Source organism: Melopsittacus undulatus, chromosome 6 (genome assembly GCF_012275295.1).
Source record: "Melopsittacus undulatus isolate bMelUnd1 chromosome 6, bMelUnd1.mat.Z, whole genome shotgun sequence".
NCBI classification, from domain to species: Eukaryota; Metazoa; Chordata; class Aves; order Psittaciformes; family Psittaculidae; genus Melopsittacus; species Melopsittacus undulatus.
The window spans coordinates 72675841-72747929 of NC_047532.1; the positions used below are offsets into that span (position 1 = coordinate 72675841).

General features: G+C 39.5%; 1 protein-coding gene across 1 annotated transcript; it reads right to left on the reverse strand.

Annotated features, from left to right (window-relative positions):
• Positions 1 to 32290: 32290 nt before the first annotated feature.
• ZNF326 (zinc finger protein 326) lies at positions 32291 to 60206 on the reverse strand. The gene is made up of 13 exons (XM_034063670.1): positions 60183 to 60206; positions 59669 to 59743; positions 53495 to 53621; positions 51035 to 51440; positions 48159 to 48357; positions 46486 to 46520; positions 45568 to 45655; positions 43160 to 43274; positions 41625 to 41772; positions 41235 to 41334; positions 39209 to 39339; positions 38893 to 38988; positions 32291 to 33023 (listed from the first exon to the last, which is right to left on the reverse strand). The coding sequence occupies exons 1-13, from the start codon at positions 60196 to 60198 to the stop codon at positions 32859 to 32861; spliced, it is 1701 nt and encodes a 566-aa protein (XP_033919561.1). The 5' UTR covers positions 60199 to 60206; the 3' UTR covers positions 32291 to 32858.
• Positions 60207 to 72089: the final 11883 nt, after the last annotated feature.

Below are 72089 nucleotides of genomic sequence, written 5' to 3' on the forward strand. Positions count from 1 at the left end.
GGACCCTAGACCATGTTGCCCAGTGCTCTGTCAAGCCAAACAATGTTCCAGGTTGTAGCCCAACAATCAGAACTGGAACCTGATGTCAGCGAATACTATTGTGTTATTAAAGTGATCTGCATGTATTTCCTTCACTTCTGAGGAAAAAGCCTGCTTCTAAACATTTTATCAAATGCTGCCCTCTAGTGAATAGATGGCTTGCAGAGGAACACAGAGTACAATAGTTGCATGGTCTAAATGAGAAACTTCACTAAAATAACTGAAGCACCTCCCAGTCGAGACAAAGGAATCAAATGTGATGTCTGGATCATCAGTAGCAATACTGACATTGTTATGTTATTGCTGGTGATGGTTTTTCTCCCTTCCTATTTTATAAACATTCAATGTATTTAGCTACTAGAATGTATTCTGTATCCTCCACATCTCCAGCATCTTTCCATATTGTAAACCTTCATCAGACATTTATATTTTGTATGCTCTAATTTTATTGATATGTTTCACTATCAGACTTTCCATCATCATGAAGGTAGCCTGCTTGGAATTACATTACATTAGCTTGGAAGATAATAAGAGTTCAATAGCATTGTCTAGATACCTGCAAGGGAATAAAAGAGCAGTGAAAAATGCCTACCACTATTCTTTCTCCTCTCACGGAAGGGATATCTCCCATGCTTCACTTGCTTACATAAAAATTGAGCTTCTCCTTCTCACCATTTGATGAAAGAACTGCTCTGACAGAGTTAGAAAAAACCATAGTTGTTCTCATAAACCCAAGGTATAATTAAAAAGCCAACACAAACTAAGCCTCTCCAGCTCCCATAATAGCATGCATTTAATAGATTCCAACCTGTTAATGCTTACACTAGCTCAATATTTTAACAGTATTGGTTTTATTTCTCCATCAAGTAGCAATTTCAACCATTAAGGTAGAATTAGTTGCCTTCTAGTTTATGAGTAGCATTTAAGTAGAGGGGTTTGTTTTTCATGGGATAATTTCCTTTTAAGTGCACACTGGTAATACATGGTAACGCTCATCTTTGCTCCTTTTGCATATTGCATATGCTAAACAAGTTCTTTCAGCAATAAAAGAATAACCTACCACTTATGACTGCAGTCCAAAAGACTATGTGTAATGGGGTCATAAGGAAACAGTTCTTGAAGTCTGTGCCTCCAGTATTTTCTTGAGAAATACAACACTTGTATTTGATTAAAGGTATACGAAATAAAACACATAACATTACAGATTTCTCTCAGTCACTGCTATGAAATAGATACTCTGCCCACTTCAGCGTGGAGGCAGTCATCTAAGTTTGAAGCCTCATCCTTCAATCTATCTTAGTAACACACCAATTCAGAAGATGAGAGTATCAGCATTGGAACTAGATGATCTTTAAGGTCTCTTCCAACCCAAACCATTTGATGATTCTATGATCAGCATTCTGCGCATGGGAAACAGACAGATCCTGACAGCTGCTGAGATTTCCTATTTTTCTTTTGTAGTTCCACATGACCAAGAAGATTTTCTCTGCAAAGGAAAACAATGCCAAAGAATGGCAAGACTTCAGAAGAGCTGGCAAATCTAACAGCATCCGGTTCTGGGAGGCTCCCCTCATACAGCTTTATCAAGCCTTGCTTTTAGAAGATGTTTGGCACTTACCTCTTCAAAGTCTCTTTTCAAGCTTCTCAAATGGAACACTACACAACAGAGATGCATGGTGCCAAGGCCCATCTTTGAAACTACTGGTCTGACTCCTTTGGTTTTATCTTTATACCTACAGCTGAAAAAAACCAGAAATGGTAAATAAAACCAAACCAAAACCAAACAAGAAACAAACTGGGAGAGAGGTAGAAGATAATGGTTCTGAAGACAATATGGTTCAGATTCATTCATGGAGAATATAAATCACTACCACTTAAATTCTCTTCTAGGTGCATCAAAATCAGGGCTTTATATCACACAAACAGCTGTTGACAGTGCTGTGCAGAAATGCTGCACTGACAGTGACTGCTCATTCATAATCTGCATGGGCTATCCAGTCCTTAGACCTCTGACGTGACTCCATTGAGGGAATTCTTTGTGAGAGTATGTAGGAACACAGATACATGACTGGAATTGAAGCCAGCAGGACATAAAGAACTAAAAATAGACCAAAATACTATCCAAATACAGAAAATGTCCACAATCTGTTTCTATAAGAGTGCAAAGCAAATGCAGGAATCATTTTCAGTTTTGACAGAAGATTATATTTGTTTTCCTTTCATCCTGCCTTCTGGGCAAAAAGACAGTTTTTAATAACACTCCATCCCCAAAATGAGTTTGATCCCTCATGGTCATATACACATTCCCCATGAATATGTATATGACCAGGATTCAAAGGATAAAGATGGCTGGCTGGATCATTACCTCTGCTTGGTAAAGGCCTAGTACTGGCAGAGAGTGAGGAAAACACTGGTACATTGCTCCCCAAACACCCACCAAAAGGAATCCAGACTGCACTGTAGGCTTAAACAGACATAATTATGGCATATGAAGATTAATGAACTCCATAATTTGTTTAATGTGGAAAGTACTGGCATCCTGCACAAGGAAGCAAATCTGAATAAACAGGACTTTGCTCTTGCTGAAAGACTCTCAATGCTATGGGATGGGATGCAAGCAGCCCTGGCTGCATCCTACCCACCACAGCGGCTACACACAACTTGAGCAACACAATGTGCAAGGCAACTAATCCCTAGTGCCGGTTCTTGTGATTTTGTTCCAAATTATATTGGTTCTAGATAAATTGTAGCCTGTGATTCTCTGTCAACATATGGGGGTCTTACGGAGACTGAATCAGTGGCAAAACAAGGGCTGTGCTGGAAATTATTCTGGCCACTTTGTGAAGTAGCTCAGTCACATCTGCCTCCAGCGAGCTACACCCTCTTACCACTGTTACCCTTGCTGTGTGACTTACACCTAACTGCTGCCATTCCCCCTGCCCAGTCAGGCATGGATCTGCCACTACCCATGAATCTCATTGTTGTCTACCCACAGCAGGGCTGTGGGTAGACCCAGGCACCCAGCTCTGACACGCCCCCTCCTCCAAGAGCATGGATAACTGGAGAGCAAGCGCTCCTCATTCCTCTGCTTTTCCCCACACACTTACTGTTTCCTAATCTGACCGGTTAAAATCCCAGTTTGTGCAGGGCTTCTGTGCTAGCAAGATTCCTGCTGTTTCATTCTTCAGCAACTTCTCTGGACTGAGAGAGATTTTTCTGTCCTGCATGGAACCAATTGGAAGTTATACCACTGCTCCCAGAAACATTAGTTAGAGTGCACAGAGGAAGTTCCTGTTCCACAACCAAGCATTCAGGTGCTTTGCATGTTTTGAAACAGCACATCACAACAGCACTGGACGCAGTTTAAGTGACCTGTGTTAATGTCACACCAGCAGCCATAAAATATATACATTTGTCTGAACATTTCCTTAAGAAGAGTGTCAAATGGATTGTTTCTTCAAATGTACAAAGACAACCTCCATCCTGACAGCTCTGCAGCGCAACTCAGATGAGGTTGAAAGAACTGATTTCCTCCAAGACCGGCTATGCACTTGAATTGCACATTCCAGACCTTCCAAGTTTCATATCTGTGCAAGACTCCTTAACTCATCTGTTTATCCCTGGAGATAAAACTTCCCAATCCACACAAGCCTAAGAAAAGAGAGGCCAAATGAGGGGTTAAATGCTATCTCCCAAATATCTGGGCCAGAGATCCAAAGTACATTAAAAATTACTTTTTGTATACTATTTCTATTATGCCATTAACCAGTCAATAAACTATCATCCCTTCTCATACATGGTAGATTTGCAGTAATGGCTCATGTAGGCAGACACCTCATACAATTCATTGCTGACCTTATGCTTCCCCATCTGCTTGGCTGCTGCCTGTTGCCTACTGTTTACCGTGGAAATCCATGATTCACCTCACAACTGGCAGCATGCTGGCAGACATCCTACGTACTTGGCATAGTTTACAGCAGAGCCCCTCCCATCAGTGAGGGTCATATGCTTTTCTTCATCTTAATTTACACGAGAGATGGATCAGCTCTATTCAGACTTGGCTTTGGGTTGCACAGATGAAATGCATCTTTACGCATATGCTTGTTTCTAACACAGAGCAGTTTGAGTCGTGTAAAAACTCATGTAATCTTTTTTTGCTTACAAAAGGATACCTTAATAGTAGTCATGCAAATGTCTATTCTGAGATGGTAAAATCATTGCTGTGAAAATAGCTGCCAAGCAGAGCACCCAATCCTGCTTCCCTTTGAAAAAGTGCCAAAACTCCACCTGATTTCAGTGGGAGAAACTGACATCTAACAATGCCTGTCCAATATGTTGTCCTGTTAATATTTTGCAATTAACACCCCCCCCCAAAATACAAAAACAACTAAATCTTATTAGAGACTTCTCTTGGCTTTGCTTATTAGTTCCCAGTGTTTCCTGAGACCTGTGATGAAAATGGAAGTGTTCAAAGCCAATAGCCATATGTTGACTGTTGTCCCATTTTTAGCAGAGACAAATATGAATTTGTTTGAAATTTCTTTAAAACGTGTTCCCAGGTTAAGACCTTGTATGCCAAGTTTCAGCCCAGAGCAAATTTTTATGGCCAAATTCTAAACCCTTGAAAATAGAAAACTAATACTGCAAGGATTTAAAATAATAGAAAATGTTTCACATAATATAAATCTATAAGCAGAGTATTATATTTAAGTCTTAATATCTACATAGTTGGATTATCTTCTATCTTGACAATCATACTAAGTAATCTTGCCTCCTTTTCCCTTCCCTTTGATTCAGTGTTTCATTCTTATGCATTAACAATGCTCTGGGCCATAAAATACTGTATTAATATTAGTTTGTCACAGTAGACTAAATTTAGAACAACTCATTAATATGGCAGAGTAAAAGGCATTCTGCCAGGAGTGTGAGTGACTCTATAAGCTCTTTAGGCTATAAGTTATGCAGATATGCCACTTGAACTAGAGAGCTAGCAATTCTTTTTGTTACTAATAAGAGATTCTGTTCGTTGAAGCCGATTCTATTTCTAATTAAGAAATGTGGAAAAAGGCAATTTTACCATTGGATGTCTCTCTGATGTGTAGCTGGAATAAGCCATATACCATCTTTCTCTGCTTTCTGGTCGGGCAAGATTAGTGGCACATGCACAAAATGAATTTTCCCCTGCAGCATACAGGAAAAAAAAAACCAACCAACTCCACCAGCCTATTTTCTTTGGTACAATCATAACTTGGGTATCCAGAAGAAAGCCCAGCAATCAGAGCCATTTCAAAACAAGCCTTGTAATGGTTAGAATTGCCCCAGTGAAGAAAGTTTGCCTTTTTCACCCATTCCAGCTTTCATTCGCACAGTTTCATGCCAGTAATGTCTGCTCAAAGGTTGTCAAATATTAATTTTTTTAAATTTAGTCCCTTGCTAAGCTACAAATATTCATGTTTAACACCAAGTAGCAGTTCAGGGGCTGACAACAGTATGTACCTTTTGAATGATGCATAGAAAGCAGCAGTTAGCACAAAGACAAAGCCACCAGATTGGTCTCAGGGAAACCCAGTGTCTGAATTTTTCATGATTCCTCTAGCACTTAAAGAATAAGAAACTGGCTACTACTGTTGGGAGATGAGCATTGTGAAGGTCAGAGCCCAAAAACATGCAAGTGAATCAGGTTTTGCCTGGGGAAAGTGAAAAGGGATTTAAGCTGCTTAAGAGAATTATATAGCTTTTTTTAATGTATTTTACAAACACTGTAGTAGCTAAACAATAGCTATAAAAATGAGGAGAGAATCATATTCACCTACTATTCATTGCTTGTAAGTCTCAAAAGGCAGAGAAAAGACCATTTCTTTATGTCTGAGGGCTTAAAACTTCCAGAGATCATTCTTTTTCTTCCAGACTTCCTATTATCATTCTTCTGCCTTTTAAGAACTGCAACTACTTCAGAAGAAAACTGATAAATGGGAAGTGTGAAGTGAATTCAGTAATTTCTCTATGCTTACAACAATGCAAGTGCAGTAAAGTGATGTCTTAATTACTCCACAGCCCAGTGGCGTGTGTATGTGTTTATTTTGCACAGCAGACAAACTTTACTTGATCTCATAATTATTTCTAGAAAGTATAAATCAATTCCAAGGGGCAAAAGGGGGAGAAAAAGAACAGAAACTGCTTGGAAAAAAACATTACAGTGTTTAAGCAACTGACGGCTTCACCTGTCATCATCTAGTTAAGCTCTTAATGAGTTATTTTCTATTCTTGGTCACATCTGATTTCTCTTTTCTGTACTGTAAGTCCCTTTGAACAGCTGGGAGTTACAGCAGCCTTTGATCACTGTATTCTGCATTTTCAGTCAAAACGAGGACGATTTTTGTCCTTACTTGGGCTATTTTTACAAGTGTATTTTCTTCCAGTGTGTTTTTTTGGGCATCACTTTGCAGGCATACGGAGGAAACTGAACAATTAATGTATACATTTTTACGTAAATGTTTATAAATTTAGTAAAGGGAGAAAGCTTTGCCACAAGAAAGCTCAGCTCTTTTGAAGGCAGTTTTCTAATGATGACCCTTGGCATGCTAGCCCACATGGGATTCCTCGGAGAAGAGTCTGATGAAAATTAGTCTATTCTCATTTCAAACAGAATTTTGCTGAAGTCCTGATCAGAGCATCAGCATGGAGTCCAGGGAGACAACACACGCTACTTGATTCACTCCACAGCCTCCCTCTCCTGGTAATTGTTGCAGGAACACATAGTGACAAGACTATAGGATGTGAGGGGTCTGGATGTACTCAGGCTGTTACTCTCTGTTTAAAGATTTAAACCATCAGGGTATGATAAGGCTTTTTGATGTTCATTGAACATGGAGCTTGGGTACAGAAGAAGGGGAAAGGGCTTCACCGGAAGGCAATCATCTTTCAGAGCCACAGTAAGACTGAGAGAGGTGGGAAAATCTCAGTCTCAGCATAGACATGGAACAAAGGGAGATGAAAGGGCTAGGGTGAAGAAGGGGCCAGATCTGGCTGTGAGGCAGAACTTGCACTAAAAGATAGTTCGATGCCTTAAAAAGCAGAAAAAAAACATTTAGTGTTCTGGCTCCATTAACATACACTTTTGGCTACAATTTAACTATTCTGCACATTTTTTGCAGTTTATGTTGACACTGGGTTTAAACAATGCCTCCGGCTTATTTTGAAATTATTTAATGAATGTACTTTGTCAGATGAACATCATTTCCTAATTACACAGAAAGTATTAAATGATGAGCTACTTTAAAGAATGGATACAATAATTTCTTTCCTAAAGAACAAACGAAAACCAGGCTGGTGCCATACGTTGCTGTATAATGTGTATGATGTTGGGGGTGGTGGCAGGCACAGGCATTTCCCTTGTCTTGACAAAGCAGGATCTATGGCCACGCACCTAAAGACAAACATGAAGTGGTAACAACACCACCAGGTAAGGCTGATAAGGCCAGTGCTTCATCCCCAGAAGGAAATTACTATTTCCAAGAATAATTAAGAGCCTAATCCTGCACCATGAATGGTGATGAGGACTTTTGACTCTCATTAGCTTTAAAGGGAGATGAGAAGAATCAGTGGGTCACAGGATCAGGCTCTAAAATGAAAAGAGAGATTTGAAGGAGTCGTCTGCACAATTTCATACACGACAAGGAGGAAAAAGACAGTTTGATCTGAGCATCCCTTCTATGCTCTGGGAGTTTCACAGCACCTCCACTGCACAGCACTGTAATTTTGTAGGTCCAAAAGGCATTTGCCAGCATTAGCTGCTCTGAAATAAGAGAGAAGGTAAAGGATTCACACAGAAAGCTGAGTGTTAAGCTGATCAAAGTTAGAGATACAGGGATTTATATGCACCTTTCCAGCAAAGGAACACTATCAGCTTTTTTATACTAATCTCAGTGGGCCAAATTTATCCTGATGTAACTCAAAGCACATCAGAAGAATTACTGCACAGATAAAGTGGACCCAGTCTCCCTGTGATGTTATTTATAATCTGTATGTTTTGCTCTATAATAGCATATACAGTCAGAGGGCTGCCTCACTGCAGTCACTTACAAGGGTGCAAAAGTCTACTGACTTCAGCAAAGTTAATTCTGAGTTTGATGAAGGAGATTCACATCAAAGCAGTAACAAAGGCTACTCCTAAAAATCATTCCTATACGTTCACTGATGTTTTTAACTTAGCATTAAGAGCTGTATTAATACCCACATTAGGCTTTACAGTCTCCTTAAAGAAAGGCTGACTCCCTTTTTCTAACAGCTAAATGCCTTATATGCATCTGTTGTCAAACAACTCGGTCCTGCAGCGTGTACTGTGAACAGCCTGCTTCTGTGACAGTGCTTAACACATATGCTTGGAATCCAAGGTTGGCTTTCAAATATAAGGTTGGCATTTTCAGAAGCATTTAAGAGACTTACGCATGTATGCCCCACTGAAAGTCAATGAGACTTGTTTTCCTAAATCAGTCAGGTTTTCTGAAAAGTGGATCCTATTGTGTTTCAGGGAGAGGTGGCTGCCTCCCAGCTGAGGCTTTGAAAAATCTAGCCAGCAAAACAACACTGGCACAAAATCAGCACAAACAATAGACACAAGTTGTGTAAATGAAGTCCTTCCATGATCAGCCTACTTAGAAAATGGTGAGACCTCAAAAAGCCATTCCTCTCTATCCAGGACCCTCTCTAGATTTCATATGAGGAAAGGGACACTCTTCTTAATGCCCAGATAAGCCTGCCTTTACCAGCCACTGTTGTGGCCAATTTCCATTCAGAAAGGAAGAGGACTTTCTTTACCGCCATTATCCATACAGGCATATGTCCAAATCTGTGATCACCTTCTATGATTTGGTATGAGAATTTTGCTTCATTCTGAGAGAGAGAATATATATTCATCTTCTGTCATTATTCTGAAGAGCAAGAATTGACCAGCAAACCTAAGTACCTTGCAAGAAGCTACAGTCAAGACCAGAAGTTGTTGCTATGCCATTCAAGTCTCTGTAGGCATATTTGATGGGGTGTTTACACAATAGTTTCGGAAATGGAAGCTGAAGAACATTTCTGGGGACTTCTGTTTGTTTGATCTTGTTTTGTTGTTTGGAGGGGTTTTTTTAAATGGAAAACACATTTCCTTCCTTTCATTCCCTTTAGTTGCTGCCACACAACATATTCATCCACAGCCATCAAGGAAATGAAACATGGAGCTGTAGCTCACCCAACTCTCTGTGGCTTCAGCTGACACTTTAGAAGCTGAGACCCAAAGTGCAGTCTCAGACCACTGGTATCCTGGTTTTGGCAGACAGTGCTCCTTCCTCACACAACTTAATGTATGAACTGAGAACCAGCAGCACTGAAAGGGACCAAAGTTAGCATGATTCATTGCAGTATCCACAGGTACAAAATATACAGCAACCAGAAAAGCCACAGTGGGATTGACAACTGCAGCCCATGGCTGGAGAAAGCAAGCTCTGGAGACACAAATCTAACCTGATTTCTTGTGACAAAGTCAGTTGTGGAATAAGTGCTAGAATAAACACATACCGCAAAAAAAACAAGCATTGCACCAGTTGCTTTTATGTTATTGTACTTCTGGGTGCTCTCACAAAAACTTTTCTCTGAAAATCAATAAAGCAGATTGTGCCCAGCAGTCACCCATTACAGAATTAAATCCATATGCCAACAGAAAACAATGAAGAAAACAAAACTAACAAGGGATCCATTTGGCTTTGTTTGACTTTGTCTGCCAGAGAATGAGAATGCAAGGTTGGGTGTAATTTAATGCAAACCTTGGCCTATCCCGGTCATGCATATGAGTGACCCTCAGTGCAAGACCATCAATTTTCTATTAAAGATCAGAGAGTTGACATATCAAAGTCAACATCTAGCTGAATAACTGTAGTAACTTGATAATAATTCTTTTGTGGATTTCAGAGTGGCTTTTTGGTAAAGTATCAGAAAGGTAGCAGTTTGCGATCCTGACCCAACAAGATCTGAATATGAAATAAAGGATTTGAGCTTGATCTCCCCATGATGTGAGGATGAATGTTCTGGTAAATGTTAACTTAGTGCTCTGAATAGCTCAGTAATAGATGGGTTTAGGCGGTAATAGGTTTAAAATGTCAACTTATTGAATAATAATTTTATGTTGTACAAATACTACGTGTAAGAAGGGATTTGTTTTGCAAATTTTGAAATAAATGAACGGATTTGTGATGTCCTTCACTGTTCTAGTCAGAATGCTACACAAGAACAGAAACGAGTTTTGTTTCAATTATATCCCTCATTGTTTTCCTGCATTATTCCGAGTATGTGGCACAACTCACGAGTCTTGTTTACCCCTTAACCTTATGTAGCTTGATGGATGTTTTGGCCCCCATGACAAAGAATGGTAACTATTCATTGTGCAAATAAATAATAAGATAGAAAAAAAAAGAAACCTGAAGAGATTTTCCTTAAAATCCTGCACCCAAACTAAGGAGGACAGTGTTAAAATGTCATTCCATCACTGACATCCCAACAATTCCTAATCAAGTCTTATAGAAGCGAGCTCCACACAACCATCAGATTCTGAAGCAATGACAAAGCAATGCTGCCTGCCTGCTAACACGTGGATGGAAGAATTCAAGCTGCTCCCTTTCTCACATCATGCTATTTCAGCCCTTGCCTCCTGTCTGGGCACTGATATTAAGCAACCTGTAGAGCACTGCTAGCATACTTGAGAAGATGATGCCAAGCAATTGACCATATGGCATTTTGGAACATGAAGGCATTCTAGGGGCCTTTTTTGTCTTTTTAATTATGTTTTTGTTAACTTATTCTCAGCTTGCTTCCATCCAAACCCTGCACTGAACTGCCATCTAGGTACACTTTCACACTTACGTGAGACTCATTTCAGCTTACATCAGTTTTAACCCAGTACACTTCAATTGATAGCAGCTTACCTGTGGCTGAATCCTAGCAGGTTTGTTTTTCTGACTGACCCTGAAAACATTAGTTGATCTTTTACTTATTAATCAGAAAACAAAGATGGAAACTGAGCCAGAACTGCTCAGAAATTCATTCTTTATGAATCAGGAAGAGATGGGATAATGAGGAGGGTTAGCTAAGCTTAGTTATTCCTTCTGCTTCCTCTTGATGAGTGCCAATAGCTACGTGGCTCATTCCCCAGCAAGAACCCATGCAGCTTGAAGCTCTGTTTTCCAGACGTGCTGAAGGACTGGCAGTTGCTCTGCTCAATTATTCCATGGCCTATTTTGCACAAATAGCTTTACGCATTCAGATTTATTTAAATCTCCCAAAGAAGCACCGGACTTTACATCACTGGGCAAATAACCCTGTCCCAGTTTCAGATAGTGATCCGCATGTCAGGCAGTCAAGCGATTAGGGCACCCCTCAGTTAAGCATGATGCTGTTCTTTTCTTCTTGACCTCAAACTACCGAGTAGCATGGCCACAAGGTTATATAAATTTCATGTTTAAGCCCACAATAAGCTGCAATTGTGTGCAAAGTGATTGTATCTAGATTGTCCTATGCTGAAAGAACCGAGAGCCTAAATTCCTGATGAGCAGTGCTCCAACCACTCTGCCATGGAAGCGGCAGCTTGAAAGGCAAGATCCTGCTGGGAGACATGAAGGTTGGGAGCATCAAGCCATTTCTATGGGAACTGGCTGTGATACCATAAAACAAAAGGTGATGACTGCTGTATAAGATCAGGCACAAAGAGGAGGGGAGAGACTGGGCTGTGGAAAGCAATTCTTCCCTCTAATACAAATATCTTAGAGAACAATATAGGGATTACAAGAAATCATAAGCCAAGTAAACTGCTTTTTGGATAAGTATTTTCCACTTACAAGGCTGCCCCAAGGCAAAAGTTGCTCTTTAAACAGAATCTGATTTTAAGGGCAAATTTACAATTATAATTAGCTGCAACAAGCAGCTAAACCCAGAGGGCAGGCTGCGTTCAGGTCCGAAGTACAGCTCCTCATGGTCTGGCAGCATGTTCCAGAGTCCCTGCCTTGTTTCCTGCCCCAAGTAACACCCTCCAGACAACTTGTGGGGCCTGCTGAATGGGGGCACTCCTGCACTTCCAGAAGGAAAAGACCTGGGGACACTGGCTAGAAACAAGTACATAAATAAGTGTTCTAAAGCTGATCACAGAGGTGAACAAGCTCTTGAAGAAAACAGCAGCACACAGTAACTTGAAAAGTTACCAGGCTGAACCCCCAACTCTTGCTTCAGCTTCACCTAAAGTCTTCTTAAGCCAATTTGTATGTATAAGGGAAAAGAAGTGAAGGGAGCATAACCAAAACCCCAAAGAATAACACACAAAAAAGCAGCTCCAAGAGATTCATGGAGGAGTCAATTCTGAGAAGACAACACAATTTTAGGGCAAAGTGTGCCAAGCTACACTTACATTATGACCTTGCAGAGAACAAGGTGATACAGGAGCCCAATAAGTATCTTCAGCATGAACCAAAGAGTGGAAAGAAGCTGAATTATTCGTGCCTTTGGCACTAGGAACTTCAGCACCAGAACAATTTAAGGGAGTTGTTCCAGGAAGCAGGATTCTTACTCTGGTATCACACCTTCCCAAAATACTGTGGCTCATTTCTGTTCCTTGGCTACATTAAATGCTAAAAATCTAAGACAGTAAAAACAGAGGCTCCTTCCTGTAAGCTACACATTGGAGCCTTAGTCAGGACTGTGGCAAGATAACATGGTAAACTGAACACTTTATCCCTATCCTGTAAACGAGCTGATAGTTTGAAGAGTTCAAATGGCAAGTACACAGTGAAGATCCACCCCCCAGACAGTATGCATCACACAAATAGCATGTTGTATTTAGGTCAGGAGACATCATATCTGAATCCAGCCACTGTAACAGCCAAAAACCCTAACAGTGTATAGTAAACAGGAACAACAGACAAGCAAGCCAAAATCCTCTGTGCTAGTGGTGCTGAGGGCTCTGCTTATCCCAGGCTGCCCACTGAGTTTATTATCTGCTATGAGTACAAGAGAGCTTAAAGTTTCTCCAAAATAATTGTATATAGAGTAGCAATTAAAATACAGCCTTTCTCAAATCTGTGACTCCCTAATGTGATCAGGAACTGTGGTGGTTGCAGCTTCCATTAGTTTCCAGTTGGAAATATAAAAGCATTAATAAGATCTCTCCCAACAGCACCATCAGTGCAACCTCTCTCTCCAGACTCTCCCTACTCTAATAGAGCAGTTTGTCCCAGGATCATAAACTGGATTCCTGAACCCATCACAATCCTCCATATTAACTTGTAGGGAATTGTCCTGCATATTCAGGTGAACACTTTCTCCCACACTCCACAAAGGAAAATCCAAAGGTTCAGATCTTCTACAGAAAAGAGCACTAAGCTGGTGTCATTGGTGGAAATAAAGTCAGTTTCTCCTTCTTTCCTTGAACATATGAAAGTCAAACTTACAGGCAGATACTGTAACTGAAGAGTGAAGCCAGCAGAAATACTATGCCACAAGAAACTGAATAGCTGAACTTGGAGCAGTTGGTGGGTGAACCTTTGGGGCAGGGGTATGAGACAAACATGATTCTGAATACTTCATGTAGTGGTCACATTAGCCTCTGTTAATGAAGGCCCAGCAGGCTTCAAATTTGGAAATAACACATGCTCTAGCCACTGCTTTCTGAGAGCCCAAGCAAAGGGCAAAAGTGTAGTTAAGTACAAAGACTAAATGATCTCAAGCTTTCTCTATCAGGGTGAAAGTAGGCATGGAGCAGATACCTGGGTGCTAACAGTACTTCCTGAGTGTCTGCAGGAATACCTTCCCTGAAGTCAAAGGCTGCTCTTGGAACTAATACTACAGCTTGCATTATCTACAGAAGAGGTGGATCTTAAGGCACTATTTACTGCCATTACCTAAAGATCAAGACTGCTCAAACAATTATCAGCGAAACTTAGGAAAACCTACCACTCCACTGACAAGAACACCTGGATAGTGGGATCTGCCTTAGAATAGTACTTTTGATGTGATAGTTCAGCTACTGTACAAAAATCACAGACCCTAGACGGAGGAGGGAAATCAAATTCACATCAAATCACACCATTAGCTCTCCACAACATAGTTTTGGAATTTTTCCCCAGAGTTTTGGCTTTAAGTTTTCCCATCAGAATGTGATTTTTCTTGTTAGCAAACACTTAATTTTCCAAAGAATAAAAAGGACACCCTCCATGTTAGAAAAGACTCAAAACAAAATCTTTTAAGAGAGCAGAGAAAAACCTTTGTATGTAAGACAGCCCCACTAGCGCTGTGGTGCAGAATTTAGGCCATGGACACTTCCTTGGCTACTCCTCCAACCTCTACAATGATGTGTTTTGCAACAAAGCAGCCTGTCTATTGAAGGTTAGTAACTAGAATCCAAAGGCATCCCTGTATTGCTCATATTACATATGCAAGTCTCATCCTTTGGCAGAATCTAACCTTTATTTTTTCCACTCTTGAAAATAAAGCTTATGTCAAGGGGGCAAGGCCTGCAGCATCATCTTCTTCCTCTCTGCCTGCCATATGCAGAGCCTAGGGCAACGCTGGAAAGAGTCAAGGATTTGCCCTTACAATGAGAAGGGCTGAACAGCTACAGGGCTAGCCCCAAGGATGCGCATGTGCTGTTACAAGTCTGGGTACATCTGCCTGGGCTCTAGGTCAGTGAAGATACAAGGCTAGGATTTAGCTGGTTTCTTTAAACAATGCATGGGCATTAAACAGCATCCTTGATGGTATATGAAAAGCAGGTACTAAGTAACAGAATATATAGAAGATGCCACACAGCTACCAAAAGAGCATTCAAGATATAGAGGAACACAAATTGCCCAGCTGAAATCATCAAGCCATATTTTTTAGCTACAAACTTGCTAAACTCACATTCATTTGCCTCCATGAAAATATTTCATTCTCTTTGATTAACAAATCTTTCTTAAATGAGGCTCAGTCCTCCACAAATGTAAAATGGCTGTGTGTTTTTTAAAGCACTGAAACTGATTTACATTTCAGCACTTCTATATACCTATAGGACAAGTTTAATAAAAAGGTTCAGCTCTTCTAGTTTACTGGGTCTCAGTTTTGGCTTTTTTGGTGCACATGAAGCTATCTTAAAGAATGAAAGCAAACCAGGGATCCTATAGGTAATCTGAGCAGCACATTTATGCTGGATTTTATCAGTATTTGCAGCTAGTACATATCCATGATTTATTTGCAAACAAATTAATTAATGTTTCAGCAGCTGTTTGCAGCCAGTCTGTGATCTAGTTTAAGCAGAGATGACACTCTTTTTTTATTCCATAGGGGCAATTTGAAGTACTCATAGATTATATTCTTACTATCAGTCCAAATGATAAAAGAGTAGTGAATCCTGAAACAGCGCTGCTGACTTGATAAGATCAGTGTGCTTCCACATCTTCAGTTATTCCCTAATGCCATCTTTCCTGTGTTATCTTTTAATTAAGGCTGCATAATGCCAGTTTATAAACAAACCTCTAAGTAAGATCAAAACCTGACATATTTTAAATGGTTTTCATTCTCTAGTTTGTGGTCTCCTGGGGGTGTTATTCTAAAATGTACATCTCTGTATGAAACAACTTCTTCATTGCATTGTGTACAATGAAAAGAAATGTTTGAATATTGTTCTGTAACCTGACAATGAACAAACAACTGAAAGAACAAATGCTGGGGAGCGTAAAAGAGAACCATAGGATACAGTGGGTAGATCACTGCAGAAAACACTACTATACCTTGTGATTTGATTTCTCTTGTTAACAAAAAAGACAAGACAAAAAAATCCCCAAAGCCTCGCTAGGCTAAATTCTTCCTCCTCCTTTGAACAGACTACCCAGATTTTGTTGACTAATTGAGATCAATCCCAGTTGTAAATCACCCTGCTCTCCTACAGCTTTAATTAAGCTACCAGGGGGAGCTGTTTATCAATTAACACTTGTTACAAATTATTAGTAATTATATGGACTTTGTGTATAGACTCCAGCCAGTGAAGCCAAAGCTGCACTTCCCTGGGACAGGAACTAGAGAGACATTGAATATTTTCTTTACAAAAAAGCCCAATCAGCACCAAAAAATAGATGGAAATGAGATGGGTGTAGGATGAACTCAAGTAATCCATGGTATTACTTTTAACTAAATGCAACCAATTTTAGCATATCTTGTGCATAAATGTAGGTGATGACACGAAGTGAATTAAGTTAGTCAAACTCTTTAGAAACAATGGTAAGTGTTCCTTAATGGGTTGCATGCATTTCCTTTTTGAGTAACAAACATCTTAAATAAGGAACATTAGGTAAAAGTTGATAATGTATTCAAACATTAAAGCTACCTATTGCTCTGTGCACTACCTTCTGTGATAATTTTAATTGGCTTAATTGAGATGCACAAGTCTGATTAATGTTTAATTCCTTTATATTAAAAAAGAGAGAGTCAAGTAGTTAGACATTTCTTCAATTATGTTAGATCTCTCCATACTTCAAAGGAATGTTAGAGCAGACAGCCAGCTACTGGATGAACTGATTAAAGAATAAAGACTGCTCATTATAATCTAAGAGTACAAAATTGGTTTGTGTAGCCTTTGAAAGTTGAAATTAAGAGCTGTTGAGCTAAAACTCAAGCTACAGTAATTAACCCAATTTATAGCCAGCTTCACTTACCTGGTTGACTAAGATTAGTCACTTGAAATGATCCACTGGATTCACTGCCTCATTTATAATTCATTCTATGACCAATGAGATGCAATTTCACCCTACTGAAGCCTTCATTTATGAGACAAAGATTTAGTGCTTCTACTTACTTTGGTTTTAATCACTTCAGATAGAACCTCTCTCATTCACATTAGGGAGTAGAGACCTGTTCACAATCTACCTTCCCTCCCTCCTATATTTTGGCTATGTAAGAAGTAAAAGGCTACAAAACCTTTTGGAATAACCTAAGTGTTGCATTATAAAAAATAAGTACCTTACAGTAAATTTTATATCAGTACTACAGATGCTCTTTGCTTGCAGCCATACGAATACTCACCTAGATATACGGTAGAGAACAAGCAGGCTAGGTTACAAGTTCCGCACTCACACACCTGCGGCAGAGAGCTCTAGCAGACTTCAGATCTAATTGTGAAGTTTCCTTATCTGCTCAAAAATGTTCCTGAACTACACAGTACCTTTGAATTTCCATTGTTGGCTGAATCTGACAAAACACTTGGTATCATACCTCTCTCTCACTCATCTTGAGCAGATCTTGTTAGTGCAGATTAGAACTTGTTAAAGATTAATTCTTAAAGCATCCTCAAGCTTTCTTTTCCAACAAAGGAAACATCAATTATAGGCTCACACATAAACTTTGCCCCTATCTTGAATACTTGCTGCCCTTTATAAATCTTAGATTTCTTTCCCTTGTGTGTGTTCAAAGGAGAGATTTTATTGCCTCCAGGGGTTGTTAAACTGATTGCAATACCACGTATTTAGAGCAGTTCTGTGGGAATTAAGCTGGTTCAATGCTGTCAGACCTAGAATATAGCTGTCAAATAGCATTACAAGTAAAACACCCTTGATAAGAAATAATGACCAAATGTCAATCTGTTTTTTACCAGCAGCACTACAGGCTTCACTTGCCAATGAAAAATGCAATATTTTGCACATTATACTAGCTATGCTTTTGTCATGCTCCATAGTAAAGGACAACTCAGTCTTTCAATTTAGCTTATTTTTAGATTATACAATTCCATCACAGAAATGTATGCCTCAGACCTACCTTGGATTCAAAGCAACAATGCTTAAAGTCCTGTTTTAACCTCCTTGCTCTCTTCTGTAAAAACAAAACACCCACCAACACCAAACCCAACAACACATGCATTAAAAATTCATTAATCATACTTCCTAATGTTAGCCATGCAGAAATTAAAACAGCTCATTTGTCTTAGAGCTGCTTTATGCTGCTACAGCGTAAAGGTTCAAGTTTCAGGTATCTGTAACTTCACACAAAGCAACCCACTTAGTACTGTTATTTTTTTGATGTATGGATTGTTGGGTTTTAACGACTGCATTATGCATAGTGCTACTACATTTCTTACAATTTATTTTGCAGATCCAAGTATTTGTCATCTATATAAAGAATGAACGTACAATAAATGTTTTAATACCTAAATACTCACTATTCCTATTCCAGTAGTTAAATACTTAACTGCTTCAACAGTTAAATCATCAGGTGACAACACAATGTTTGCAAATGTGCATTCATTTTTCATAATGCTAAAAACTGATATGAAATTGTCCCTATAAATAAACAATGAGACTTTAAAACCTAAAATAAAGACATTACCTAGACACAACTTGCCTCATGTATCCAGATGTGATGGGGTTCAAGGTAACATGTCTGAAAACTTGGTTTAGATAAAGTAGGAGTTACTTTAAAATGTCTGCAATAATTTGGGGTCATCACTTCAGCCAGAATGAGCATTTCAAGATTGTGTAAGGGGAAACGCAAGAGGAATGATATACAAAGGAAGGACAATGAAAACACATCCTTCAAAAAGGCATTTTAAGGACAGTATACAGCTTCCCAGGAGCCACCGGTGAATGAATGAGTAACAGAGTGAAAGCAAAGCACAACCCAAACTCTAAAGCACAGTAAACCTAAGAATGTGGAAGCCAAATTTGCCTTTCTGCAGCATTTAAAGAGGGCACCTATTGACAGCAGTGAAAGTCCCTGCACATCTGAAATTAATGCAGTCTTTCTAAAACACAATTAGGACATTGACAGAGATACACAAAAATAGCAAACACACAAATTAAGAGGAATCCTAATACTGTCTCCCAATATACGCCTGCAAAATACTTTCAATGTCTTGAATAAGCAAAGGACAGACAACATCTTTGTGTTCCTACCTTCAAGCTTACACATGATTTTTCCACTTAAACTTTTCCCCTATTTTCATTAATCCACTACATACAAAAAAGCCAGAATAATAGCTGTGGTGTAACAGAAAGAAACTTGCACACGGCTGAAAGCGTGGGTCTCAAACTATCCTCTAAACTCATTGCATACTCACTGTACGTAATAAGCAATACTAGTTTCAGGCAACTATATTAGCTAAACAGTACAATATGCTAATAATTCCAAATGATAAAATATATGTTCCAATGTATTTAATGAAATAAATTCCACTTTCTGCATTAATGATTGACATTCATTATTAATGGCTGAAGTACTGCATGGGGTACTCCGTTTCAGGGGAATTCATGAGAATTAACTCACATTTTTGCTTTAACATTTTCCCTGTTCCTCTTGTGAAATGTTTACAGCTCACACACTGATGCTGGAGGAGCAACTGATTTCAAACTCAATGCTATAATTTCATAACTGCACTTAAAGAATCACACAGGAATAGAATGTCACCACTGAATAATATGAATACTTTCACACTTGAGATAAATGAGGCAAAAATTGATCTTTTATAGAAAAATCAATCCAAAGCCACATGCAAGACTCTTTCATTGTTTCTTCCCTAAGTGGGAGATAGCTGTGTGTGACTGTAGTTTGTTTTGATTTCTCCATTTCATCTGTAATTACAGATTCTGGCATAAACCAGCACAAGTTTCACACTAGTGATATTGAAAACCTGTCCTGCAATTGGCTTTGCAAATGCGTTCTGGTTTTGTTTTCCTGTATTGCAGTTACTTTCCTACCAGTGAAACCACACTGCAGGCAAGACTCTTTTAAGTTTATTTGTATTTTACTAAAGATTATTTTTCCTTACTGAAAATGTTACACCAATTTCGAATAATTCAGAAAGACCAAACACATCAAACTGATTATCAGTATTTAGCCTGATAAAAAACCCACTCACTTAAAGACGATTTGAACCTGCCTTTAAAAAATAGGACTTTGCTGCCCTCTACCTTTCAACTTCCAGACTGTGGGAGAAGACACAAGCAGAACGATGACCTAAGTCTCAGACTTTTCACAGGATATTAAGAAGACCCTGAAATTCAGCTACCATTTAATGAACTACCTTGATCAAGCAGAAAAATAAAGTCACAATTATTTTCTCCATTTACTGAGTTTGAATGAGGGAATGCTATAAAACTATCTGGAATATAAAAAGAAAAAAAAAATCAACCAGCTCTTTTGCTTACAATTTAACATGGACATACACAGCCACCATGGGAAGAATAATTGTTAGAGGCTTTTAGTTATATGCAGCTGGAAGACACTAACCCAAAAATCACTCACTTGTTTAATCATCCATTATTTGGGCTATCAGCACATCTTCCCTCAGGCCAAAGCCACACCATCTCTTTTAAGTATTGTGTTCAGTGTATGCAGGACAACAGCCATGTTTTACCTACACTTGCTCTCATAGGGGTACACACTCCCTTCCCTCCTTTTAGACCATACATTTCTCAGTCTGGATTTATTTTGCTCAGTTATGAAAGGCAAGACCTGCAAAAGAAAGCAGAAGGAATCAGTCTGAGCCCCTGCTTCAGCAGGTTTTCTTCTTATTGCACTACGTGCTGCACATCTATGACTGAAATCACTGAAACAGAAGAAAACCTCTCTTCCTTACTTTCCTTCTCCCATCAGAAATTCGAGTCCTGTCTGTGCACATAGTTGCACTCTGTGTGACCAGAGAATCAGCACAATCATCCCAGCAATTCAAGTCACATGCTGTTAATTTCAGATGGGAACAGTTTTACTCCTCCTTTTTAAACCTGTGGTTTGTTCACTGGTTTCTCTTAATACCCACTTAATTGAAACACTGGAAGAAAAACATCTCTTTGAATCCCAGGAGTATATGCAACTTTCCCTCTCACTGAAGAGTAGTAAAAGTTTCCAATGAACACTTCCCATGTCCTAGTTATTCCTACAAAACATGGAGACCAAGACAGTGTCCTTAATATCATGATTAAAACCAAGTAGGATAAACCAACTTTTTCTTATATGAAATCAAAAGCTAAGGAGACACTTTCCATCCCCTGGCACCTCACCTTTTGGTAACTGAGGCCATCAGCCAGAAGTAGGCATACATGGAATAAAATAAAGGTCCAGTGCATTTTAATGAACTACTAAAATAAGACAGATAACTCAGGTTACTTGCACCACACTCTATAGCACACCAGGTCAAAAAGCTAGAGTATGTCATTAACTTTAAAATATACTGAAGTGTTTGCATATAGGGCATATAAACACACAAGCAAGATCCACATTGTTAGCCCTCTTTGAGAGGAAGTATGAAGTAAAACAAGAGGAAGAGGCACTGCTTCTGCTTTGGACAGCTTATAAAGATATAAGCTGAGCATACGCTACCCAGAGAGTGACAGAAGCAAGGCCTTTTCCCAGTCATGACCTATAGGCTCTACTCCCTGGCAAAGCTAACAAATCAACACTGCTCATCTCAGGATTACACCAGGCTCAGCTGCCTACCACTGCAGAGGATAAAAAGCCTCCAACAAGTTCACTTGGGATCTCATTTTATTAACCACACTGCCGCATGGAAACTACACCAGTGGGCTCCACTATAAAGCCTTAAGACAGATAGCCAGACAGACTCAGCAATTCAGACTTTGTCAGGATGTGTTCAAGTTTGTTTTAAGCAACAAAACTCCTTTTCATTAACACACACACACACACACACCCCAAAAAAAAAGAACGAACTAAAAAAGGCTTTCCAGAGGAACTCAAATCCAGGTGAGTTTCACATGCCATAAAATAACAGATTTTCAATGAAAACCATGGAGCACCACCATAGAAACACAAGGACTGAAACAATGAATGAGCACCTCCTTTCTGCATAGAATAGGAATTAAAGCATTTTCAACAAAAGAACACAGGTATACAGTAGGCATTTTATTGAAACAGAAGTACTGGGTTATTACATCATTGTAGCAATGAAGTATGTAATTCTGTGGTTGGATCTCTCTCCTGGAAGCTCAAAATACTTTCAGCTGCTTTATGAACTTAGTTCTAAGTTCCTTGTTCAAGTGAGAAGTTTACCATTTCTAAATGAATTTCTTCAAGACATCAGAAGTCCTTGGAAGAGCTAAATACAAGAGAATCCTTGACCCCTATTCAGTTACTTCTAAAGCAATACTTCCCTCTCATACCACCATCTATTCAAGGAACTTTTGGGTGAGGGGGTTCTTTTTTGGTTTTGTTAATCATCAGAGCTCCCAAAAAAACAGTCAAAAAAGAAATTAGAAGTACCACAACAAAAACTCTTAGAAGCAATCCTTTCCCAGCCCACAGAAGCTCTCCAAATTGAGAGGTCAACATAATGGACCTAACCCCTGTGACTTTAAGAAAGTATTTTATCTCCATTGACAGAATCAGAGCAACCTGAAGTCTGTTCTGTGAAGGGCTTATATTATTTTCTGACCCATGCAGAGGACAGGAACAGATACAAGCAGTTTTATGAGAATGGTTAAGGATTTCAGAGTAGTATCATCACAACTGTATTCCGTCATGAAAGTTCAACAAAACTAAAAGCAGAAATGCAATACTACCGAAACATTGCACAATCATTCTGCAGTTGCATACTTTTACTGTCATGTCAAAAAAGGCTGATCAGCTTGGCTTTGAGTCTGCCAAGAAAGTAAGTTTCAGCCATGCTCCATTTGGAAAGACAGTACCAGTCCCAGGAACTAAACAACTTGTATGAAGGGAGCAGAAGAATGAAATGCAGAAAAAGTGCTCATGCAACCTTGCAATCTTGTTTTGCATTCCAAGTGTCTTATTTTAGTCACTTAAAATCTCAGGCACTTTTGTTTCTGTAATATGAAAGATACACTGAAGTATCTGTCCGGCCTTGTGTTGCACATTATACTTGAATCTGGGTTAGATACAGTTTCTACATGAGAAATACTAGAAACAAATTGAAGAAGATTGAGGAGCTGAAGAATGGATAACTCCTTTTGTATGCTCCTTCAAAGATTAATACTTGCTTCTTCATCCATACTTACGCTTCCAGCACCATTTATTATTAACTCAAAGGATGAAAAACTTAGTGAATGAACAACTGAGGGGAGAGGAAGAGAAAGAAATGAGTCCTGTATAAAATATCTTTACCACTTTGATGAGAAATTCAAGACCATGAGTGGTAAAACAAATGTGATCAGGGAAGAAGGAATCAGAGAGGCAGAAGGGAAAATAAGTCAATCTTGATTTACAATACTAATATCAACCTAAGTAACATGCGGTTAACACAGCTAGCATGCAGAAAGAATGATTATCATGGCACCCTACACAGGCTCGAGACACAAAAAGAGTCTGAACAAAAGAGGAAGTGGAAAGATAATCTCTTAACATATATGTACAATTTTGCTGCCTCTGATTTTGCTGTATTGCCTCAGAGCACTTTCAGGGAAATTCAGTAAACATTTATAGCATGAATGAGCAGTAGCAGTGAAAGGCTACAGCATCCAGAGAAGTATCAGGCAAAACTGACTTCCTGACAGCTGCAACTTCTGTAAAGCAGGAAGTTGTTGGCTTCTGCTTAAGTAACGCCTCTTTGCAAGAACAAAGCTTTCAGAAAACACCCTACTGCATTTATAACTTCCTGTGTTAACTGCTTTTACACTTTAAACATCTTCTCATTATGAAATGTTTGACTCTTTTGAAAATCATTCTGAACCATAAAGAAAAATATTTAGAACATTATTAAATCAGTTTGATAAAGTCTTTGTGAGCATTTTTAGTAAGAAAATTGGAAATCTGATTGAATGAAAAATATCAGTTAAATGTAAGCAACCTAGGTCTGTTTGCCAAAGATCTTCCCTTATTTTGGCTATATTTAATGTCCCAAAAATCATATTGTCATGAATCTCCAGCTAAAAGAATCCTCTTGAGAGCAGCAAGGATAAAGCAAACACAAACCAATGTTGACTCAAAGTTCATTTTACCTACTAAGACCACATTAATTACATACATACACTTACATAAATATAGTGAGCCAAGCAATACCCATCTAACCACAGTGCTGGGCTCATGTAAAAGGAATTAGCAAACCACAGTGCTTTGGCACAGAACTCTGCGTGTTCTGAACATTGTGTTATGTACATGTTCTTATATACATTAGGACTTCATGCTTGCCGAGTTGTGCTGCAAGTAAGTGTTGACGCAGGAATCACGGACAACGCAGAGACAATCAATGTGATCAAGCGATTGCCAAACTTTATTCAGATACAGTGCTCCTTTTATACCCTTACACCCTCAGGTTTCTTATGTGACAGCCTTGGATACTGAGCTCTAATTTGTTAGTCTAGAGGTTACTAGCATTTACAAAGCTAATGTTTATAACTTGTTATAATTGCGATTAAATACCTTACTCTAAAAATACAGTGGGAAACTACAACCTTGGCAGAGATCATTCTCTGCATGTTTTCAGTGGAAAATTACAGAGGCCTAACAAGACAACTGACCTTGCTTATGCCTGCCAAGAATCTTCTTTAGAGTAATAAGGCTCAGGGTATCGGAATCGCTCACTATGTGGCCTTGGCTCTTTAAGAATACCACAATTAAGTAAGACCAAAGAGACAGCGATTATTTTATGTTTACTTTCAGAGCCTGAAATAACCTTTATTTGGATCATTTGGTAACAAAATCCACCTTAATGCAAACAGCATACTGAAGTTTAATAATACAAGTTCTAGTTTATTAGGGATGAATTAATATGCTTTCATATTAAATTCAGGCAACCAAATCCTTTGTTTAAAAAAAAAATAGAGTCTCTATGGACAGTTAAACTTTAACAGGCATTTCTCTCCATCTTCCTGAATTCCCACGTGAGGAAGGACAGGATAAAGGCCATAATCTAGAACTATATTTACAAAGGAGACAAATACACATCAAATATGACTTCAAATTCCCATTGGTTTGTCCTCTATAAATAAGTTATTCTTAATTTTGTCTGACAGACCAGTGTCCCATTAGCTCTCTGGAGCGGCTGGATAGAAGACTATCAGTTCTTAAAAATAAGCAGAAGAAACTAATGTGAAATGATGGATAAAAAGTTAATAGTTTTGTTCCATTAACATTCCATCTTTTCCTTATGGATTAGCTTTCACAGTGCATGTATGGAACTGTACTTCCATAATATCGGAACAACTATGAGTTTTGTAAGAGTAGTGTTGATGAAGCATGCAACACTTGATCTTACTAAGCCAGGCTGGGTGCTGCCTTGGCTGTGTCACTGTCAATGAAAACGTTGCCATTGACCTTGATGTGCTGGGAGCTTCGCACAGAGCATGCGACTGCCATCAAACATGCCACTGTTGTCGTCCATGTAATGAATGTATTTTCCTAGCAAATAACAAATCACTAAACAGAAGCAGTTTTATCTCCTTTAAAGCTGCTGCAGAACATAAAATTATCCTGACAATTGTGTTCATATTAAAACTGCTTAGATGAGCCAAGCATAATCAAAGACAGACAACATGTGTGAAACACCTTCTATTTAAAAATAGCCCTTTACACTTCATTAATCTCAATGTTTAAAACAGATGATGGAGGTTTATGAGAAAATGAGTACCAGTTTTCAAGCAGATCTTTTCTAAATAATTTGTAGTTAAAATACACATCAGTGCTGCTATACAGACATGAATGTTGAAAAAATAAGATAGCTGAAGTGAATATAACTAGGATTAGGAGGAGATTGCCAAGGCTGTAGGGCAGGGATCATCCTCTGTACCCTAAAATGCCTGCCAGGCTTTTGGGTGGTATGAAAACAGCTAGTATAAAGTAACATTTTCATGAGGCATGAGTAGCATAAAGGTCAGTCAATCAACCACATTTTTCAAACTATGTCCATTTCTGTTACAAGATGAATGTTGCTATTTCAGAAGTGTATTTCCAAAACAGCTGTTACTTGAAAAAGTCAGTGTTGTACTCTCATCATATTCAATAAAAAGCCAGGAAATCCTTGGCATTAGAAAACCTATACAGCTGTCCTCCTTACCTCTTATCCATGCGACATAGAAATGCAGATTGTGACTGCATTGTGCAGATCTCAGCAGTGAATGCAGCCTTACAAGGTGCTTAGATTCAGTCTATTTCTTCTCACTTAAAGTTACATTATGCTAGACTTAAGGCATGCTTTATTTACATGCATTCAATCTCTAGTGGGAGTTTATATACTGTGCACTAGATAATTCTCTAAGTGAACAACAGTCCAGCATCAAGAAGAGTTTCATGCAGAATACAAATAGAGAGCATTAAACGACTACCTCCCAGGGACAGCAAGTTCCCCAGGCTTACGTTGGGGATGAGGACTGGTCGATCTGTTCACCCTCAGGGGCTGTCTGGAATTATAGATCAGGGACCTTATTGTCATACCCCAGCTGCTGCACAAAGACACTAGAAGAAAGGAGATTTACGAGTATTTCAGCAACACTGAACAAGGGATACAGAAGCCATACAACTGGGAGTACAGTGGCTCTAAATCTGCAGGCATTATGCAAAAAGCAAATGCAGAGTTGGGCATCAAGGGAGCTCTCCCAGAGCAATAGGACATCTTTGTAAATTCTCTAAAGAATAAATTTAACAGTTATTAAAGAACAACACCCTGTTATTGCAGTCACTGAACTTTACATCACAAGGGAAGATGCAAGGGATTTTCAGAAAGACATCTGTCATTTAACAGTGACAGTGACCTCAGCACTGACGAGCAATTCAAATCCCCAGTGATGGAAACAAATTAACCCTTTGGTACACAGCGGGTTGAGAACACCAGCATTAGGACTGCTATGCACGGCTACTGTACAGCCTACAGGTTTTACCTTCAGACAAGCAGTAGATGGAATGAGATATAATTTTACAAATTATAAATGCTATACATGAATAGCACTTGTGACATCATTTAACATTATGATATTGGCAGTTTTAGAATCCTAGAATTGTTTAGCCTGGAAAAGACCCTTAAGGTTATCAAGTCCAACTGTTAACCCAGCACTGCCAAATCCACCACTAAATCATGTCCCTGAGTGCCACATCTACACATCTTTTCAATACCTCCAGGATATTTAAACAAACAGTACACCAATTCAAACCATGAGCCGCCAGTTTCTCCAGCAAACTGCTGGAGGATGGTGTCTGAGGTTTTAATAAAGTCAAAGTAGGAAACCATCCACAGCCTTTCCCTCATCCACTGAGTCATCACCTTGTCATAAGAGGGTCATGTTAGTCAAGCAGGACCAGCCTTTCATAAACCCATGCTGACCAGGCCTGATCCCCTGCCTGTCCTGTATGTAGTGCGATGGCACTCAAGAGGATCTGCTCCACATCCTTCACCAGCATCAAGGTCAAACTGACAGGTATTTCCCCAGATGCTCCTTTCAGCCCTTCCTGTAGATGGGCATCACATTTGCCTATCACCAGCCAGCTGGTACCTCCCTGGTTAGCCAGGACTGCTGATAAGTGATGGAAAGTGGCTTAGTGAGCACTTCCATCAGCTCCGTCAGTACCCTTGGGTGGATCATATCTGGCCTCGTAGACTTGTGTCTAAATGGTGTAGCAGGTCACTGACTGTTTCCCTTTGGATTATGGCAGCTTCATTTTGCTCCCTGTCCCCATCTTCCAGCTCAGAGGCTGGGTATCTGTAAAACAACATACTATTACAAATTGAAGCAAAGAAGGCATGAAGTACTTCAGCCTTCTCCTCACCCTTTGTCACTGTTTCCCCCTTCTCCCCACATCCAATAAAGAAAGTTCTCCTTAGCTCTTCTTTCATTGCTAGTGTATTTGCTAATGTATACATACAAACATTTAAATAGAAACATTTATTGTCTTCAAGAGGTGAGAAGGAATTTCAGTGGCAAGAATAAACCTCTCACTGAAAAAACATTTATAATACCATACTTAAGGACTGAGCACACAAGTAGGAATGTCAACGTCCTTTATAGACATCCATTTCACATGATAGTCATGTTTTACCAAGAGGGTGTTCAGTCAGTCAGATTAAGAACTGTAACATTAGAGATCCTGTGTAGTCTTTTCACTAGGAACTGCTACAACATTGGCATGCAAACTGACCTGGCCCTAACTCCTGTACATAGTCTTAAGGAAAGACAGGGAGAAATACAGAATCTGCCCATATATTCTAGATACTCAGCAGATGTTTGCAAGGTGAGAAGAGGGACAGGCTATAGATAACTCCATCTCAATTACTCTAGTAGCCCACATGATACTTACGGAGAGTAGAAATGGACAAGAAGCTCTAAGAAGAAGAACAGTAAGATCTTCAGCCCTGCTTGACCCCATCTCACATTCTGCGCATTGCCACATAGAGAACTAACAGAACATATGACAAAGTATCCCTGCTTCTGGGAAGGACACCATACCCATTACCAGACAAACCTTATCAACTAAGGAAGGCAGCTACATCTGTTCCATACTGAGCTCTAATCAATAGTACTAATAATTAAATTGGAAAGCACTTTCCCTCCACAGTCAGCTGCACTTCTTAAACACTGATGAAGACTCACAGCACCTGAACTATTAATTTTTTCCAAAGGAACACACGAGACACATATGGTGGGAAACCTATGTTTGAGTTTGGCAGAGAACTCCACACTCATAACTTTTGCCAGTCTTTTAGGAAGGAGATGCCCATGTAGCACCACAGACTGCTTAGTAGTCAAAAAGGGAGGGGGAGGCACAAACCAATTAAGTCGTTTACTATGGCATGTAACAAGTGTGCTATTTATCACCAACAGAAGCAAAAAATTACAGCAATAGACATAAAGGCTAAAACCAGACAGTGCCATACAGAGCCAAACACTATACTGAAATCTGTTTTAGGCTTTTAAAATAAAATATGGTAGAGATTGTGTAAGATTCACCCTTGTCTGAATTAGAACAGTTAAAATAAATTAGCTTTCTAAAATCTATATTCTAGTCTAACAAAAAGACATTTGGTCAGCAAGCAGAACACAGCTGACATTAGCTAGGATGGCTACACACAAGTGCTCCTCTCCAGCCTTATAAATCTATGGCCTTAACTGAGTGTGCCACTGTACTCCCCCTAAACAGTGACTGCATGCTAAACAAACTGCTGATCTGCTATGACAGTACCCTTCCTCAGAGTACTCTGCCTCCAGGTGGATGCCTTTTAACACACAGTAAAGTACCCAGACAACATAAAGCAAATATAGATCTTAAGACAACTGTAAACTGTCCACTGCCATGTGTAGAGGCTATACACTTACCTTAACAACGTTCCAGGAAATTCAAACACGCCTCAACATATTCCAGTCATCTCAGTGTGAAAAGACAAAGAGTGATTCCTAGGTACTTTTGAAAGAACCTTATTTGACTGACAGTTTAATGATACAGCAACCTTACAGACTGACAACAAGAAGAAATAAAAGGATTTGGACCACTATAATAACAATTAATAATAATAATAAATCATATATTCTTATATAAATATTAATATTTAATTACATTAAATTTAATAGATACCTATTTAGTATATTAAATATTATGTTACTGATAATTTTTATTATTAATAATATTATTAGCTGTTCATGAAGGATATCTATATTATGACACTCTGAAGTGAGAAGACTGAAAAGGCTTGTACATTAACCAAGATTCTCTTTTTTAAATAGAGCGTATCATCACTCATGGCTCTTTCCTGAAGTCCATACAGCTGTTCTGCTCTTCATCTTTGACAAATAATTCACTTAAATATGCAGTGGGCTGTGCTTATTCACAGTGATGAATAAGGAATATATGTATTCCTCCTGCCCCTGTATTATCCATTTTTAACTTTTCTGGTACCCCACAAAAGCTCCCAACATTCTTGACTTACCTTCACGCTTTGGGTATATAGAGAACCCTACAAATACACAAAAAGTTTGAAATACACATGTTCTAGAGTCCATGAGGAACATGTATGCACTTAAAGAGGAGTGAGGATGGCACGTCTCCATAAAAAGTGCAAGCACATCTGGTGTGAAGACTCAAATGTTTTACCTGCAGGAGACCACAAAGGCAAGCAGGTTATTTATTCCATGTTCCCCAGTAACAGCTGGTATTTTCAAATCCTGAAAAAAAACACAAAACCCAACCATACTTCTGCATACAGGCAGAACTTTTAAATCAGTATCATAGGGTAGTAGGGGGTCTTGTTAAGAAGCCTTCTCTTTTATGTTTTTGCCTCAGCAGGTTTTGATGCACCAGTTCACCCTCCAGGTATTCATTCCTTCTCCTGTGAGCATCAGCTTTGAAGTACCAAAAGATGGGATGAGGAAAGCTTAGATTTGCAGAGTAAGATCAGAAGCTCTTTTGTTTTAGATGTTGGACTTCAGTTTATACACATTTTTATTTATACAGAAAGGCTTAGTCATTGGCTAGCTGTACATAAAACTACTCAAATCTGTTTAAAGGCAGCTGAATTGAGCTGTAGGACTTAGTTACAGGTATTTTAAAAGCAAGTACAATGTAGTAAGCCTAAAAATTTAAGACAAATTTTGACATTAATTTAAAAACAAATGAAAGATCTATTACTAATTTTTATACTTGACTCAGAACAAACCTTCATTGCTAATCTGGTGCCAAATTTCAATCCTTTCAAACAATTTGAGGAACATCATTGAAAGCTTTAGACCCAAGAGTATGTGGGACTTGCCAAGCTTTTTCTTGCTTTAAGCTAGGTCTCTAGGAGAGAGATTTTGTCCATTACAGTCAGCAGCTGCCCCTCCACCCCCAAATCTAAGTTTGAGCTATCAGTGAACACACTTCATGGGTGAGAACCATCAGTACACAGAAATCAATTATGTCAGATTACCAGTCAGGAGTGTGAAGTCACAAATGCTTAGAATCCAAAGCTCCTGAGGTGATAGTGGATAAAATGACTACAGCAATGGGAATGAAGTACTGAGATCTTGGGTAGAAAACCTAAATGGCCTAGAGGCAACTTAATTCTCTTCAACCAGTAAAGGAGCCATAGACAAAGATAAAAACCCCACCACTTGCAGGTATTTATGCAGCATCTCAGTTCTCTTTAACTACTGCAAAAAAGTTTTCATGCTAAAGCTCTCGCCAGTTCCTAGAACACTGATACAGTTCCTGTTCAGTTGCCTGGGAAGGGACCAACATCTTCTGCTTGTAGAGCAAGAGATCTACAAATAGAACAAAAATAGTTGAGTGACCAGCTTGTAAGGCAGAAGGGGAAATTACACCTTAAATGTAATGAAAATATGAATCTTAACCCTAGCCTTAAGATGCAGGAAAATGAGTGTTTACAGATGTAGGGAATAGTTTGTTATTTTAAGCTTACATATCCAAAGGAGATACTGTTCAACCAGCTGCAGGCTCCACACATCTTTCAACTCCAAGCTAACACCTACAGGTACAATAATCAAGCCTACATAATGCTGGTTTTTTAAAAAGGAAAAAAGCAAGCCACACAGAAAACAAGAGATCAAAGCACCTAACTAAGTTTCCTCTCTTTCCTCAGTGTTCTGTTTTCTACTCTCCAAGTTATGCTAAAAGCAATAGGTAAGTAAGTACAATGCACAGCATTCTTCAGAGCTGACTGCTACTAGAAGTCCTGGTAACCTAATATCTAAATCAAGTATTCCCCCTTAATACTTGCACTTACCCAATTCTACAGTAGACCACTGAAAAAGCAAACGGGTTCACATCTGAAATTAGAAGTATTTTAATTCTACCTAACTTCTCTCCACTATCTGCTTATACCACCTGTATACAGCAATGGCTGCAAATTAACACAAAGCTTCTCCTACAGAAAGGTGCACAAACTACATATATGATGAGATTTTGAGCAAACTTGCCCATAATGACTACAAGAGATTGTACAGTTACTTTTGTTAAGTTACCACAGTTAGGGAAAACAGACATTTCCAGTTCTCTTTAGTCAAAACCTAGATTAAAGGGAACTGTGGGGAAAAAAACCCACAACAAACAAATGTGTACTTACATATTATTTCTAAGAGAGACAACAGTGCACAGCATGTAAATATACTGAAAGTATGCTTCCCCTAGGCACACTATGAAGGCTCAAGTGCTTATCTGGCTTGGTAGATGGAGTCTGTACATGTAGGAAAAGTCAGCAATAAATACCATGTGTCACTAGGATGCAATGACTAACTCACTTCAGTTATAGTATCAATAAGGATTTGATTTCAATACCGATTTGGTAGTCACCAGTGAAACATTTAAAGCAGTGAACTAGGGATACTTTAAGCAGTAACATTTCTTAAGTGTTTTATTGCTACAAATTGGTACATCGTATCACAAAAAAGCTACAAGGCATATTATAACACATACTCTATTATACAGAGTGCAATGCAGTCCCCAAAACAGCCACACTCAACAGCACAATTTCTGAAGTTACTCATTCTGTACTAAGAGGTAAATAATGAGCTTATGCCATAGGGCATATAATATATTTACCCCACAGACCCACCTTTCTTGTCAACTGATTAGACCAAAAATTATTATACCCAACTTTCAGTACACACACCGAAAAAATAGGATGCTTAAAAAAATATACAACACAATGTTTTAATCAGCTTTAACAGTCAGTTTTCTACAAAAAGCTCAATTAAAATAATCTTGACTTTGTTTGAAACAAAATCAGAAATAGAGGAATTACATAAACAAGTTCTCCATGGAATGGAATGCATGCATATGGTGGGGAATCTTCAACAACTTCATTGGAGACTATTAAAAAGTCTGAGCCCTCTTAGAGCAGAAATAAAAAGCTGTTTTGCCCCCCCTAATATAGTTTAATTTTCTTGCATTTAGTTATCTTCAGTGTGGTCTAAAGTGAAGTCAGTTTGTTCTTCATTTTCTTCTTCCTCTTCTTCCTCCTCTTCTTCTTCGGCCTCAGCTGGTTCATCAGCTTTCTCCTCTTCTTCTGTCTGCTGCTCTGGAGCCTGATCATTCACTTCAAAAGGATTTTCACCCTGAAGCAGAAGATGGAAAATATTTTCGTATTTATTTGAAATATAAAATACTACTCATTGTTTCAATGAATGAAAAAGTCAGCCACTAAGAAATGCTGTGGTATTTTATACAGCTTTTTAAGAGTTTTTCGGTGTTTTGGTCGGTTGGTTTTGAGGTTTTTTCCCTCCAAGAAAATAAAAATAGATTTGATTTAAAAATCAGAAACACTTCATTGGGATCCCAATAAACTGTTGTAATGAAAGCAGAAATGGCACTGAGAAAAAGCCAAAGTATGCTACACACAAACTCCAGTCTAACTTGAACAGTCAATTAAAATTACATGGTTAAATTTCAACATGTTTTTATGAAGAACTGTAACTGCTTCCTTTTTCTCCCCAATTCAAATCAAATCTGAAGAGTTTAGTCCTGCTTTTCCTTTTCCATAATCCTTATTCACTCTGAATAATTCCATCAAAAGAGGCAAACTTCAGCAAACAGAAATTCTGAATTAACTAGACTGACTAGCCTGAGATTAATTTGCTGATCTAGACAAATTATCAAGCAGATTTCACAGATAGTATTTTAAATACTCTATTTTCATATTTTCATTATTTCCTACAGTAATTCAGTTCAAGACATACCTCAGCTTTCCCTTGTTTCCAATATTTAAGAACTATGATTTATCAATGAACAATAAAGAATTACTACATGAAGTATAGAAGAGTTCCTTCACTAAAGCTCCTTTCATGTTTAAACAGCTTACAGAGCAAGTCTGATCTGAACAGATCACACCAGCTACATGAGGCTTGGGATTTCAAGAATATCATCTAAAGGAGGTGAAAAATAAAAAAAGAAATACTAGACCATTTGTCTTTTGTTTGCTTTAAATATTTTTGCTTCAGTTACATTTTACAGTTCTTGAGCCCAATTAGCTAATAGCCTAATCAAAGACACAGCTGCCACATGTAAACCTCATGAATAAGGTAACATTTAAACTTCTTTAAGATACTAAACTTGGCTTTTTTAGAGGTAGATCCTCAGAGATTAGAAGTAGACTCTCACAGGTAAAGGTCAAGTACACAGAAAGCTGGTATCATAACTTATATGAGCCCCATGAAAACAAGAAAAGCGCCATCTCATTTAAAGCTCATGGTGCTTTTAGATGATCCACTATGACTGTCTAGCACTATGTGTCTATAGAACACCAAAGACTATTTCACTGAATAGCTACAGACTCCAGCAGTGAAATACCAAAAATATTTGCTAGCTCTGCAGACCATTTAAAAAAAAAAAAACACATGAAAAAAAATTATTGCCCAAACCACTTCAATTCCAATATCAGCAGAAAGCATTGTGAAATAACAAAAAGGCAGCATCCAAACCTTAATTCAGTAAGGATTAGTGCAACTCCCCAAAAAAGGTACTTTCTTTTTTGGACAGAAGTGTGAAAGACCCCTGACTGAAAAGCTTGTGATGCCATTTCTATGAGGTTTAGCCAAATACTGTAAATCCCATTTGGGTACTGAAACAAGGATTTCAGAAGCCAGACAGAAATAAACTGACTACTGAGTTAAGACAGCTTCACCTGGTCAGCTTCAAAGATGCGTTCACCAGTAGAACTTACAGAGGGAAGAGCAAAAGAAAACAAAAAGGTGGCCTTTATAAACGATTCACAAAGAGATCAGAAGCCCTTTTACAGGTCTGATACAAAAGGAAAGATTCAAATCCTCTCATGTCTAAATTAGGCACAATGTTGAACTCTAGCTAAAGAATGCAATTTTAAAAGGACTACTTGCACACTCCTACAGATGACTTCTAACTGTCCCTGATTCTTTAGGACAAACTACAGGAAATTGCTACATTTCACTCCTGTGAAGACAGTATGACTAACGTAGCAGAACTGGATTCAGCACACTACTTCAGCCTGAACACGCCTCTACGCAATAATAACAAAAAGAATAAGGTTGCTTTTCCTAACTATTTTTTTCTGAGAAAAACGCATGTTTCAAGTACTCAAACTAAGGAAAAAGTTACTGTCCTCAAGGGGAAGACACTAACGACTGAGCTCTTTTCCAGTGATGTAGCATCAGAGGCATCCAGCACAGGATGCAGAGTCAATTTTAATGCTAGTTGATTCTGACAGCCACACTGGTCCCATCTTCCCAGATGGCTTTAAAAAACAACAAAACAAAAAAAGAAGCCAAGAACACAGGCAGACCACTGAACTGCTGCAGAAAGACTTTACAATGCCTACAAAGCACAAAAACACAAGCAGATAAGTAGTTTACTCCCCACAGATGTGTTCTTTGGGTTCCTTGTCTCTAGAATATTTAAACTGCAGAGAAAACTTAAGACTGTGAACTGGTATTTACAACCAAAGCTTTGGAATTTGTATATCCTCAGAAACCTCTCTATATCTATTTATAAAATGTCTTACAAACTTGACCCCAAAAAATGCCAAACTCCATCTACCTAACTGTCAAACTTCTGAATGGCTTCACTAATATACTATATCCCAGGACTAGCTGATCATGTGTTAAAAAATGTCAAACTCCATGGTGTTTCTCTTGAGCAACATCCAAGCAGCTTCTAATCATAGACATCAATCTATACAGGAAGTTCTAAATGGCCAAAATTAGAAAGAGTCATGACTTCATCAAGCGATAACATTTTGACTGAGAAACAAGATGATTTTTTTCCTCCTTACTATAAATGGAGTTGCTACAGGTTCACAGATCTTCTAAGATTATTGTTTCAGACTGGTTAACAGGTGGGTTGTAGTACATTTCCTCCACTTTTTACAATATGGATGGAAGAGAATAAGAAGTGAAGAACTTTTAAAAACACCTAACCATACAAAGAGTACATTGAAAGCATAAAAGGATACCATTCAAGACCAACACTGGGAAAACAGAGGGCTCTTTAACAGAATGGCCAAGGTAAGAAAAAACTTTTGAAGAGCTTTGATTAAAATACCTGATGAAGAAGATACCAAAGAAGAGATTAAGAGTAAAGGTTCCTTTCATGCAAAGGACAGGATGCAAACAATATGCTGTTAACTGAAGCACTGAATTGGATTTTCAAATATAGGAACTGGGGGGAAAAATAATGGACTGAGTGTAAAAGATGGTCACCATAAGGATCATAAAGATTATGTGCAAGGCTTGACAACTGGAATCCTCAGCTCTGGCACAGTAGTTTTCAGGAAACTTGTTTTTTTTCCCTTTCTGTTCCTAACTCTAATCACTGACCCTAAGGGTAACAAATATCATAATATTTATAAAAGACCAGGAGCTCCACTAAAGCCACATCATCAAATTTACTAATGCTGTCTGTCACGGAGATTAGACAAACTGTAACTGACTTGAAAAAAAGCAAAAACCAAGTGATTATCTTAGGCTAATTCCATAGAAATCCTTCCATTTTCAGTGAACATGACCTGCACGTTTACCATTTTTAAGAACTTCATAATTAAGTGGTTAAATATGAAAATATTTCGTATCTCTGCTTTCCTTCTCACAGCGCAAACTAGAAGCATGTAGTTAAAGAAAAAACATTAGTTAAGTGTTTCTAGAACACTACATTCCAAGCTGTAAGCTCATTAAAAATGGCTGCTTTCCTTTTGCACACACAACCACCACCATGTGGAGCAAACAACCTGTGGAACAGGGACAATTAAAGAGCTGAAAAGGTTTTCCATTAAGCATTGGGTAAAGGAATAAATGACAGGTAGAATGGCATTTTATTCAAATTAAGTGGCCAGGGTGTCCCAAGGAAAACAGCAGTTGTTACTGCTTATCAATTGGCTTACTTCAGACCAGAAGTCATGATCTACTCCTTCCCTTTCAGTCAAACATAAGCCAGACCCTTCAACCTTGAGAAGTCTCATGCAATACTACACACAGCATATATTCTCAAAATTGATAGTCAGCCAGCCTAAATTACATTCAATAGTCATTCTCCAAGCAGTTACTTGGCAGATTTGTGAGGCAATTGAAATGACTTAAGCAGAATTTTTCACACAAAACCACAATGGGGGAAGGTGGGCTTAAAATACTGGTTGTGGTAGAGATGAAGGACTACTAACTCTCAGTTCTAAAACACAGGGCTTCTGCCTCAACAGAATCAGAGCTTCCCCTAATTCAACTTCATCTGGGATATGCACCTCTTCTAGGCCACACGTTCAAATAAGAAATTTCCCAATATGCACAGAGTAATTTTCAGTAGAAAAATCTTTCATCTTCTTTGCTCATGTGAAACCATGTTAATATGGATGCATTAAAAAAAATAAAAATCAGGAGTTACTGACCTGCAATTTTGTTCTCCTTTTCTCAAAGGCATTTCTGATGTTGATGACCTGCTCCTGCAATCTGGTACAACTCTATGCAACAGCCTCACAAGTCTTCCCTGCTCTGAATTTCTTCCTTTTATACTACTTATGCAGGATAGACAACACTTTCCAAACAAATGTTGGGTTTGGGTGAGTCTGGGTTTATTTTGGGGGTGGCTGTTTTGTTTGGGTTTGGTTGGGAGGTAGGGAGCCTTGTTTCCCCAAGCCAGTCTGCCCTTCACCTCAAAGCAAGCTATTTTCAGCTGTAACAAGGATTTCCTACTTTCCTTGAAGACTGCAGGCACCAAATGCATGCACCACATGCTCCTTTTCATCATATGCTGTATAACAGAACTGGACTCCTTCAGTCTGCATTTAATTACACATTTGGATGAGGATGACAGGGATTTGCATAACCAGAAGCCAGATACATCTCGCTGAGCAGGTGCTGCTGAAAGCATATTAAAAGTAAAGAATCAATTTCTCCAGGGAAAACCAGCTTTGCCAGTGGTTTCTTTGTAAAGGCATTCTCAGTTTTCCAACTGACAAATGGCCGTTTCCATTCCCCATTTACCAGTGCCCCACTAGGGGGCTGTACGGGATAATGCACACAGTCATACCAGGCCCTAAGGAACACCAGAAGGGACGACTGGAAATATCACACACATTCCAGGCTGTGCTATCTGGTCATTTGTTACCTTTTCTGAACAGATACAGAATAGTTGTTGCATGTGTGGATCAGTTTCAGACCATACATAATTTTGCAGGACATGACTACTTTGGTGCTTTAAGTCACAACTGACTTCTGCACAGGCTTGCACCTTGCCATATTTCTACAACACAGTTACTGCTTTGTCTGAAAGAGTCTATTGTTTGGGCACAGACAAACTTACAAACCCATTAATAGTAACTACCAGAAATAGCTAACAATGGTACTACGGAAAAAGTCACTTTGCTGGCCAACAGAAAGAAACCCACATTTTGATAAAATTCACATTTGTTTCTTAGGCCATGTACCTGCAACATACACTGCATGCCTTTTAAATTTTCTGATCACGACAAACTGCTGTAAGCTTTCATCTTTTGTTTACTCCCACGTATCCTAGAAATTCTACAGAATACAAAGTAGCTGAGTAGTGTGTGCACTGCTCTTTAGTACAAAACCACATACTGGAGCCTTTGCTTCTACATATAAAGCCTGACTCACCTGTAAAGTGGTTTGTGCTCCACAGTTAGTATTATGTACACAGTTATAGATACTGCTGATGCTTTCTTTAAGCTTGATTTTCTTAATAAGAGCATCTAATTAAAAAATTACTAGATATAAATACAAATGTTAAACCAAAAGCTGTTAAATCCAATTTTGGCTGCAAACAATTTGAAATTACCTGAGACAACAATCTGAAACTCGCAAAGTAAGTTACCAGAATGTTTGACCTGTGAGCTACCTAGCAGGCAAAACCAGAAGACAGATCACTGAGGTTAAACTCTTACCAAGATGGAGGAAATAGTGGTATGGTAAACATTATTGATTATGTTTTTTCCTGTTGGAGTCTTACCTTCACATATAGCTCGTATCGTGCCTTGACTATAGGATTATTCAAGATGCTAGTGGCTGTAAGAACACTCTCTCTTTTTATTTGTTCTCTGTAGGCCTAGGAAACAATTTTTACAGTGAACAATTACCATACTCTTATTACAACTGTCATACAAATCTGAATTCATGGTCATTATGTTTACAAAGTGTAACAAGGACATTCGAGCTTTCTAGAGAACAATACCAAGAAGAACTTAGAATTTACTTGCACTGAGTGCCATTAACACTTCTCCCCTCCTATTAGATAATGCTTGCCTTTAAAAAGCGTCATATCTTACTTGTTTTCCTTTTGTGTGATCAGGAGATTTTAAGTGCTGCTGAACAGAACTGTGTAATGCAGGAACATACACACTGCAAGCACTGCAGTGAACAGTCTCAACTTTCATCATATGGTCATCAGCAGTAACCCCTGCCAAAGAAGATTCAACAAATTAACACAAAATGTTTTGTTATCCTAGGTAAGCAGAAGAGTTTTTGTACTATAAAATCAGAGCTCTCAGTTGTTAAACACAAACTGAACCACATGGGAATGTTCATCTAAATTCAGGCATCAAAACTAGGCTCTCTGAAAGCAATGCTAAAGGAGAAGGTTTTGCACTTGGATACTCCAGCTCCTCTCCAGACTATATATAGGACTCAGGCATTATGTTTGCTGTCTGTGATTATATGAACTCCTACCTGTCTAAAGAGGGAAATTAAAATCATACAACAATCAAATTGAACTATTTAAACTATAAAAAGCCATCTATTAAAAAAATCAACAATAACTATTATCCTTAATAATACACATTTTGACACAAGAAACAATGAGCTTCATGAAAGCAGTTGAATTTACTTTCCCTCTGTAAGAACTAATTTATTTCCTTGCCTCCCCTCACCACCAGGAGGTGCATGAATCCAATTCCTCTTGCAATTTTAAGTACTGCCATGCCAACAAAACATTTTGATCAGGAAAGCAAACAGGCCCTCCAGTTTTTAAGGAAAGAACTGCATCAAAAGGAGCATAACCAGCAGGTTGAAGGAGGTGATCCTGCCCCTCTGCTCTCGTGAGAGCTCACCTGGAGTACTGTGCAGTTCTGGTGTCAACAAAAAAAGGACATGGAACTGTTGGAACAAGTCCAGAGGAGGCCACAAGGATGATCAGGGGACTGGAGCACTTCCTGTATGAAGACAGGCTGAGAAAGTTAGAGCTGTTCAGCCTGGAGAAGAGAAGGCTGCGTGGAGACCTCATAGCAGCCTTCCAGTATCTGAAGGGGGCCTATAGGGATGCTGGTGAGGGACTCTTCATTAGGGACTGTAGTAATAGGACAAAGGGTAACGGGTTAAACGGGAAGTTTAGATTGGATATAAGGAGGAAATTGTTTACTGTTAGGGTGGTGAGGCACTGGAATGGGTTGCCCAGAGAAGTTATGAATGCTCCATCCCTGATGGTGTTCAAAGCCAGGCTGGATAGAGCCTTGGGTGATATGGTTTAGTGTGAGGTGTCCCTGCCCATGGCAGGGGGGTTGGAACTAGACGATCTTAAGGTCCTTCTCAATCCTAACTATTCTTGGATTCTACTCCAAAAGGATTTGAAAGTTTGTTAAGATACAAACTGTATCAGCTTTTAAGTAGTTTTTAGAATTTAAATTCCAATTAAAGTAATATTCAAATACAGTTATTGCCTAAAGTAAAGTACTCAACCAAGTGTCTCCTATGGCTCTAGCACATCCTTTGAAATCCCCCAAGCAAAGGATAAGGTGGAACGATATGGCACAGGAAGGCAGGGACATACAAAATGCTCTAGAAAACTGCCTGTAGGGCAAGCAAGGAAAAAAAAAAAATCAGGCCAAGATGCATCTCAGGTAGCCAAGAAATTAATCAAGCTCCTTTTTTGTCAGTGTCCCTCAAAACCACTATTGTATGCACACTATCCAGACCCCTGCCATCATATTTGACCATTATCACCTTACTGCTTTATTACACACTCTCTCACAATTTATCTGCATTCACATGTTGCCACTCCTCATGCATTATACTGAGTAAGATGATAGCAATGTCCACATAATTCTGTTTGCCAAGTACTTAGAACAACATTATCTTACTTTCTGACATCACTACCTGGTCAGCAAACATAAATAAGGTTTGCCATCTCCCATTGTGCTGACATTCCACATGGTATCAGAAACAAAGCAAGGAATCCCCCACCAGGTAACAGAAAAGGTGTGAAAATTCATCATTTTGATTTTATCAAAGAAGAATGAAAGGAGAAAAGGACAAGCAGAGCTCCACAGTATGCGTTTTCACATAAAAACCATTACTAACCTTCCATTATATCTTTTTCAGCAGCTTGAGCATTTTCTGTTTGGTTACTTGTCTGCTGCTTACGCAGAGCTGTCTTCTTGAATTTATTCACCATGCACTCCTACAGAGAGTTGGATAAAAAAAGCTCTAGCATGTTTGATGTATGATGGTTTATATTCCAATAGGAATCTATACTTAAAACAGAATAGCTCTGTAATAAATAGCAATTAATTGCTTTAACTTAAGGCATTACTTTGTCAAAGTAACGCTATTTTACAGACTCTGAATTTGCTTCAGCTTTTAATAACGTGTTGCGCCAAAAGTCATCTGCAATGATAAATTAAGCACTGGTAATTTTTAAGGACATTTTAATGTGAAAGTATTATATTGATCAAAAAGCAGTTGTCTTACATGAAGAAATTCCATCACTACTTTGTCAAATTTGGTTTGCTTCTGGATATGATCCAATGTTTCCTGGTGGGCTGCACTGTCCAGATGTGCCTCAATTTCTTTCTCTTCAAATGTTCGAAACTTGCAAAATGAGCAAGTAAATGCCATTCTAGCAAGAGAAAAAACAGCAAACAGTATTATTATTACAGAAACATTCCTCCCTCTTTCAGCAAAACTATGAAGACTAGACAAACCTAATCAGAAAAGGAAAGGGAAAACATTCTGTCAATGCAGGAGTCCCGGACAACGCAGGGACGATCAATATGATCAAATGATTGCCAAACTTTATTAGAAACAGTGCTCTTCTTACTTCTTCTTACTCCCTTATGTAACAGCCTTGAATAATAAGTTCTAATTGGTTAGTCTAGAGGTTACTATCGTTTACAGAGCTAATGTTTACAACTTGTTATAACTGTGATTAAATACCTTACTCTAAAAATACAGTGGGAAACTACAACCTTTGCAGGGATCATTCTCTGCACGAAAACATGGAAAGTTACAGAGGAATAACAAGACAACTGACTTAGTTTAGGCCTGCCAAGGCTCTTATGTTAAAGTATCAAGACTCAGGGTATCGGAATCGCTCACTATGTAGCCTTGGCTCTTTAAGAACCCCACAACATTCATTAAAGAAACCCAAGTGAAAAAGCAAAACTGCAGTATTTCACATGAAGGGTAACTGCTATAAGAACCAAACATAAATGAGGCTAGTCTCAGATGAATTATCTATGCAGAAGACAAAAACTGCTGAAATCAGAAGTTAACCATTTAAAAAGCCACATTATTCTGTGAGTTTATCTATCACAGCTCTCTAGTTTGTGTCACGTTTCGTAGGACTTCTCAGAGTCAAGCCCAGTTCACGATTCCCTAACTACAAATAATCAAAACAATTCACTTAAAGCTCATTTTAAAATTAAAAACCATATAGTCTTTTTAAAGGAAATACGGCCACCTTAGTACAATGGCATTAACACTATGATCATATACTGCGCTGATACAGAAGACTTTTGCACAGTGCTGGCCATTAGCCTGCTTGGCTGTGGAAAGACTAAGAAAAGTTACGGAACAATCTACTTACTTTTGCTACACAACAGCTCACCATACATAGGAATGGGAACCAGAATAATTTTTAACAGCTTATTAAATCAGCATGAATTTATATTTAACTGAAATACATACTTCAAAAGCAGTAACATTCTAATCTGCTGCTCAACTGTGCACTAATGCGTATTTTGTATTTTCTGATACAGCAGAGGTCCAGTGAAACATCCAGTCTTCTAAGTCGCAGGATTTGGGTGCTGGGTTTTGGTTCAAGATATTTTTGTTTAGATTAGTTTCTGGATTTTGGGTTTTTTTTTTTTTTTTTTGCTCATTTCTTCATTACGTTTGATTTTGATAAAAATAGTCCGAAGTGGCTTTGAGGAAATAAGACATATTCTAACAGAAGGATAAAGGGGAAGAAAAACACTGCCCACAAGACAGAAGGTAACACCAACCTGTATCCATCACCATATTTTTCACTGTTCTTTTCCCTTCTACGCCTCTGCTTCTCTCTTCTGGCCTCAATTCGGCGCTTTTCTTCTTCCTCACTTTTAGCTTCTCCTTTGCCATCTTAACATACAGAAGAAAGGTTTTGAAGTTTTATGTTAAAAAAGAAACTAAACCAAAACAACACAGAAAATAACTGCATACAAAAAAAACCCCAACCAGTAAGAGTCTCGATCTTCCCTATCTCCTCCAGAAACACATTAGAATGCAGAGAAAGACCCTGTACTGAAGTGGTTCAATGGCATATTTAAATGTCATAGAAGTTTCAGTTTGGTTTCCTCCTCTAAAGACAACCAATTTAAACTTAACTTAGTAGTTAAGGGGTTACACTATAGATTGCACTCATGAAATGAAGGGAATTCAGAGTTTAAGCAAACCCTATCCTCTTGTGCCTAGTTATTAGAGGCCTCTTCAAGGAAGTGACCAGAAAAGGGTACTTCGGGATGCACGGTGAGAAACACATCACTCAAAACTCTCCATGGTTTTAGAGCACCATTGCTACAATCCCCTGACATAAAAAGAAAGTATCTAAAGCCATTCTCTTCTGTTGAAAAGGCAGTTTCTAAAAAAGCAAAGGGTGTCATACAGAAGACAAGGCAGTGTTTCACTAAGGTATGGTACCCAACCTGAACTTCAGCAATATTATTATGTTTCCCCACTAGCACTAGACTTCACAGAAAGATGTTCCAAGGATTTTGAGTTGAAGAAATAAACCAGGGAAGAAAGAGCCAGAGCGGGTACAAACAAATAAATGACTACTTTTGCAACATTAAAGACTTAGAAGGACATTGATTTTTGCCTAAGTGTACTTATGCCTTTCCTATGTCCATTTTAAAACCCTATGGATAAAGGGAAACAATCAGAACATTACTCGGCTAGTAGTTTTAGAGGAGGAAAAAAAAAGGGTGTAGTTCTACCTTAAAAGGGAGGTCAGCTTCCATCCAAATTGTGACAGAAAGGAACATACAGGAGCATAATGCAAAAAAAGACTCGCAAAAAGCTCTGTGGCTTTAGAAGTGTCACCAAGTACTGAGAACATTTCCACTGACTGATACCTTTTGCCCCATTCCTGATTATCCCAAGGCTTTTCATTTTGTAGTAGAGTTTCAAAAACTATTCTAATCTGGACAGGAGAAAAACTTCTATCCTAAAGATAGAGCCAATTCCCATTACTGATTTCAGGCTTTAAGTTTCATTTAGTGTCTTACCACCATTCATGGAAATATGCAAAGGATCTCACTTTACTGTTGTGAAAAGCACCTGTATGACATTCTGTGGAGTGAAATGGCCTATGCCTTGCCCCTAAAGCTCACAATCCCAAGTGCCCATCCTGTTACAAGCTGAGAAATGGATGACCTGAATCTACAGATAAACTAGGACTCCACAGTGGGGTTCCCACTTCAGTATTTCAAGAGAGACTCTGATCAAATGGCTGCAAACTTCCAACAGTCCTCAGCACCAGATTAGACTACACATGCAATAGGGCAGCTCACAAAGGGAAAGGGGACCAAGACAGTTTCAGCATTAACACTAGATTTCTTTGTACACTTGTTTGAAATTGCTACAGTTAGTACACTTCAACTGATTTAATGTAAACTAAATAGATACATCAACTGATTTTATGCAGACTAATAATTAACCTGTTTCATTAAGACTGCACATAGAATTATAGAATAGTTAGGGTTGGAAAGGACCTTAAGATCATCTAGTTCCACCCCCCCCCCTGCCATGGGCAAGGACACCTCACACTAAACCATACCACCCAAGGCTTCATCCAGCCTGGCCTTGAACACTGCCAGGGATGGAGCATTCACAACCTCCCTGGGCAACCCATTCCAGTGCCTCACCACCCTAACAGTAAAGAATTTCTTCCTTATATCCAATCTAAACCTTAGCTTTTTAAGTTTCAACCTGAGACCAGGTGTTCCTGAGAGCAGCTCTCAAAGTTAACTAAATCCACTTATAAAAATGACTCACCTACAATTTAAGGGTGAGGTTGATCAGCTAGTGGGATAAATAATAGGATATGGGTGAAGAACTGGTGGGATTACCAATATGTAAGCAATGGAATGGCAGTAAGTATGGAAGACCATTACATTAAGAAAAAAACAATTCAAACAATAATATACAGAGACGATCAGAAAACAGAAAATAAACATGTAAAGAACAAAAAAAGTGATGGATGGATGGTACAAATAGCCATCTTCTCCATGGCCTACATGTATAAACTCCTAAAAACAAGAAAGTAATGCTATTTAGTAACAATTAGAGGTCATACATACAGGCTTACCAAATCTAATCAGTCACACAAATACAATACCTATCATACCTTACTGGACAAAGCAAACTGACTTACCTCCAAAAGTCTGATATCCAAGATCATAAGCATCTCTTGTAAAGTCTTCATATATAACAACTGCACCACTTGTGTCCACTTCAATTTCCTAATAAAGTCAAATCCATAAACTTGTTAAGAAAAAAGCCCCAACAAAACAATGCCATTCTAAATCCAGAAAAATACAGTGCTAATTGTTTCCAGTAATCTCCTACTTGCCTTGTATTATCAAATAAAACAGAAGAAACAGAACTGATTATCTAGTTACTCTGTGTATAAACACTTCAAGCTATGCATTTCTCCTTAACACCTTAAAACATTTGAGGACTAGTTTCACAAACGAAATTCTGTCTTCCACATAAATACTCTGACTTCCAATTCAGACATTCACATACTTGGCTGAGAATACATTAATACCTCCACTCAAAAAGGAAAATATCATCCCAGTCTTTCAGCATGGAACTAGGATATATATACAGACACTTAGCTTATTGATCACATTCCTACATATCACTACAACTGACCTTTCTGTATGCGAGAACTAATCTTCAAAGAACAGAAGTTAGCAAAGAACATCTGTTAACATTGGTTCCTTTTTCATTCACCCCCCTCTCCTTGATGTGTCTTACGTCTTACCATAAGTATTCATGTGACAGCTCTTTGTGCATTACAAGAACAGGTAGGGTCTACAAATAGACATTAAAATTCCTTTTCCAGACTACGTGCACAAGCTGTATCTTTCTCTAGAAATCAGTAAGGATTTCAGACTGCCACCAAAATAAGACAGATTTAAAAATAGTGAAGGAAAACATTTAGCACACACTTGTATAGTTAAGTGCTCAGTTTTTATAACTGTAGTTTAATGATTATTCAACTTTAGGTATATTGTGCAAACTGCTGAAACAATCACAAACATTTTCCAATTCTGTGAACCTTTACCTCTATTGTAGAATCCTGGAAAGATGACTTCCTGCCTATAAGCAAAGCAAGGAAGAAATAAATAATGTGATAGTGCTGCCACTGTCAGTTCATTTTAAGGCAATAAGATACTTAGGAAAAAGAATAGGTCTACATCTACAATTTACCATATTTTAGTAATAATACTAAACATATACTCAGTTATCCTTAGGCACGTAAACTAATCAGTCTTCTAGAAGCAACCATCTATATGTAACATCATAAAACAGGAAAGCCATGATAGAGAGGACAATATAATTTTGAGATACATTTTCACACATATATTGTATAGAAATTGTATCCAATTTTCTGTTACTTGTCACCCACTTAGTTTTCACATACACAACACTGCTTAGAGCATCTTTCAATTCAAGTTTCAGAAAACTGTAACGCCACCCAACAATTTCTTCCTCCCAGTCTCCACAGGACAGGTTGATTAAAAGTGCATTCTAGTAGGCACCATCTACTCCACTTCTTAAAGGTAACTTCAATATTAAATAGCATATTGGTCCCTGGATTGTGGAAATCAGTGAGGGGAAGCATAATAAACTAGAACTGCTCTGTCTGAAGGTAGTTCAGAAAAGGAGAAAGTACAAAAGTACTGAAAGAAGAAGATCTACAAGGAAGACTTCTGAGATGCCCGTCTTTGATATACCTGGATGTGTATTTTACAGACCCATTTCATCACAACAAAGCTGGCAAGTCCAGCAATATTACTCCCTACATAAAAAACAGATGAACAAGTTCTACACACCCAATGCCTGAAACTTTTAGTCGTCTTGAAATTAAAGAGAACAGTTTTGTAATACACAGTGCGTAACTACAATTTTCACATGCAAGTTTCTGCCCAGCCTGTACCTTTACCTTGCAAGCTCCAAGCTAAAGTAATTTTGAACATGTTTCATGTGTCATTTGAAACCAAATTGTAGAAAACACTTCACATCCAAATTACTGAGGGTATTAGAAGTCCCTCCCCAAAATAAAATCCAACTACTGTACATGACATTTATAATATTTAAGACTCAAGTTGAAATACCCTCAAATCAAGTAATTTATTCCAATCTCAGTGCTGCTTTTCTCCCTTTTTGCCTGCTACATGAAAATTAGATCTGTAGAACATCTTTAGGGAGGCTAAACAAACCAAGCACTACTAATACTTTGCAATTTGTATTTCCAGTGTATCCATCGTATTTCCAATTCTTCTCGTTATTATGGCATTTCATTTACAAGAAGGCACAATCTCCCTTTACCATTCAGAAATCATTCTGTAGCAGTTTTCACTGTGTTCTCAGTTTGTCTCCCTTCCCCTCTCCTCTACATACACAGCTTATACTTTTATTTTAGCTGCATTGCAGTTGATGCACTACATTTTACATCAAAGTATTTGTGCAGCAGGGCCCAGCTTCATGCAAAGGCACACATTAATATTTGTCAGGCATCATCACTTAAGGCAATCTGAGACCTGAAATGATTTTCTGTAGTGAATGTATGTCTCCAGGAAGCATTATTAAATCTGAATTAAATAGTCTTCAGCAGTACATATATATATACATCAAAATATTATATTTCATTCAGCAAATTATCTTTGCAGTAGAAGAGTAAACTCGTGGAATTACCAACCAGCACATATAAGAATTTTGACATTTGTTACTTACTTGGAGATTTTTTCTGGCTCAGCTTCAAAATAGGTTTTGTCATTTTGGGCTTCTTGACAAATGTCCCAGCAGGTTTGTTATATGACTGTGGTATCATTTTTCTTTTTACTCCTCTTGCAGCAACTGCTGCAGGACTGGGTTTGTTGTGATAGTCAACAACAATTCCAGGTCTGTGCATTCCTCCAAAGTCTCCCATATGCTGAAAATTTGTTAAATCAGAGAAAGGTATTAGTATATTAAATCAATATAAATATAACATTTACTCGGTACAATAAAACCGTGAACTAAGTAAAATCTGCATTCTAGAGCAAAATGCAGGGGAAATATAAGCTCCCAGCTCAATGTTGCACTGTGCAATAGCTTCATGAATGTTTGTCCAGTAGAATGAACACAGATGTATAAACTGCGTTTCTGCTTATTCAGAACCATTGTCCAGATAATTAACATGTCTAACAGGGTTTGTATCTCAGCCTAATACCTTGGCTCCTCTCTTCAGATTCCCCAGAAGATAAATGACTTCTCCCTTTGGGAAAAAAAGCAGAGCTAACCTACCTACTTTAGAGAGCAGCCATTAAAAATAAAGTTCTAAAAAAAAAGAAAGAAAAAGCTTCTTTATGCCAAATGATTGGCAGTGATTTAAAAATTAAGTAAAGAAGATTGGCCAGTGTGGAACAGTGATTAATTGACAGAAGCTCATTCTTTCTCTTACTTATCTCTCCACTGAATTCAGTAAATTCATATGTAAAAGCTTGGCCTGGAGGAAGCAATACAAAAACATGGCAGCAGTAGAAATGAAAATTCAGTTGAAAGACAAAACCCTTCTACTATTCCTAGTAGCATTCCTGTGGACATTTCTAAAAGTGCTATGGATGCTTGTTTATGAAAGCTACCTCTCTGAAAGCATGGAATAACTGTGTAATCTGAAGAGGGAGAATATAGCTGGCTGCAGTGTTTACAAAAGCTCTAACGTACTAAATTTTAACACAATTACTGAATTAATAAAGGGCAGAAGAGCGCCCACTGACTGGATGGGTGACTTGGATAAGCAGAAATATTTCTACTGACATGAAAAGAGAATTAGTTTTACGCTATCAAAGTTAAAAGAACATAAAAATAACTTCAACATACTTTGTGAAAAGCATGATTTGTTTTTTTAAGCAAATTTTAAATGACAGAATGTACCAAACCAGAAACTCTTTTTAATGAGTCCATGCACAAGATCGCCATGTTATTTTATTAGTTGAGATAGTTACAGGACTACCTAACATGTACATTTACACTATACACATAAATTTAACATGAAGTATGCACTTGGATAATTTAAATTCCTGGGTTTTAACAGTCTATCTATTAAAGGTGCAATGCATTTTACATCTAGCATGTAGTTTAGCCTTTACATTCTATTACATAAAAGACTAAAGAGATACATTTCAAAAGCAGAACAAAAAAGAAATAAGGCTACTTGGTTGTAACTGCACAAAACTTTCATATCTAAATGAGTTCTGAAAGGATGGTATCCAAGCTTAACAACCTAATACTTTCAGCTTCACCAGCAGAGAAACATAAAGGTTAGAATCTATTTCTCATACCATGCTACATGCTAGCTAGCAGCCATGTGCAAATCTGAGCTAAAACTTTCATATGGCAACTAGAGTACTCAAGAATGCTGTGAAGGAGACTTTCTGGAACAAAACCACACAATTAGGCACTTAAAAGACCCAGTGAAAATAACCTTCCTCTATACTTCAAGCTACAAACAAGTTGCACAGCTGAACACTAAAGAATTGCTTTCCAAAGAAATATGGCGTGCTTAAGAATTTAAAAGATAAGTTACACCTAGAGGCACAGGCAGAAAAGTGTTCACTGAACATTTTGTGCTAGAAACAATCATAATTGGGATTATAAAACCAAGATAAAGGGACACCATCAACTTAAAGATTATTCTTCTGTCCAGATTTCTTTTATTTCTTTCTGTTATATTCTTCCCCCTCCCCAGCCCATTTAACATCAAGCATTACTCCAAACTGTGACCCACTATTTTGTGTACAGTTAATCTTCCTGTTTCTTGGTCATACAGTTTTTACATCCTACACTGGAAAGGAATCCACTGAAAAGGAGTTAGAACATAAGTCTTCAAAACAAAATTAATACCATTAACAGGACTAGGCACATTATTTGGAAATTAATCTTAATTCTGTGAAAGGACCTGATTTCAAGTTGATGGTGTCCCTTTAACCACGCTTTAATTTTGAGACAGAAAGAAGCACTGTAACTGCAACCACCCACCTTTGCCATTTCCTCCCCATCACCCTTCCAACACACAAGTCAGTGTAAGAATTAAGTTAAAAAGAAGACTTGATGTTTGATAAAGCACATGTTCAACATATTAAAGAATTAACTAACGTTTTCCTTTACAGGAAACAAAAACTACTCTAGTATTCACAACTTAGGTTTTATTTTTTGCTTATACATTGCACCTTTAACCTACTCAAAACTTCAACAGACTTTGAAAGAAACTTTTACAATATCCAAGAATTTCCCCACCAGCAGCAAAGATGCTAGTGTTTACAAGGAAAAATGCAAGTCCTTTTAATCCCTTTTAGACCAAACCTATTATCTTCACCTTTCAAACAAAAGGAGAGATTTAACAAACCTTATCAACTAGTCTTCTGTTACTCATTACTTTCAACAGAAAGAGGGACTGGGTTCTACTTAAAGACAGCTTCAAGGGGGTAAACAACATTGTCAACCACGACAGTTTGCTTAGACAAAAAGCCCCACACTGTACTGAACAGTGCATTCATTTTAAAGCAGTGGTCTTGAAAGGGTTTAAAAGAGTGTCTAGTGAAAAGAATCTGAAAAGATTCTGTACTTACTCCTCGGCCTCGGCCTCTGCCTGTTGATGGTCCTCCAAAAGCATCATAGTTTCTGCTTCCAAATCCACTTTCAGGATAAGCAGGCGTTCCTCTCCCCCGAGAGCCTACAGGTGCAGGCTTCATATGGGGTGAAGAAAAACTGCTGTAGGAAGAGTAACTCTCTCTTCCTCTGTCCTCCATAAACCCAGGCCTCAATTTTGAACGGGAGTAAGGTGCTTCCCAGCTAGACCCGCCCTGGTTTCTACCTCCGAAAGAGTCAAGGCTATTCCGGTAGGAGTTGTCAAATCGACCACCATAACTACCTCCGAAGCGGCTTTGTTCGGGTTCATTATAACCATAGCCAGATCTGTACAGATCTCGCCCACCCAGAGAAGACCCGGAGTCGTAAGACTCATAAGGTCCAAACCTGGAAAAGTTGCACAGTGAGGAGAAAAAAAAGTAAGCTTACTAATGTTATACATTTCAAAAGACAAGTTATCAGTTGACATTTATCAACTAAAATCAATTTATTACTATACTGGTCCGTACAATTGTGTTATTGTTTAAATCTTGATTAGGGCTGGGCAAATCACACTATGACCAGATAGAAAGCTATCTGAGCCATTTTTGCTAGGAACAATTCTAAAGTTCAGTATGCCTGAACTTTGTTGACTTAAAATTTTCAGCAACATTCATATACTAAAACATTAGAGCCCAGCCCTAGTCTCACAAAAATAACCACCTGCAGACATTCATAGGCTAGTCAAGCTCTCCTTTCTTCAAAATCATGCCCTCATATTCTAACAGTTAAACAGCAGTTAAAAGGCGGCTTAGCTCTGAACTGAGGAAGAAAATAGTATTTTTAGTGGTACAGATGTGAGTCTTAAACACCCCACAGTTCTATTTTTAAAGGAAAAATACACATGCTCTCCCATTCATATCTGCACTTTTTGGAAATCTTCCCTATAAAATTCAGTCTCCCAATCAAAAGAGTCCGTGACTGTCAGTGTATCCTTCTTTCACTTATAGCCCATTAGCAACTCAGGATTTTGAAAGTCTACCCAACGCATGCACAGTAGATGTGAAAACAGTCCTTGGAATTTCAGAATAGAGTAATAAGGAGCTGAAATCTTTAGCTACTGACTCAGAGTTTGCTTTGCCTGGTGAAGAGGGGGAGGATTGTCAGACTAGAAATCATCAGTATTTGTAACCACTCAAAAGGGAAACACATTAGTGTCCCTGCAGGGTTAAAATAGGGTGATTCAGTAGGAGCTGGGAAAGACAACCCCTTGACTGACAAAATATAAACTAGAAGAGACTCAAATTAATAACAGTATCTACAGTAAGCTGAATGTCTTCACTTTAGAACATGTTATTCTCAGAAGACCCAAAGCTACACAGAAAATTACACTATCTACAAATACGGCCCATGCACAATATTAAAGTTACATGGCAAGAAACATTTTGGCGCTCAAATAGTCATTCAACCTCAATCATATGCAGATTACTATATGGTAGGTACAGCTCATTCCTGAATCTCTGCTCAGACTTTTAAGTTGATCTTGTTGTTCATCATTAAACAAATTATACTTAACTAGAAAGTTTAACAGAACCATGCAGCAAAACACAACACTTCTCCAGCCTCGCTACTTAGTACTGTCCTTGCCCAGTGGCACCACAGTGACTACAGACAAGAATCATACAGTAGTCTGGCTACAGCCAAACAAGAATTCAAGGGCGCACACAAGAAAACCATCAGATTGTCTAAGTTTTCTTCACATTTTAATTCCTCCAAGATAGAATCACTACTCTGAAAAGCATGCTTCCTGAAATACAATATTAAGACCTAAATCAAATCAGCTGCTCCCTACTGTTTTTATCTGAAAGAGCAACAGTAGTAGTATCCTAGAATTAAATACGCAACTTTAAAACCACTGCATCAGAATTTATGAGACCAATCCATCTTACAAAGCAGCCTAGAACATGCACACTGTTTTGAGTATAATCAGTACCTTCCAATGAAATAATCTGGACATGACTTTCAGATTCAATACCAAGATCATTTGAGCACTGCACATTCAAACCAAAGAACATATACCCTAAATGTTCCTTGAAAACGGAATGTTGATAGATTCAGTCTAAGGCACTAAACCAGACAGGTCTAGTTGGCTATGTCAGAAATGGTACATCAGGCCAATCAGTTACAAATTGCCAGCCATTACTGAAAAAGAACGCTTTTCCAATTTTCATTGAAAGACGCATTGTTTCACTGTCAAACTTTTCCACAAAATGCTGATTACAACAAGAATCTAGCTCTTATACTTTAGTGTTTGCCGGTATTTACTGAAGATGAAGACTCAGAATGAAAGTGTTTCTACAAAATCATAACAACATGCCTCAGGAACACTTAAGTTAGAAGACAATGGTTTCAATTTAAATTGGATTTGATCATTTCTTGGGACAATCGAGGGATTATTTTACCTGTTACCACCACCACCACCTCCTCCGCCTCCACCTCCATGACTCTCCATCCCATAGGATTGGTTAAGGTAAGAGTCCATGGATCGTGGGCCACCATAGCCTCCATGCCCATAATCACGGTCCATGTCTAAAAAAAGAGCAGAAAAATGTTTATAAAGAAAGCAAGCAAGAAGTCTTATTAAGTAAACTAGTTTAAATTCTTCACAATGTTTACAAGCAAAATATAAAACTGCCAGTTGCAAGCCAGTAGGGAAGCTGTGTGTCTGGCATAATCTGAGCATCTCTTAACCAAGGTCAAGTTCATATCCTTTTTCCCAGTAGTGGGTAACTCACAATTATTGTTCTATCAGCTGGAATTCAGACACAGGTTAATTTAAGAGAATTAAATGAAGCAGCACAACATAGATTATGTCAGAAGTTAGTGCAGAATTAACACCATTCCCACCCTTTAACAATACACACAGCTCACAGGCATCTGCTTTCACTATCCAACATCACAAGAAACCTTCACCCACACTAAGAGACTCTGGGTCAAGATTACAAGCTGTCATGCTGCAGTGCAGACTATATGTAGGCTATAGTCAAACAAAAGAATTTTCTTGACCTAGCACAAAAAAAATCCACCCAAATCAGCACTGAGTTGCAGCTCACTAACTGCACTAAGATGCTGGTTCTTTCATAGCTAAACTGATATCACTGCATGACATCTTTATTTCTGGTAATGAAGCCTGGTAAAAGAACCAACTTCTTTCTCAACATTGTAAGTCCTAGGCAGAAGTTCCGGTTAACTAACCACAATTCAGAACACTGAAACAGTGCCACAGGTATGCCTAATGATTATTATCCACTGTCTTCCTTAACAAACACAATTTGTACTTCACGTGTCATTCAAGTGACCAAAACTGCTTTCCAGTACCAAACAACAATAACTTTTGTATAATACAAAGAAAGCCTGGCAAGTCAAGGCTCACAGAAAAGGTCACGCAGAGAGGGAAAACACAGTGAACACAGGAAGAATAAAAACAAAAGCACATAGACTTGTCCACTCTAACCAGAGAATATTTATATATTTCAAAATCTCCAACTGTAAACCACTGACTTTTCCAGAAGATAACAGGCCAATAAGCTCACCTGAAGTCAGAAGAAAGTGTTCCTGTTTAAAGAAACACAGTCATTCCCTGCATATCATTCCATGAAAATCACCATACTTATGAAAATGAGTATACATTCTAGTTTATGTTTGTACCAGCTTCTTGTTAGTGCCAGACAGCAATTGTAATTTACTTTTTTACATCTGTCAGCAAGAATTATGCACATTCTGTATTGGAGCTGACTGTATCAGCTTTACACAGAAGTCCTTAGCATGCCTGAATGCTACAAAACCCCAGCAAAGTAAGATCTGCTGACTTTTTTTTTCCTTCTAATGATTATAGATACTTTCTAAAACCATCTAAAATATTTCTAAAAACCTTTGAATATGGAAGTCACATCACAACTTTGCATATTCTGAACATACAATAAAGACTCTGCAGCAAAGTAAGGTAATCAATAAAATTCAGTTTCACAGAAACTAAGGTTAGATGATCCCATGGTCAATCTCTGATCCAAAGAGGGTTTGATTGTTTGGGTTTGTTTTGTTTTAATGATACAGTATATATAATCAAAAGACACTGACATTCTGAAAACTGAAATACCTGACCAGCAAGCACCCAATAGTTTACCCTTTGTTTCACCTGCTCCTTATTATGTACAGACCCTGAGATAGAACAAAAGTAACTAGGTTAAGTGCTGAAGAGGTGAAACAAATCATTCAACAAGGAGGAACATAACATACTGCCAAGATCCCTGCCACTGCAACCCAATTCTATTACAGTGTAGTAAACTACACTGTAACAGAACAGCAACCAGTACTCTTCATATAACAGAAGTTCACCAGTGGGAAAAAAAAAACAAACAAAAACATTCACACACAAAAGAACTCTTCCAAAGAGAGCTTTTAAGCACACTTTGAAATTATTAGTCTAAAAGTTTTACGATGACAGCAAATACTAAAATGTTTTACAGTCACAGGCTAACTTCTGACATCCACTTTTGCTCAACATTCTCCTTACTCATCCACATTCATGTTATTTAACTCCAGCAGTCTTGCTGTAAAGCTGGGCCAGTCCCCAGATCCTTAAACCACTGCCTTTAGAACACCACCACTTCCTCCCTAACAGTGAACTTACTCATTCTTTCCAGACCCACTGCACTGCATTTAACCAAATTATAATACACTCACATTTGAAAAGGTTTAACAGGGACACAAAAGATACTGAGAAATGAAGAGGGTTGATCACTTGCATAATTTTCTATTACAAGAAACTGGAACAAATGAAACTAAAAAATAAGCTAAAAACTTAATTGGATCCTTTTTCACAGAACAGACACTAAGCTCTGAAACTGCTCTGTGACAAGAAATTACTAAAAATTTACATGTATTCAAGAGAAATTGCATAAATCCACTGTTAACAAATTCAAAGGATGCTGAACACAAGACTACAACTCTGGTTCAGGAAGTCTCCAAGCTGCAAACAAGTGAAGACACATAAATATACCAAAGGAGTACTTGTACTATTCCTTCCACATCTACAGACAGACAGCAACATACAGGATATTGGTGAGGTGGGACAGACACATCTTTGACCTGACCTAACAAAGGTGATGTTATGAACTCCTTCTGACTATTGCCTTAACTGTTTCAGATTGCTGAGCAGTTAACCTATCATTCCAACCACTGGCCTCCTGGTTCAGTCATTCTGTCAGCTGTAAACTTTGCTGAATATTTATGAATTTTATACTTCATGCCCAGAGCTTGACAAAGATATCACATTCAAATAAAGGAGTGCAGCATTTATTTGGGAATTAAGCTTTTCTTTGCTCTACAGTCTGTTCTCCAGATAGGCTTTATCCTAAAAAGGGGGGAAATGTACAAGCAGACAGTAAATATTCACCTAGGTGAACCAAAATAAGAGTATTTCAATTTTTGAATGTGGTAGCTGAATATTAATCACTCACACAGCTTTAACTATTACAGACTCAAGGTAAACAGCTTATTAGTTGACAAACCTCCCAACCACAGACCTAAAAATGCATTTATAGTGTCTTCTTTTACACTTCTGATTTATATTCTACTAACTAAAGCAAGACAGATAGACATTAAAAAGGCTTTATCTGCACTGAACAATTTCCTCTGCATGTAGCCTGCTCCCTGCACACTCTTACATTAGCTCTGGCAGTCACCACCAGTGGAGATACAGAGAAGCTGCCTGTCTGTGCAAACTACTCAGAGTAAACCTGAAATTGTTTCACATGCTAAGAGAACATGTGCTTAAGCACTACAGAAAAAGCACCAGGAATTGTACTACAATGTCTCGAACAGAAAATTCAAAAGTGTAATACTTAAGTTTAAATAGCAACTACGTATCAAAGAAAATTTTGCTGAAATATTGTATCTGCATATCTATGAATAGTACAGAGGGAAAAAGAAGAATATAAAGAAGTGGTTCATATTTACCCCTGAACTTTATTTCTGAACTGATTAAGACACTGGCAGTTTCTGAAAAAAATAATTTGCTGAATGAACAGACCAGGTTTTGGTATCTATAGCTCTTCCATAAAGAGTGTGGATGAACAAGCTGTTAAACTACAGAAACAGAACTGCAAAGAATCATTTCATTTTTCATTTCAAGATCATACTTAAAAGTATTGGGGTAAGAGAGAGGGGATAAGAGTTGTGTCAAAGGAGAAAAAAATATATTATTTCTAAAATAAAAAAGAATGGGACACTAAAAGACAAGTTCAATTTACATATTAGAACATTAATATGGACATATTCCTCCAGGGGAAGAAAAAAAAAAAAGCCATATCTGGTAAAGAGATCTTTCAATTTTTTTCTTAGGAAGACTACTAGGAAGTTAAACATGTAGTAGATAAGACTCAGAATCCTTTGGTACAAAGAATTCTATTTAAAAGATTCAGATCAGAAAACGCTGAAATGGTATTTACAGCACAAAGCAACAAAATAATTTTCAACAGCGTTCTCCATGTGGAGCATATGAAAAGGCTAAGAAGAAACGAATGTCTTGCATCTTTAATTTAATAAATATTAAATTAAGAAAGAAACTTCAATAAAATCAAAATAATATTTAAAATTTAAAAACAAAAAGTACCAGCTTGAATCAAGCTGTACTTCCTGTATTTTGTAACCAGAATCCACAATGACCACAACAAGCTTAAGGATCCATTGTGTAATAGTAAGCAACATTTTTTCCAGGCATATTGCATTTTTAAGAACACCATGCCTGCTTTAAGGTCACAAACTTGTCATTAGTTAGAAAAGTTTTAACACATCATTGAATCCTATGCAAAACAAGGACACAATCCAACAAAGCAGATGAATTTTCGGAATAGCAGCAAAAGCCCTTTCCCCTTCTAGATTAAAAGGACACTAGTTACAGTAATCAAAATATTAACATGCTATTAACATTAACAGAATCTATTCTACAGGCCATGTCATCTCTGTCTCAAACCAAGTCATCCACCAGCAAGGAAGAGTGGAACTACAGCAGTCATCAGCCATCCAATAAAAAGTGCTTCACACTGGCTAGAAGTTTCCAACAGGAAGAACAGTGCCAACAACTCAAAAATGGGCAGATGAAAACTCTCAACATCCATCCTCTATTGCCATCTACTGGACCCCTGCAAAACAGCCTTTAGCCCACTGTACAGAATGGAAGACAAAGCTTTGTGCGTGCCTTACTGACATACATACAATGCATAAACATTAATGTGAGACATTAAGCAGCATACATCATAATTAAACTGGTTTAATAATTATATATTAAAAAAGCTTAATTATCACAATGAAAACTATTATTACAGAGGTATGCAAAAAGAACAATCTAACTGTACAACATGCATTTGATTGGTTACTTCCCACACGATGAGCCTGGATTCACTTTAATACTACTGTCATGAGATCTCAGAAAAGCAAGTTCTGTTTAATGGCTACAGTGAATATTCCAACAAGATACTTAAACTGCAACTTAAGGAAAACCTTTTGTACTAAAAAATTAGAGACTATTTAATTAGGAATCAATACAGAAGATTAAAAGAGCAAGGCCACAGCATTCATTTTTTTATTTCGCTATGAAGTAAAGTAAATGCAAAATAACATGATCAGCAAAAAAAAGCAGCAAGCTAAGACTCAAGGAATGTATCATTAAAATTATTATACTCCAATCAAGGGTGCATCTGTAAGCCAGTCTGTTATTTCTGTGTAACAGTTTGCAAGAGTATCAAGAGATACAACAGCAAACACTTATTTGATGACATGTGTAAATGAAACTTATGGTCAAGTTTTTATATTAATATCCTTTTAATATCTGCTTGCATCCTAGCAGGAGAGGTCAAAACATTTCTTGAGTCTTACTAACTCATAACCTTAATAAATCTTACAAATACATATGCATTTGTTTTTGTTGGATCATTGTAGTATTTTTGTTAGTATAAAAAAAAGAGCTAGCATCTCCTGTATCATATTCCATATGAAATATTAAAATATTTGAATGAAATATTAAAATAAAATATAACTATATATTTCACAGTCATGTGAAAATGCTTCATATATGAAATATGAGTATTTCATGTTCATATGCTATGTTAAACTTAACAAAAATGGCAAAAAAAACCCCAAACCACATATCAAGCAGCTTCAAGTTCTGCTTTTCCACATCTATATGAAAAACAGAAGCAGTAAGAATCAAATACAGTAGTCCATAAGACTTGCTTTTCTTTTTCCACAAAAAAGAGAACACTGATTTATGCAAAAAGCATAATCATGAGAAAAGTCTGTATTCCCCCTCCCCACTCCTTGATCTCACTATTTTGATTAGGAACACGCAGGAGTTCATGTTGACATGCCCAAGATGAAAATCAAGTCTCGCTCCCAGCCAGTCATAACTCCTCCAGAAAACAACATGTTCAGTCAAACCACATTACGTACTTTTAATAACCCGTTTGATTATATTTTATTTAATTTTTAATTTATTTTTTTTTTTAGTTTTGCTTTTGTCAACACTGACTGTTTAGCCCCAACTCTTTTTACAGGTTAGACGTATTTATAGCTCATACCTGAGACTGACCCACTGGGCATGTTCACACCACAATGCATGGGGGTATCTGGGAATCTCCAATCTCTGTCTTCAGCTGGAGAGGATGGGTCAGTGAGAATGACTTAGTTCTTAGCAAGAGCCGGAGGGGAGAGACAGGGAGCCGCACCAAGAGGCGGCTCTCTCTCCTGTCGGATCTCCAGTCTCCTGACACGACCCCCTCACGGAGCTCACCCCTACCTCCCCCCGCCCGCCTCCCGCCCTCCCCAACCGCTCGCCCCGCCGAGGGCCACCCCCTCCCGCGCAGCCCATCCCGCCCGCGCCGCCCCCCGGGAGGGCCCTCGTCCCGCGCAGCCCTCCTGCCGCCGGCCGCCGCTCTCCCGACCCGGGAGGGGCGGCGGGGAGGAGGGTGGATGAAGGGGGGGGTCCTGCGCGGAACAAAGCGGCCGCTGCCATTTTGAGACACGGCCGGGGCCCGCGGCAGCAGCAGTGGCAGCGGCCGGGCACTACGCTTGCTCTAACGAGTGCGCCCTCACCTTCCCCGTAGTCCATGGCGGCGGCGGCGGCGGGCCTGGCTCTCCCAAACTGCCGACGACGACGGCAGCACTAGCTCCGGCTTCCCTCAATGGCGCTTTCCCCCACACTAAGGAAAGGCGGGACCGGCGTGCGAGAGAGCAGCTACGGCGGGCGGCGATTGGCCTGGGGTCCACGTCACGTGAGCAGGCGGACCAATGAGGAGACGGAACCCGTGACCAGCGGCGACGCCGCGTAAAGCGCGGGGTGGCCACATCGTCCTGGTCACGAGGGACGGGCTGCGCGGCGGCCATCTTGGGGCCTGGCAGCCGCCATTTTGCGTTCTGGCAGCGGGGCTTGTCAGGCGTGACCCGGGATTAGCGGTGGCGAAACGTCCAAACCTTTATCCTTACACTCACACCCCGTTGCGCTCTGGTGAAGTGACCACTGCACAAAACACTCCCCTCCGTGCACAAGGACTAAAATCTGCCCTTAGGCAGAGCTAGGAGTCAGGCAGAGCCTGGCGGGAGTGAGCCTGAAGTGGTTCTCTGCAACCCCACAAGGGTTCATAACCTGTGCAAACCAGGTTATGAAATAAAACTCTTATTTAAGCAATGCCACCCTTGTACTGACCCCCTTCAGTGAACCTAACGTGTGTAACGGCGGTTTATCTGTCCCTCCTAAGACAACATGTTTCAGCACCTGTAACAGGCTGCATTGAAACACTGAAACAGGCTAAGGGTAAACGTAGACTCGCATTTGAAATTTCGAGGTGACACTGTGCTCCTCTGGTCAGCCAGAGATTTGAGGGCAAAACTGACTTTGCCCCTGACACCGGGTGGGGTGGGGGTAGAGAGAGAAGTAAAGCCCTGGGTGAAGATTGCATGCAGAGTATTTATTTCGTTATATTTTTAAGCTGGGAACATGTCTCTGACGACAAGCTGTGGGTGAACTTTCAAGTTGTAAGGGTGAGCAAAGCCACTGTCTGCTGGGGTTTGATTTTGTTGTTAAAACGGGGCTTCTGTTGGTCTTGGGCGGCTGACAGGATGGCATCAAAACCCTCCCATTTCTGACCACCTGAAAAGTAATAAGATCCCCATGGCGAGACAGGAAGATTGCACTCCTCCAGAGTCCTAGTTCTGCATTAAGGGAAAAGGCAGCTGAGGGGGAGCAGCCAGTTTCCCTCCCCGAGCTCTGGATGGCAGCAGACGCGAATGTACTCGAGCCTCAGGCTCACTACGGGTAGGGGAGAGCCCGGCAGCCGGCACTGCTCGCTCCTGGTCCCTCTCCCTTGGGAGCTCTGCTGCCTTCTCTCCCCCCAGCACTGCGGATAAATACATAGAGAAGTTTATTCCTTGCCAAAGGGAATCTTTTCTTCAGCTTTACCACTGGTACGTCATGCTTTCCAGGTCCAAACAGCCCTCATGCAGACCTGTTTGTGACCCATCCCTTTACACATGCACCCTCGTAAGGGTTTCTTGCGTTGTGAGATTCATACAACAGACATTCCCCTATACGTTCAGGGCTGTATGCCTCATGTTTGCAATGTAGCAGCCTTTTTTGCATTGCTGGGTGTAGATGTACCCTTCTTGTGAACCGGAACACATTTTGCTGCATGTGAAATGAAAAATACGTGGAATTAAGAGAAATAGCACATACATGCACAGTATCCAAAGGCTATCCTAGGTAACCACTGAGTACAAATGTGCTGGGAATAAACTGGTTTTCCCAAGTAGCCTGAAAGATGCAGCATTCAGAACTGTATAGCTTGTCTCAATGCACGCTGCAGGATGAGTTGCTGAGGAATGTGCTAAAGTGGATTCTCACCCCTTTCCAATGCATTTGGCTGGGCCAAATGAGATGGCTAATGCCAGTGCTATTGAATAAGCAGTTCTGAAGGGAGGAAATCATGCAGAATGGATAGATAGATTTGTGATCACAGTAAGAATATCTGGCTAATGGTTATTCAAAATAAACAAAAAGACCCAGGATACGTGATTCATCTGCATCAGCTGCCAAGGGGACTATCAAAAGTGAAGATCTGCAAACCCTATGGAAGGATTCAACAGATGAAACTCTGGTGCAACCTAAGGGGACTATTGCATAAAGGAAACATGATTTATAATGCAGTGTCTGAGAGGGAATCACCAGGGTTGAACAGGAGACTGTTAAGATGATACAGGATTATTGTGAAATGTTTGGGAGAAAGGCCAAAGACAAGGAAGGGAGGAACAAAACAGACTGAAGTGGACTGGAGAAGGGGAATAAAAAGAACTGTTTTGCATATAAGCAGGCTGCTGGTCAAAACGCTTGTGTGGCTGAGCCCTGTGTCTTAACTGCCACTGCCTGTCTCTTGTTTTTAACTTCTGGGTTTAGCTGTTTTTCATGTGACCATGTTCACAGTTCCGTGTCTGTGCATGTGATCCCCTAGTGAACTCTACGCCAGACTAGCTGGTGAGCTGAATGAGCAGTCTGGCAAACAGGTACTGGAGACTCTTGAAGGGGGGGTTCCCTGAGCTCTCACCCATAGAACAAAGATCAAGCTGTGCATGCTGCCTGCGTGTGCAGTGTGGGTTTCTAAAGACAGGGCAGAAGCAGGACCAAGGCACCTCACACTTGTAGGATAAAGGACTTGGTGCTAAAAAGTAATAATTTTTTAGTTTTTAGTTTTTGAATCTCCTGTTCTCTTAAACCACATTTATTTTGTGACTAATCCATCAGAGTATCTACTTCTTTAAGCATATTAGACTACCAAGAGGTTAAGCCTCTATGTTTTATCATACTAAAACTCTCACTGCAAAAGGTTGGAAGCAGCCCCTGAAGAAACCAATGATAGTTTAAATCAGTGGAGAGGTTCACACAGCATTCAGGAAGCTCCAAACTGGGCCTGTGCACAACACGGAAAGGTTATTTACAATTCATATGTCATGATGAGAATTACTGCTATCCTGTGTGTCGTTTCATTAATCTGAGAAAGTTACTGACAGCAGAGGTGGTTGTTATGGGGACAGCAGTCTGTCAAAGAGAAGAGGGTATGTGACAAAGAGAACAACCAGTTATGAAAAACTTGTTCTCATACCAACAGGCACTTCAGGCACCAGACAGAAGAGGAGGTGCTTTCACATGCAGCCCTGCAAACACACAGGGCATTTTTGGGCTTTTAACGTATACTGTCCCAAAATCATAAGCTTAGGGAGAAGAAACTGGATCCTGGAGGCAGACCAGGGCTCTAGCAGGTACAACATACAATTTTTGGATTCAATACAAACAGGTCAGCTAAGCGTATTATTTTAGACTTCATTATGATCAATGGGCCACTGTTGGTTTCAGGCTTTTTAAAACAAAGGCTCCTTCTTTCCTCCCTGCAGGGCTCCTAAAAGGAAAAAAAACCTAAGCTAAGCTAAGCAAAGCAAAATGGAGACATAAGAAGAGAAAGGGAACAGACCAGTATTGTACTTCATTTGTTCTCAATGATCCAAAACATGGATGTTTCCGCTCAGTGTAGAATCATGCTGTGCAATCCCGTTCTGCTCCTGAATGCACGTTCTGCTGCTTCCTTGGGCTTGTTTTCTTCTTTTCGTAAATTCTTTGGGGCAGCACAGGGATAAGAGAACAATCAGTGATTTCTCTGAGCACACACAGCAGCACAGTTATTGTGAAATACAGCTCGTCTGTAGTTCGGTACCGTAACTACCCACACCCTCTCCTCTTTCCAAGTGCTGTGTTTTCTGCTACTCTTTCATTTAAAACATTGTCTAAAACCTGAATAAATTCTGTGAAATGACTCTCAATTGCTGCTAAGGGTGGTTAGCAACCAGGTACTAGCAGCTGTGGAGGCCTAACACTAACAAATCCTGTGTATTTCATCACATTAGAGGTGATTTATCTCATTGACAGTAAGGGGGAAAGGCGATCTTCTGGCCTTTGATGAAATCTCTCTGTCCCTTAACTCTGTTTAGAGCAGCAGTGATTGCCATAATATTTAAATCCATAGGAACACACCTCTCCAACAGCATATCTCTCCAGTGCCATTAAAACAGCAATCACAGCAGTGGCATACATTATTTTTAACGTACATCTCCACTGACATTTAACATTTTCAGGACATAGCTTTCTTTGCATTTTAGGGTGATGGAGAATGGGGCAGGAACAGGAACACGAAAACTGCATGGATTCTTTCTAGAACATGAATTCTAATTCCCTTTGTTTCTTCTTAGATATTAACACAAAAGCAGATCATTCCATCTGAGCCTCGCAGAAGATCCATGGTAACCATCCAGAGTCATGCTGATTTCAGTGGGCTGTCATCCCAGCATAAATCAGAGCTGTCATATGGGATTTCCAAATCTGAAATATTATGGCCTTTGGATGTATATATTGTACAACACAAATAAAAAATGCCCTAACATTCAGCAGGGGGGGAGTGGAAACATCCTAATGCAGAAACATACTAATCATATTATCCTTTCCTACAGGGAAAAAAACACAAAACAAAACAAAATAACCACAACTCCCCAACAACACTGGAATACAGACTGAGTCAATCAAACTTGACAAACTTCTTCGTATTACAGGAAAGACCAGAAGCTTTCAGATGTGCCATAGCACAGACTTGCTGGAGATTGCGTGCTGCTATGGCCCTGCTGGAGCCCCATCAGCATCTGACAAGCAGTACTGGGCTCTTGCCGGACACTTTTGCTGTAACTTTTGGGTCACCATGGAACACAGAAGTGAGAATAGCAGAACCCGTTTCAGGCTTTGGCCTGGGTTTTGGTATGATTTCAAACTGCTGTTTGGTTGGGAACAGAAAGAATATCAGCTTCAGTATTACACAACCTTAGAGGGAAAAGGATCTTTGCAGAGCAATTTATTGGTAATTGGCAAATTATCAGTGAAGTGTCTCACTTTTCTTGCATGCAAACACTTATGAGCAATTATGCTTATTGCTTTTTAGCTTTACAGCTTACTTTTACTTTACACTCCTTTGGAGGCCAGCTCTAGTCATGTTATCTTGCAGGAAAGTGCTGCTGGAGGTGTCTAGGGCTGTTTGCCTCCATACTGGGTGAGTCAGAGGTGTGCAGGTGCCCTGAACAAAGACTGAACTAGACTTACTGCTCATTGCCCTTTCACTGTCAGTCAGCTCACTGATGTCCTGGAGCACTTTCTCCAGCTGCCTGTTACATGCCCATTTGCTTCTATATTAGAGATGCCTCTGCCAAACCCCTGCCTGACCTTCACTGTCCTTAAAAACAAAAAGCCAAATAAGATGTATAACACAAACACACATATTCATTGCTGATATTTTTCAATCCTTCAGTATAGGTGCTTATGTACCAGAAAGGGCATAAACCAAGAAACTTTGTATGTAAGTAGATTTTATGCAGATGCCCTCTCATACAAACAAAGTAGCTGAAACAGCAACATGCTGTTCACAGCAAGGGTCTATTCACACTGTTTTCCTAGAAAGTTTGGCCAATGCGCATGCATTTGAAACACTTTTTAGATAGAAGCAGCATGTCTGAGAAACTGTGAGGTTCCAAGATAAAAACCCATGAAGATAAATAACACTTGCAGCACACAGGAGCAGTTTATCTCAGAGTATAGAGTCATGTTCATATATATGCCCCTTGAAAATAAAAGTCACCGTTAACTAGGATACTGTTACTGTGCTGAAAACAAGAAGGTCCAACCAGAGACGTGAAAAAGCATGCCATCTTCTAGGGAAAAAATAACTAACTGGCGATTTACTCCACACAGTGGTTGAGGACTTCTAAGGCCAATGATCTTGGTCTCTAGTCCTCCTTGTGACTATGGTTTGTATAGACAAATCCATGGGGTTGATACAGAGAGGCCTGTAAAGGAGAGCCCTAGATAGGAGAGGATCTACTCCAGGCGATCCCTTCAGAAACAGAACACTCATCCCTGCCGCAGGAGCAGAAAAATACACACAGCAGGCTGCCACATGTACTCTGACATGTGGCCACCTCTCTCTGTACAGTTAGTGGGACATAGCAGCACATTTGTTAAGGCTTTCCTAGGGAAAAGGGTAGAAGAGAGCACATCTCCGTTTGCTCCAGTAAGCTTTAGAGGAGTTTAGGATGTGAGCTTCATATGGCAACTGGTTAGAAAGGTAGGAATTCTGTCCATGCTTCTCTGCTCCATCCTCAAAGCTACTGGGAACTCATACAGAATTCAAGTGAAAAGAGAGGGGAAAAGTAAAGTTGAGGGTATATCTACCTGCATTTGCAGGCCACTTTCTGAGCCTTTTCTCTCTGGCTTTAGTCTTGACCATTTCAGTGGGACTCTGAGCAATATTTTTTCTGATTTTTAACTTACTGTTATTTAAAGCTCAGGTTTCCATGCTCTCGAGTCAGACTGTAGAGGTGTAGAGCAAACACTGCTACAAGTTGTGTGATAGAATCACCAGAATGTCAACATATGGTTTAACATAACATTTCACATATTTTTTTTTACTATGTTTCCAAAGTAGTTCATTCCAGGAACAAACTCCACATGGCCCAATACATCCTGCCATGAGAGTGCCCTGCATTTTCCCCCTTACACTGTGCTATGCTGGTGAGTATTACATCTGCAGAAGGCATTTTCCCATAGCGTAAGAAGGGAAAATTGCCATCTGATGTTGCTGGGTCTATGATGTAGTGCGTACACCATGGCACACAGTCAAACTTCCATGCAACAGTTTATTTCCAGGTTACTGACATTTTATAGGGGAATCACTGCATAGTTTTGTGAAGGAACATATGCAGAATCCTTTAAATTTTATAAGAGAAGAAAATAGCTACATTCCCTTTCTCAGTCTGCATGCATGCTACTTCCCATGCACTTCAAGGGGTTCAGAAGTCTCAGCAAACACTTTAGGATTCCAGACTCATCAAACCTGCACATGATGCATGTTTCTGGATCAGGTTTGTGTATGCAGTGTGTGCTTTGTACAATCTGAAACGTAATGCTGGAATTAATGCTTCTGTGTGCTTTCCATTTGTTGTGCTTTGAATTAATCCTCACTGAGGAGCTTCACATCCAAACATTCTAGTTTCTGTGAAACGTGATAATTACACACACTGTTAGCTCAGGAACTGTGCTGTTAAACCTGCTTTAGAGCTTTGGTCTGGAGTCAGGGGTAGGTTTATGCACTGCAAAAGGTGAGTGTCACAGAGAGACAAGCAGCTCGGCATTGGAGATCTCACAGCCCTCCAGCTCTGCCCTGGGAAGCTCACTCCAGGGTCTGAAAAGTGACTCCAGGGTCTGAAAAGTGACTTTTTGCCCTGGTAACTGCCTGCTCTGCCCCTCTGCCTTACCAGGAGAGAGCTGCTTCTGCTGAGCCCAACACAGCTCACCCAGAAAATGACAGAAAGCATCTGCTCAGTATCAGCTTCTGCCTCCTCCTCCTCCTCCTCTTCCATTACACTTGTTACTCCAGGTCTCACGTTCTGGCATGAAAGTGAAGATGCTCTCCACATCTTGGGCACATTCATCAGTGTGAGGATTGCAGCGTCTGTCAAAATCTCCTCTGCTATACTTGAAAGCACTTTGAAACCCACACTGGCTGCCTCTCAAAAACCCCACTGAAACACAGATTCAATCAATTCCATGCTCCAGGGTCATGCACCTCCTGGGCACGCAGTTCCAGCACACCTCATTCATTGCCTGTGGTGCCAATCCAGGAGCACTTTAAGTGCAAATAACCTCATCTAACCACAACTACAGATCTTAATAGAGATGCACAACACAGGTTTTCTGCACAGGGTAAACAATCCCATTCCTTCCCCCCCTTTTAAGGGCATTTTAAAATCTCATTCTTTTATCCAGTTCATGTGCAGCCACACAGATATTTGAATCAGGGCAGAAATGAGCACTGGGGCATGATGGGGACTTCAAAGGCAGCTTTTCTAACCTATTTTTGCTACCAAGGGACACATAACCTCAGCTCCTGTCAGATTAATGGATTCACCCCCTGCACTGCTGAGACTCCCCTCCACAAAGCCCAGGAGTATCTGGGGTAGCTACATGAGTGAGATGAGAAGATTTGTATTCTTCCCTTCTAAGTGATATACATTCAGCATTCTGGGACAGAAAGGTCAGAATCAGGATTCAAACACAACAAATTAATACATTTCCCCCTTTCTGCCGACATTTACCACCCAGCTCAGTCACTCCAGCCTTCGACAATGGCAAACTGGCTTTGTTACAGTGTCTGATCCAGATCTTCCCTGTGGCTGAGATATATCTCTCTTCCTTTTTCTCTCTCTTCTCCCAATTACATCTCCAGCAGCTACATAGAGCTACAGCATGAGGGATATGTGCTCATGTATTTTAATATGAGAAGCAAAAATCAAATGCAAACATGCATCTGGCATAATGTTAGGGCCAGATACACAGGGCCAGCTTGTGAGTGCCAGGATTAGCGCTCCACAAAGCCATTGGTCTGCCTTGCCTCCTGACACATTCCTGCATGCAAAACACTGGGGTTTGGAAATAGATATGCCATAGATAAAGCCTGAACCTGGCCCTAGCTTTCTCCTTGTATTATGTACAGTGAATTTCTCCTGCGCTGTGCTTGCTCAGTGGAATTCAGATGCGGAGCCAAAGGTTGCTCCACAACTGCCCCAGAACAGCATGATTCATCAGATGGCATTTGCAAGGGGCCATCCCAGTGCCTGTCCCCTGGAAAACCCCCAGCTACACCAGAACTCCCTCTGGGTCCCACTCAGGTGGGTGTTCCTTGCAGACACTCATACACTTATGTTGTCTTTTCAGTGTATGACTGCAAATAATTCCAATTTATTCACCTAGAACAGGCTTTCAGGGCTACAGACAAAAATAACATGGTTTCCATGTTATTTCTGGAAGCTCATGTATTTTTTCCCCCTCACTTTCTCCTTTCCTTTGGGCAACACCTCCCCTTTGCATAATTTCATTAAGATGTATGAACTCTCCAAGATACATACCAGCAAAAGGAGAAGGAAAGCAGCAATCATAGAAAAACCTACCAAAATACCACTTTCCATCCAATTTAAGCAAGAAAAAAAACAGGGCAAAATTCCTCAGCACTGAAAGCATAGAGAATCAGAGCGACCAAGAAGTGAAGGTGGGGTTCTGTGTGCGTGGAGCACATTAGGAAAGGTATTGCTGCAGATAGTTGAAGCAGAGGGTCTCAACATCCCTTGCTAACATCCGTGTCACTGCCAGTCAGGCTGGCCAAAGCTAAGGCTGCACTGGAACATCATCCTGTGTTGTGATCATACCCTCCTTTGGCACATACATCACCTCAAGTGAAAAGGTCAGAGATCCCCACATATTTAAAACATAAAACCCAGACTGCTGGTAAACAGGATGTGGGGTTTGAATCAGAGTTTCACAGCTGCTCAGACTGTGTTCACCTGAGGATCTGAGGAAGGACAGGGAAAAAGAAAATGACAGTTGTTAAAAATGAGTCCCATAGCCCTGTAGGGCCTGATTTCTTCATCAAGTTAAACAGATCTGTAAACTGACCACAACAACCAAGGTAACATTCCTTCTGCTCAGGAGCCCACCCAGTCTAGCAAGGGCTGCATCCCAGTAACCGTCTCTCTGTACCTTCACCACTTCATTCCTCAAAGACAACACACAAGCTATCCATTTAAAGCAACTTCCCAGGTGCTCACAGTCACAAGAAAAGCAAAGCTATATATCAGCAACCATGAATATGGGTCTGTCAATTCTAGCTCTCTGCTTAAATCAATACTCTGGCTATCTAACTAATAATACACAGGGAATGAAAATTAATTGATGGTCTTGGATCTTTTTCCAGCAGGCTACTGTGTGCTTCTCAGTGCCACTAGAATGAATATCATCGACTGGCTCCTCTCTAGGAGAGCTTCAGCAAAGCACTCAGAGCAAATACAAGGAGTGACCTACCTCCTCAGCCTCACACCCTCTCCCTGCCTACGTCTGGATCCGGGCACACTCACTGCTATTCCCTGGCTGAACCACATGGACAGAGACAGAGGCAACATAAAGCTTGGGAATTTTTCATCCACAAGCATGTTCCTTTGCCTGTTACTCATGTCCTCGTATACATTAATCCCCAAATGGCACTTGAAGAGCCACATGCTATACTGGATTTGTATTTGCTCTTGTGTATGCCTCAGACAGTGAAAATAAAGGCAGTTTCACTTGCAGGAGTCTGAAGCTATGGTGTTGGCCCAGTAAACATCCCATATACACAGTCCTTCACTGCTAAAGAGAACATCACCAAAGTGAAATGTCACAGATACTTCTCCTGATCTTATAGCTTGTAAAGGTATATTTCTAGAGGAGCTGAAGAGCTGGATTGTGCAACCCTCACAGCTCTGAGCACCTACCTGCACAAGCAGCCCATTGAGAAGCTCTGGCATGGAAATGTTCCCTCAAGTCTGTGGTTTCAGCAAACCACCAAATTAATGAAGATGGCAGCATCTCCAAAACAGCCCTGAGCTTTAGAGGGTGCCTTTTTCTGCTAAAGTTAGCATAAACTGACAGTAAACTCCTTTCAGGAAGAAAACAGTGCCCACATACTGATAGGGTGCTGCAGTAGAGTGATTCCTCCAAGGGAGTAGAAGTTTTGCACCAGATTTTGTTAAGGAGGAAGGATTTAGCCAGACATCTTAGAGTTTCAAACTGGCAGCACTTCACCCCTGGAGATTCATTTCAGCAGCTCTGGGAAAGGCTGTAGTTTCTTACAGGGAAATAGTTGGGATTCAGAAACACAGAAAAGACCGCTCTGAATGCCATACGCCTGTTAATGCAACAGTGATATTGTAGGCCTCTGTCAGCCTGACTGTGACAAAGAAGCTTCTGCTAGGAAAAAAACACTCAAACCTGAAGCTCAGGGAAGAGAAAGACTGCAGAGATTGTTGTCAACCTTTCAGCAGTTTGAAACCAGAGCTGCTGGGCACAATGGCTGAAGTGGTCTGTTTTCAAAGGAGGCATCTAGAAAAAACAAGCTTTGAATCACTCTGGATGTGAAGCCAAAGGAATCAAAAGTAACCTTTCCTTCTGGTAACAGACAGAAGCCCATGAAGAGGGGTCAGGGCAGAAACAGTTCAGCTCTACCCCAGCTAGTGAGCAAGCTCCGAGATGTATCCCAGCTTTCTGGAGGATGGTTTCATTGCAGTTCATATAACTTTATATAACCCTTTATATGAGAGAGCTTTGAAAGCTGAGCCTTGCAGAGGCACAACAGGCCTGCGAACAGTCAGCACGTTCAACTGCAGGATTTCTTTGCTCTTTGTGATGTGTTAGGACCAGTTCCAACCTCCTCCTAATCATCACATTCATCTCACAAGCTGTGCCTGACTGCAATGTGAGGAACAGACTTCCTCCAACCCACCCTGACAGCTACTTAGCCACTGCCTTTGCACATGAACTCATAGAAGGGAACAAAACCCACATCTCCAAACATGGTGACTGCAGGAGAGAGCAAGAGCTGCTCTGCTTAAGCTAGAAACACCGCTGCAAAGCTCCAAAGAGCTCCAGAATGTTCATCTCACTCTGCCTCAAAAGGCAGCACAATCCCAGCATGCAGGCAGTGGAGGAGCACCATCTGTGTCCTTTTGCACCAGTGCTCTGGAAGCACAAGATCAGCAAAAGCAAGGCAGAGGACAGAGGAGCTATCTATCACAGAATCTATCCAACAGCCTGTAATAAAGCTGTCTTGATGGAAGACTCGCAGCCGTGCCCATGGCTAACTGCTACGCTCCAGGGCAGGAGCAGATGCTGCTGTTGTGATGCACCCTGAGGGGAGGAAGGAGGCCTGCACAGCACACAGCGGCCATTTACTCTCCACCAGGCCATTCTGTGGGAGAGCCTCCTGTTTTGGCAGCAGAGGAGGTGCTGCAGATCATAGGAAAAGCAGGGCAAAAGGCAGGGCCATGCCATGGGAGAGGTGG

Coding starts and splice junctions, on each gene's coding strand:
- ZNF326 (XM_034063670.1), bottom strand. Junction 53,622..59,668: donor GCCCAGTGGGTCAGTCTCAG/GTATGAGCTATA, acceptor CTCTTTTTTTAG/ACATGGACCGTGATTATGGG. Junction 39,340..41,234: donor TGAAAAAGATATAATGGAAG/GTTAGTAATGGT, acceptor CTTCTTTGGCAG/GGGTTACTGCTGATGACCAT.